A 72,089-nucleotide genomic window follows, 5' to 3' on the forward strand; every position below is an offset into this window, starting at 1 on the left:
TATGCCACACCTGTCAGGTGGATGGATTATCTTGGCAAAGGAGAAAATGCTCACTAACAGGGATGTATCCTTAACTGATATTTGCCCTATATCTTTGGATTGACGTATTTGTTTTAGCTAAAGGCTCCAGTGATGGGGCAAACAGGGGACTGGAAGCTGGACAGCCTTGACATTTTTAAGTTGTAAGTGATTGATGGTGAATCATGCAAGAGAACACCATCATCAGACTGAATGGAAACAATGTCAGCAAGACTATCATTATTGCGTCATTTTCTAGCTAAGAGGAAGCTACGTCTATTACCATCCAGATAATCCATTTGTCTGACTATGAATTAGAAATTCTGCTCTCAATCTGAGTAATGAATTTAACTCCGATTCGATGATTGATAATTCTCTGCCACAGACAGTCAGGAGTGAAATAATGTCTCACTTGGTTCTGTTTGTATCCGTATAGATTTGTCTATATGAGAACGGACAAGGTGCAATCAGAAAGATGTGATTATGCCCAGCCACGTAACCGAGGGTGGGGAAAATAACATTGGAGTCACTCCACAATACTAACCTAAATGACAGAGTGAAAAGGAAGCCAGTACAGAATACAAAATATTCCAAAACATGCATCCTGTTGGCAATAAGGCACTAAAGAAAAGAGAGAAATGTAGTTTATGTCCTGAATACAAAGTGTTATGTTTGGGGCAAATCCAACACATCACTGAGTACCACTGTTCATATGTTCAAGCATGGTGGTGGCTGCATCATGTTATGGGTATGCTTGTCACCTGCAAGGACTAGGGAGTTTTTTTGTTTGTTGTTAAAAATAAACCGAATAGAGCTTAGCACAGGCAAAATCCTAGAGGGAAACCTGGTGCAGTCTGCTTTCCAACAGACACTAGGAGACAAATTCACCTTTCAGCAGGACAATAACCCAATACACAAGGCCAGATATACAGTGCATTCGGAAAGTATTCAGACCCCTTGACTTTTTCCACATTTTTGTTACATTACTGCCTTATCGTAAAATTGATTCAATCGTTTTTTTTAAAAATTGCTCTTAACTAGGCTACCTACTGCCTATTAAACCACATAGGAAGATAGTTTTATCACATGGAGGTTTCATTCAGGTCTTTGTTTAGTATTTAACTAAATACTTTGTTTGTCTTTAGCAGGAGGGAGACCAGACTCTCACTCTGACAGCAGGAAGAGTCCTTCAGGGGAACCAGACCCAGAGACATCCAAACCAGCAAGACCACACTGCTGCTCTCAGTGTGGAAAGACATTTATCCGGTTAGGACACCTGAAAGAACATAAGAAAACACACACGGGAGAGAAGCCTTACCACTGCTCCCAGTGTGGAATGACTTTTACACGGTTAGCGAGCCTGGAAAGACATAAGCGAATACACTCTGGAGAGAAGCCTTACCACTGCTCCAAATGTGGCATGACTGTTACACGGTTAGTGAGCCTGAAAACGCATGAGAGAATACACACAGGTGAGAAGCCTTACAACTGTTCCCACTGTGGAAAGAGTTTTAGGGGGTTAGTGAGCCTGAAACTACATGAGAAAATACACACAGGTGAGAAGCCTTACAAATGTTCTCTATGTGGAAACAATTTTAGGTGGTTAGGGACCCTGAAAAGGCATGAGAGAATACACACACACAAAAAGGAAAAGCTCTACCAATGTTACCATTGTGGAAAAAGTTTTATGTGGTTAGGGAGCCTGAAACTGCATGAGAAAGCACACACACGAGAGAAGTCTTACCCCTGTTCCCATTGTGGAATGAGTTTTAGGTGGTTAGGGACCCTGAAAAGGCATGAGCGAATACACACACACAAAAAAAATGAAAAACTCTACCAATGTTCCCTGTGTGGTAAGAATTTTACCCAGTTAGAAGCCCTGAATACACATGACAGGACACACAAAGGAGAGGATAAGCCCTACCACTGCTCCCAGTGTGGAAAGAGATTTAACTGGTTAAGTCATCTGAAGAAGCATGAAAGAATACATACACAGGAGGAGAAGACATACAACTGCTCTTTTTGTGGAAAGACATTTTCCCGGTCAGAGGACCTGAAAACACACGAGAGAATAGAGAGGCTGTGTTCTGACTTGTGTTTTTGACTGAGAATTTGTGTTTTGGTTAATGCCACATTAAATCATATTGTATGTATGAATGTTTACTCACAAATAGGCCTACCTTAGTTTTTGTTTATTGTTCTTAAGACATGATCACATCTAAAATCAGAATATATATTTTTTTATGTGTTTTTTGATGATTCATTTTCATTGATTGAATACAAGTATAGATTTGGATATTGGTATTTAAAAATGTGAATGATTAAATAGATTAATAGAATGTGCTATTCTTGGGTCTAACCTTGAAACCTCTTGAAATGTATATATGATTTGGATATTGCTAAATGAATTTGATTGGATATACAGTTGAAGTTGGAAGTTTACAGACACTTAGGTTGGAGTCATTAAAACTCGTTTTTCAAACGCTCCACAAATGTCTTTTTTTTTTAAACTATAGTGTTGGCAAGTCGGTTAGGACATCTACTTTGTGCATGACACACGTAAATTTTCCAACAATTGTTTACAGACAGATTATTTCACTTATAATTCACTGTATCACAATTCCAGTGGGTCAGAAGTGTACATACACTAAGTTGACTGCCTTTAAACAGCTTGGAAAATTCCAGAAAAATTATGTCATGGCTTTAGAAGCTTCTGATAGACTAATTGACATAATTTGAGTCAATTGGAGGTGTACCTGTGGATGTATTTCAAGGCCTACCTTCAAACTCAGTGCCTCTTTGCTTGACATCATGGGAAAATCAAAAGAAATCAGCCAAGACCTCAGAAAAGAAATGTGTAGACCTCCACAAGTCTGGTTCATCCTTGGGAGCAATTTCCAAACGGCTGACGGTACCACGTTCATCTGTACAAACAATAATACGCAATAATAAACACCATGGGACCACGCAGCCATCATACCGCTCAGGAAGGAGACGCATTCTGTCCTAGAGATGAACGTACTTTGGTGCGAAAAGTGCAAATCAATCCCAGAACAACAGCAAAGGACCTTGTGAAGATGCTGGAGGAAACAGGTACAAAAGTATCTACAGTGGGGGGGAAAAGATAGCATCATGAGGAAGGAAAAGTATGTGGATATATTGAAGCAACATCTCAAGACATCAGTAAGGAAGTTTAAGCTTGGTCGCAAATGGGTCTTCCAAATGGACAATGACCTCCAGCATACTTCCAAAGTTGTGACAAAATGGCTTAAGGAAAACAAAATCAAGGTATTGGAGTGGCCATCACAAAGCCCTGACCTCAATCTATAGAAAATGTGTGGGCAGAACTGAAAAAGTGTGTGCAATCAAGGAGGCCTACAAACCTGACTCAGTTACACCAACTCTGTCAGGAAGAATGGGCCAAAATTCACCCATCTTATTGTGGGAAGCTTTTGGAAGCACCCCGAAACGTTTGACCCAAGTTAAACAATTTAAAGGCAATGCTACCAAATACTAATTATGTGTATGTAACCTTCTGACCCACTGGGAATGTGATGAAATAAATAAAACACAAGGATTTACTGCACTGTTGGAGCTAGGAACACACGTATTTACTGCCCTGTTGGAGCTAGGAACACAAGTATTTACTGCCCTGTTGGTGCTAGGAACACAAGGATTTACTGCACTGTTGGAGCTAGGAACACAAGGATTTACTGCCCTGTTGGTGCTAGGAACACAAGGATTTACTGCACTGTTGGAGCTAGGAACACAAGCATTTACTGCACTGTTGGAGCTAGGAACAGAAGGATTTACTGTACTGTTGGAGCTAGGAACACAAGGATTTACTGCACTGTTGGAGCTAGGAACAGAAGGATTTACTGCACTGTTGGAGCTAGGAACTCAATGATTTACTGCCCTGTTGGTGCTAGGAACACAAGGATTTACTGCACTGTTGGAGCTAGGAACACAAGGATTTACTGCACTGTTGGTGCTAGGAACACAAGGATTTACTGCACTGTTGGAGCTAGGAACACAAGGATTTACTGCACTGTTGGTGCTAGGAACACAAGTATTTACTGCCCTGTTGGAGCTAGGAACAGAATAACTTCCTAGACCCGCAATAACATCTGCTAAATATGTATATGTGGCCAATACAATTTGATTTGAATTGAATTATGTGAGGTGTTATGTGTTGTTGCCAGAGTACCTTGGTCAGTTTACCTCAGAAAATGCTGCCTTCGTCATTCTGTCGCCTAATCCTGCCTAATGGGCAGGTCAGCCCTGGAGGAAAGTATTGGAGAAAACATAAAAACGGGTAGTTTTTAAGTGACTTTCTATTTCATTGTTTGCCAGAATATATTATGTATTGAATATTTCTCCAGTCTGTGTTACCCACTCCAGTCAGCAGATGGCGATGTGAGTCTTTCTGGTGATGCTGCTTGCGTGACGTATAATGTAGTGGACGGGACGGGAAGCTTCTTCAACAGCGACAACAGGCTACTGATTCAACCAGGAGGTAGTTTGCTAGCCAACATAAAACCGAAACATTTAAGTTCTTTAGACCGATCTTGTGTATATTAATCTCAGTGCTTTAAACATAAAACTAGTTAAATTTAAGTTAATTTGCTAGCTAAATTAAATTAGCAAATGTGTTAAATTGATACTGAGGTTAGGCTAGTCGCTAGCTAGCTAGCTAACATCCCGACCTCACTAAGCTACTCCCCTCCTGCTAAAGAAGAGGAGGTCTGCTGGACGGAGAAAGAAGCTCTGGGGATGAACATTATCGCAAAAGAAGAGGAAGAGAAGTTTATTACAGGGAAAGGAGAGGAATTAGTTTTTAGAATGAAAAAGGAGGAAGAGGAGGCTATCACATTCAAAGACGAGGCTGTTATAGTGAAAGAAGAGGAGGATGTTACAGTGAAAGAAGAAAAAGAACCTTTTGGAGTTGAAGAGGAGGAGGAAGCTTTCAGAATTAAGAAGGAGGAAGAGGAGGCTATCTCATTCAAAGAAGAGGATGTTATAGTGAAAGAGGAAGACGGGATAGAGGCTGTAACAGTGGAAGAGGAGGAGGTAGAAGCTTTCAGAATGAAAAAGGAGGAAGAGGAGGCTGTCACATTCAAAGAAGAGGATGTTATAGTGAAAGAGGAAGAGGGGGTAGAGGCTGTAACATTGGAAGAGGAGGAGGTAGAAGCTTTCAGAATGAAAAAGGAGGAAGAGGAGGCTGTCACATTCAAAGAAGAGGATGTTATAGTGGAAGAGGGGATAGAGGCTGTAACAGTGGAAGAGGAGGAGGTAGAAGCTTTCAGAATGAAAAAGGAGGAAGATGAGGCTGTCACATTGAAAGAAGAGGATGTTATAATGAAAGAAGAGGAAGAACCTTCTAGAGTGAAAGAGGCAGAGGAGGCTATTTCAATAAAAGAAAAGGAGGAAGATGTTTTGGGAGTTAAAGAGGGTGAGGAGGAAGAAATGGAGGAGGAGACTGGAGATCTGATTAACACCAGTAAGTATTGTCTTTAAAACAGGCGTTCAAACTATGCAGTTTTTGAAATGTGTGGTTTTTAAGGGGCGTTCTACTGAAGTTCTACACTCAAATATGTTGTTCAGCGCTGTATGAATTGTTAAAAGGGAAACTGCGATTGGTGCATGCAGCTTTTAAACATTTAAATGAATAATATCCTAGCCATTGATTCATTGAGAATAACTTATACAGTGCCTTCAGACAATTTTATTATTTTTTACCTTCATCAATATCAAATGGAATTTGTCAATGCTTACCTGGATACAGCGCCTTCAGAAATTATTCACACCCCTCGACTTTTTCCACATTTTGATGTGTTACAGCCTGAATTGAAAATTGATTCAAGTGAGATTTTGTTTCACTGGCGTACACACAATACCCCATATTGTCAATGTGGAATTACACTTTCAGACATTTTTACAAATTCATTAAGAAATGAATAGCTGAAATGTCAGCTGAATTCAATACCCTAGTACTTTGTTTGTGATTCCATAACCCAAAATATGCTGATTTCACAACTGATTGGCACCAAAAATGTTATTAATTCACTTCGTCTCTTTGCCACCAAATAATCAATCACTTCTTCGTCTTCCTTTTCCTCCAGTCTGGTTTCCACCCGATTCCACAGCCACAAAGTCAGATTCCACAGCCACAAAGTCAGATTCCACAGCCACAAAGTCAGATTCCACAGCCACAAAGTCAGATTCCACAGCCACAAAGTCAGATTCCACAGCCACAAAGTCAGATTCCACAGCCACAAAGTCAGATTCCACAGCCACAAAGTCAGATTCCACAGCCACAAAGTCAGATTCCACAGCCACAAAGTCAGATTCCACAGCCACAAAGTCAGATTCCACAGCCACAAAGTCAGATTCCACAGCCACAAAGTCAGATTCCACAGCCACAAAGTCAGATTCCACAGCCACAAAGTCAGATTCCACAGCCACAAAGTCAGATTCCACAGCCACAAAGTCAGATTCCAACAGCCACAAAGTCAGATTCCACAGCCACAAAGTCAGATTCCACAGCCACAAAGTCAGATTCCACAGCCACAAAGTCAGATTCCACAGCCACAAAGTCAGATTCCACAGCCACAAAGTCAGATTCCACAGCCACAAAGTCAGATTCCACAGCCACAAAGTCAGATTCCACAGCCACAAAGTCAGATTCCACAGCCACAAAGTTAAATTCCACAGCCACAAAGTCAGATTCCACAGCCACAAAGTCAGATTCCACAGCCACAAAGTCAGATTCCACAGCCACAAAGTCAGATTCCACAGCCACAAAGTCAGATATCCACAGCCACAAAGTCAGATATCCACAGCCACAAAGTCAGATATTCCACAGCCACATTCTGCCTCAAGAATGACGTCATTCATTACTTAAAGAGACAGCCACCCTTTTAGATGCTTCTAGTCCAATAAAATAACCTTTAACCCGTTCCAGGAAGCTGGGCGTATGGCGCACATCACTACTGTACAGGAGAGCCATTTGAACGGAAAACATTTAGTTTTCATCCAAATTAGTTTTGGGCCAGAAATGCCTTCTGGAACATGGGAACTTTTATGTGCCTTAATAACAAACGTGTATTCCATCTGTAAATAAGAATAAAATGGTTAAATTACGAGCCTAGTTGGTTTAGCCCATGAAAAAAGACAGGAACCTTCCCGCTAGCCATGATTGGCTGAGATAATGGATGGACTGGACATGCCGAGAGATGAGTTTCGGATTGGTCTGCCATGTAGCATGCTTCTGTCTATAACATGAGCTGCTCAGTATGTGTAGATAGTCCTTTAAATGCATTTATTTTTATTTTTAAGATATCATTGAGAACTGCAAAAGTGTTGCTACTGGTCTCAACAACATGGCTGCCCTGAATTTAGCAGGCGCTATCGACAAAGATCAGTGGGAAAAAGTTGTGATGGACTACTTTCTGCAGGACGACTTCTGTCTAGTCTGTGTTTTTATAAATGTGCAATAATCACAAAACACAAGTATATAAGGAATTGGCAACTGGTTCTCATTCTGAGAAATAAGGTAGGCCACTTGATTTCAACATCTGTTAAATAGAGACAGGCTAGCGTGCTGTTCAAACAGGGGCAGACAGACAGGAAGGTGTGTTCATAACAATTCAACTGTTCTGCCTTGTTAGTTAGCAAATAGATCCACGTTTGGTTGTCGTCTTTAAGATCTGTGTTCCATACCGTAACTATTCCCATTGGTTTACGGAGGGCTTCTAGGAGGTAAACAATTATATATATAATGAACAAAAATATAAACGCAACAATTTCAACGATTTTACTGAGTTACAGTTCAAATAAGGAAATCAGTCAATTGAAATAAATAAATGAGGCCCTAATCTATAGATTTCACATGACTGGGCAGGGGCACAGCCATGGGTGGGCTTGGGAGGCCATAGGCCCACCCACTTGGGATCCAGGCCCGCCCGCCCAGGCAGTCCGAATTAGTTATTTCCCCACAAAAGGGCTTTATTACAGACAGAAATACTCCTCAGTGACCTTTTATTGTCCCCAGCACAAGGTGCACCTGTGTAATGATCAGCTTCTTGATATGCCACACCTGTCAGGTGGATGGATTATCTTGGCAAAGGAGAACTGCTCACTAACAGGGATGTATCCTTAACTGATATTTGCCCTATATCTTTGGATTGACGTATTTGTTTTAGCCTAAAGGCTCCAGTGATGGGGAAAACAGGGGACTGGAAGCTGGACAGCCTTGACCATTTCCCCATTTGATGGCGAACTGTGAGGAGCCATTGGTAAAACGTGAAGACCATCGCAGAGGAGTCACTATACAGCGTTTTTAACACAGTCATAAACATTTGGCGAAAAATCCCATACGTTCCGTAGTATACAGTGGTGGAAAAAAGTATTTAGTCAGCCACCAATTGTGCAAGTTCTCCCACTTAAAAAGATGAGAGAGGCCTGTAATTTTCATCATAGGTACACGTCAACTATGACAGACAAATTGAGATTTTTTTTCTCTCCAGAAAATCACATTGTAGGATTTTTTATGAATTTATTAGCAAATTATGGTGGAAAATATGTATTTGGTCACCTACAAACAAGCAACATTTCTGGCTCTCACAGACCTGTAACTTCTTCTTTAAGAGGCTCCTCTGTCCTCCACTCGTTACCTGTATTAATGGCACCTGTTTGAACTTGTTATCAGTATAAAATACACCTGTCCACAACCTCAAACAGTCACACTCCAAACTCCACTATGGCCAAGACCAAAGAGCTGTCAAAGGACACCAGAAACAAAATTGTAGACCTGCACCAGGCTGGGAAGACTGAATCTGCAATAGGTAAGCAGCTTGGTTGGAAGAAATCAACTGTGGGAGTAATTATTAGGAAATGGAAGACATACAAGACCACTGATAATCTCCCTCGATCTGGGGCTCCACGCAAGATCTCACCCCGTGGGGTCAAAATGATCACAAGAACGGTGAGCAAAAATAACAGAACCACACGGGGGGACCTAGTGAATGACCTGCAGAGAGCTGGGACCAAAGTAACAAAGCCTACCATCAGTAACACACTACGCCGCCAGGGACTCAAATCCCGCAGTGCCAGACGTGTCCCCCTGCTTAAGCCAGTACATGTCCAGTCCCGTCTGAAGTTTGCTAGAGTGCATTTGGATGATCCAGAAGAGGATTGGGAGAATGTCATATGGTCAGATGAAACCAAAATATAACTTTTTGGTAAAAACTCAACTCGTCGTGTTTGGAGGACAAAGAATGCTGAGTTGCATCCAAAGAACACCATACCTACTGTGAAGCATGGGGGTGGAAACATCATGCTTTGGGGCTGTTTTTCTGCAAAGGGACCAGGACGACTGATCTGTGTAAAGGAAAGAATGAATGGGGCCATGTATCGTGAGATTTTGAGTGAAAACCTCCTTCCATCAGCAAGGGCATTGAAGATGAAACGTGGCTGGGTCTTTCAGCATGACAATAATCCCAAACACACCGCCCGGGCAACGAAGGAGTGGCTTCGTAAGAAGCATTTCAAGGTCCTGGAGTGGCCTAGCCAGTCTCCAGATCTCAACCCCATAGAAAATCTTTGGAGGGAGTTGAAAGTCCATGTTGCCCAGCGACAGCCCCAAAACATCACTGCTCTAGAGGAGATCTGCATGGAGGAATGGGCCAAAATACCAGCAACAGTGTGTGAAAACCTTGTGAAGACTTACAGAAAACGTTTGACCTGTGTCATTGCCAACAAAGGGTATATAACAAAGTATTGAGAAACTTTTGTTATTGACCAAATACTTATTTTCCACCATAATTTGCAAATAAATTCATTAAAAATCCTACAATGTGATTTTCTGGATTTTTTTTCTCTCATTTTGTCTGTCATAGTTGACGTGTACCTATGATGAAAATTACAGGCCTCTCTCATCTTTTTAAGTGGGAGAACTTGCACAATTGGTGGCTGACTAAATACTTTTTTTCCCCCACTGTACCAGAGGTGGGAAAATTGGAGACGGTCAAAGGCCTCCTCCGCATCAATTGACAGAACTGCACAGGGGGGGATGGTATAGTAGATGTAATGTTTATTATATGTAGGAGACGTCTCAGATTGTCTGACGCCAATCTACGTTTGACAAAACCTGTTTGATCAGAATGAGCTCGTTTGGGTAAAATGGTTTCAAGGTGTTTAGCTAGAACCTTGGCCTACAATTTCATGTAACTGTTGATGAGGGAGAAAGGCCTTTGACTTGAACCGAGTTTGGTCTTTACCTTTTTTCATGTAACGGAGAGATAATTGCAGTATTAACATCCCTGTTGGAAAAAAAGCCCATTTGAATAGATGTTTGTACCATCTCTAATAATACCGGGCCAAGTTCAGAACAAAAGGTTAAATAGAATTCCGGTGGGATGCAATCCAGGGGATTTACCTCTGTTCATGTCTTTCAGTGCATTGTGTAGTTCATTGAGCGGTAACGGTGCATCTAGAGACTGTACATCATGGGAGGAAAGTTGCTGTTAATTCAGGCTCTCAAAAAGAGTCTCATGCTGTCTGGGGGATTTTATACTTCACAACTGTATCAGTTTTTCATATACATTTTTAAGCTGTAAATGATTGATGGTGAATCATGCAAGAGAACATCGTCAGACTGAATGGAAACAATGTCAGCAAGACTATCATTATTGCGTCATTTTCTAGCTAAGAGGAAGCTACGTCTATTACCATCCAGATAATCCATTTGTCTGACTATGAATTAGAAAATCTGCTCTCAATCTGAGTAATGAAATTAACTCCGATTCGATGATTGATAATTCTCTGCCACAGACAGTCAGGAGTGAAATAATGTCTCGCTTGGTTCTGTTTGTATCCGTATAGATTTGTCTATATGAGAACGGACAAGGTGCAATCAGAAAGATGTGATTATGCCCAGCCACATAACCGAGGGTGGGGAAAATAACATTGGAGTCACTCCACAATACTAACCTAAATGACAGAGTGAAAATATTCCAAAACATGCATCCACAATACTAACCTAAATGACAGAGTGAAAATATTCCAAAACATGCATCCTGTTGGCAATAAGGCACTAAAGAAAAGAGAGAAATGTAGTTTGTCCTGAATACAAAGTGTTATGTTTGGGGCAAATCCAACAAATCACTGAGTACCACTCTTCATATGTTCAAGCATGGTGGTGGCTGCACCATGTTATCGGTATGCTTGTCACCTGCAAGGACTAGGGATTTTTTTTTAGATAAAAATAAACCTAATAGCACTAAGCACAGGCAGAATCCTAGATGAAAACCTGGTTGTCTGCTTTCCAATAGACACTAGGAGACAAATTGTGTATTGGGTTATTCTGCAGGACAATATCCCAATACACAAGGCCAGATATACAGTGCATTCGGAAAGAATTCAGACCCCTTGACTTTTTCCACATTTTTGTTACATTACTGCCTTATCGTAAAATTGATTCAATAGTTTTCTTTAAATTGCTCTTAACTAGGCTACCTACTGCCTATTAAACCACATAGGAAGATAGTTTTATCACATGGAGGTTTCATTCAGGTCTTTGTTTAGTATTTAACTAAATACTTTGTTTGTCTTTAGCAGGAGGGAGACCAGACTCTCACTCTGACAGCAGGAAGAGTCCTTCAGGGGAACCAGACCCAGAGACATCCAAACCAGCAAGACCACACCACTGCTCTCAGTGTGGAAAGAGATTTATCCGGTTAGGACACCTGAAACAACATAAGAAAACGCACACAGGAGAGAAGCCTTACCACTGCTCCCAGTGTGGAATGACTTTTGCACGGTTAATGAACCTGGAAAGACATAAGCGAATACACTCCGGAGAGAAGCCTTACCACTGCTCCAAATGTGGCATGACTGTTACACGGTTAGTGAGTCTGAAAACGCATGAGAGAATACACACAGGTGAGAAGCCTTACAACTGTTCCCACTGTGGAAAGAGTTTTAGGTGCTTAGTGAGCCTGAAAACGCATGAGCGAATACACATACAAAAAAAGGAAAAGCCCTACCACTGCTCCCAGTGTGGACAGAGATTTAACTGGTTAAGTCATCTGAAGAAGCATGAAATAATACATACACAGGAGGAGAAGACATACCACTGCTCTCTTTGTGGAAAGACATTTTCACGGTCAGAGGACCTGAAATCACATGAGAGAATAGAGAGGCTGTGTTCTGACTTGTGTTTTTGACTGAGAATTTGTGTTGGTTAATGCCACATTAAATCATATTGTCTGTATGAATGTTTACTCACAAATAGGCCTACCTTAGTTTTTGTTTATTATTCTTAAGACATGATCACATCTAAAATCAGAATATATATTTTTTAATGTGTTTTTTGATGATTCATTTTCATTGATTGAATATAAGTATAGAATTGGATATTGGTATTTAAAAATGTGAATGATTAAATAGATTAATAGAATGTGCTATTCTTGGGTCTAACCTTGAAACCTCTTGAATTGTATATATGATTTGGATATTGCTAAATAAATTTGATTGGATATACAGTTGAAGTCGTTTTTCAAACACTCCACAAATGTCTTTTTAACAAACTATAGTTTTGGCAAGTCGGTTAGGACATCTACTTTGTGCATGACACAGGTAATTTTAAACTTGGAAAATTCCAGAAAATTATGTCATGGCTTTAGAAACTTCTGATCGGCTGACATCATTTGAGGCAATTGGAGGTGTACCTGTGGATGTATTTCAAGGCCCACCTTCAAACTCAGTGCCTCTTTGCTTGACATCATGGGAAAATCAAAAGAAATCAGCCAAGACCTCAGACAAAAAAATTGTAGACCTCCACAAGTCTGGTTCATCCTTGGGAGCAATTTCCAAACGCCTGATGGTACCACGTTCATCTGTACAAACAATAGTACGCAAGTATAAACACCATGGGACCACACAGCCATCATACCGCTCAGGAAGGAGACGCGTTCTGTCCTAGAGATGAACGTACTTTGGTGCGAAAAGTGCAAATCAATCCCAGAACAACAGCAAAGGACCTTGTGAAGATGCTGGAGGAAACAAGTACAAAAGTATCTATATCCACAGTAAAACGAGTCCTATATCGACATAACCTGAAAGGCCACTCAGCAAGGAAGAAGCCACTGCTCCAAAACCGCCATAAAAAACCCAGACTACGGTTTGCAACTGCACATGGGGACAAAGATCGTACTTTTTGGAGAAATGTCCCCTGGTCTGATGAAACAAAAATAGAACTGTTTGGCCATAATGACCATTGTTATGTTTGGAGGAAAATGGGGGAGCCTGCAAGCCGAAGAACACCATCCCAACCGTGAAGCACGTGGGTGGCAGCATCATGCTGTGGGGGTGCTTTGCTGCAGGAGGGACTGGTGCACTTCACAAAATAGATGGCATCATGAGGAAAGAAAATTATGTGGATATATTGAAGCAACATCTCAAGACATCAGTCAGGAAGTTAAAGCTTGGTTGCAAATGGGTCTTCCAAATGGATAATGACCCCAAGCATACTTCCAAAGTTGTGGCAAAATGGCTTAAGGACAACAAAGTCAAGGTATTGGAGTGGCCATCACAAAGCCCTGACCTCAATCCTATAGAAAATGTGTGGGCAGAACTGAAAAAGTGTGTGCGAGCAAGGAGGCCTACAAACCTGACTCAGTTACACCAGCTCTGTCAGGAGGAATGGGCCAAAATTCACCCATCTTATTGTGGGAAGCTTTTGGAAGGCTAACCAAAACGTTTCACCCAGGTTAAACAATTTAAAGGCAATACTACCGAATACTAATTGAGTGTATGTAAACTTCTGACCCACTGGGAATGTGATGAAAGAAATAAAAGCTGAAAGAAATCATTTTCTCTACTATTATTCTGACATTTCACATTCTTAAAATAAAGTGGTGATCCTAACTGACCTAAGACATGGAATTTTTTACTAGGATTAAATGTTAGGAATTGTGAAAAAAAAATGAGCTTAAATGAATTTAGCTAAGGTGTATGTAAACTTCAACTGTATGATTTGGATATTGTAAATGTAATTTGATTGGATACATGATCTGGATATTGCAAAATGTAAATGATTAAATTAGATCAAAGATTAGTAGATTGTGCATTTGTTGATTCTAACCTTGAAACCTCTTGAAATGTGTGTTTCTAGTCATCGAGCTAAACTTTCACCACCACATGAATGAATGAATCCCACCATGTCAGAGAAAACACAGCTGCTGATTGGAAGAAAAAAAAGGATTTGATTAATGCAAAAATTGTATCTGTAAAATACAATTAATATTTGTAACTGTGTTAGTGGTTGTTCATTATATACATCTACATGAAGTATTGTTACACCATATAGGAGCAGTATAGACCTAGTCTGTTCATTATATACAGTACCAGTCAAAAGTTTGGACACACCTACTCATTCAAGGGTTTTTCTTTATTTTTTACTATTTCCTACGTTGTAGAATAATAGTGAAGACATCAAAACTATGAAATAACACATATGGAATCATGTAGTAACGAAAAAAGTGTTAAACAAATCAAAATATGTTTTAGATTCTTCAAATAGCCACCCTTTGCCTTGATGACAGCTTTGCACACTCTTGGCATTCTCTCAACCAGCATCATGAGGTAGTCACCTGGAATGCATTTCAATAAACAGGTGTGCCTTCTTAAAAGTTAATTTGTGGAATTTCTTTCCTTGATGCGTTTGAGCCAATCAGTAGTGTTGTGTCAAGTTAAGGGGGGGTATACAGAAGATAGCCCTATTTGGTAAAAGACCAAGTCCATATTATGGCAAGAACAGCTCAAATAAGCAAAGAGAAACGACAGTCCATCATTACTTTAAGACATGAAGGTCAGTCAATACGGAACATTTCAATAACTTTCTTTAAGTGCAGTTGCAAAAACCATCAAGCGCTATGATGAAACTGACTTTCATGAGAACCGCCACAGGAATGGAAGACCGAGAGTTACCTCTGCTGCAGAGGATACGTTCATTTGAGTTACTAGCCGCATAAATTGCAGCCCAAAATAAATGCTTCACAGAGTTCAAGTAACAGACACATCTCAACATTAACTGTTCAGAGGGGACTGTGTGAATCAGGCCTTCATGGTCGAATTGCTGCAAAGAATCCACTACAGAACAGACTTGCTTGGGACAAGAAAAACAAGCAATGGACATTAGACCGGTGGAAATTTGTCCATTGGTCTGGAGTCCAAATTTGAGATTTTTGGTTCAAACCGCTGTGTCTTTGTGAGACTTGATGTGGGTGAACGGATGATCTCTGCATGTGTATTTCCCACCACAAAGCATGGAGGAGATGTTATGGTGTGGGGGTGCTTTGCTGGTGACAATGTCTGTGATTTATTTAGAATTCAAGGCACACTTAACCAGCATGGCTACCACAGCATTCTGCAACGATACGCCATCCCATCTGGTTTGGGCTTAGTGGGACTATCAGTTGTTTTTCAATAGGACAATGACCCAAAACTACTCCAGGCTGTGTAAGGACTATTTTACCAAGAAGGAGAGTGATGGAGTGCTGCATTAGATGACCAGCCAACAAGTGCTCAGCATATGTGGGAACTCCTTCAAGACTGTTGGAAAATCATTCCAGGTGAAGCTGGTTGAGAGAATGCCAAGAGTGTGCAAAGCTGTCATCAAGGCAAAGGGTGGCTTTATTTGAAGAATCTCAAATATAAAATATATTTTGATTTGTTTATCACTTTTTTTGCTTCCATATGTGTTATTTCATCGTTTTGATGTCTACACTATTATTCTACAATGTAAAAAAAAAAAATAGTAAAAAATAAATCAGTAGGTGTGTCCAAACTTTGGACTGGCACTGTATGTTATCTTGCTTTTTCAGAGGGGTTTGCGATATCAATAAGACAAGCTAACTTTGATAAAGAACCAAAAATAACTATTGATTTTCGGGTTCATTACTAAACGTCTTTTGTTGATGAGTTAAGACTAAATATTAATGATGAATTATTACACCCCCTGAAACTGTCTGAAACGTGTTAGAATCATAAGACTATAATCTGATAATGTAGCTTTAGTTAGTTACAATGAGGCAGTTGTCTTTATTTTTTTTGTAAGTTAGGCAGAAGTGCAAAACGATTGAAACCAATAACAGGAGACCGGTTCCAAAAAAACAGATGTTCTCACACAGGGGAAGGGGAGTGAAAGGCTTGCAGGATATTGTGAGAACAGCGATAACTATGTATGGGAATAGAGAGAAAAAAATGCAGCCTGCCCGAGCAAGGAGTAGGCTATGATAAGAACGTACGTGTGTGTGTGTGTGACCTGATGGTCAGGAGAGCAGAGGATAACCACATGAGCTGCCGAGCAAGGAGTAGACTATGATAAGAACGTACGTGTGTGTGTGTGTGTGACCTGATGGTCAGGAGAGCAGAGGATAACCACATGAGCTGCCGAGCAAGGAGTAGACTATGATAAGAACGTACGTACGTACGTACGTGCGTGCGTAAGTGCGTGCGTGCGTGCGTGCCTGTGTGTGTGACCTGATGGTCAGGAGATCAGAGGATAACCACATGAGCTAAACCCAGGTGTGAGTTCATAAGATGTGTACAGTGGAAACATACAGTGGAAACATACAGTGGAAACATACAGCCCGGTGTACTGTCCAGCCCACAGCGGGGTGGGATATTTCCTCTGACGTGTGTGTATAAAAAATATTGTACATCCATTTTGTGGCAGAGCGCTCTCATGAATACATTATTTAGCAGACACTCTTATCCAGAGCGACTTACAGTTAGTGCATACATTATTCTTTTTCATTTTCATACTGGCCCCCCGTGGGAAACGAACCCACAACCCTGGCATTGCAAACGCCATGCTCTACCAACTGAGCTACCTCCCTGCCGGCCATTCCCTCCCCTACCCTGGACGACGCTGGGCCAATTGTGCGCCGCCCCATGGGTCTCCCGGTTGCAGCAGAGCCTGGATTCGAATCAGGATCTCTAGTGGCACAGCTAGCACTGCCTTAGACCACTGCGCCACTCGGGAGGTTATAAAAGGCAGAAAGGGGTCTTTGTTTAATTCATTATTTAAACTAGAGATTTACAACCTCTGGTAATTATTCAAAGATTTGAGAAGTAGTTGACTTCAACCATTGAGATAACAAAATTCTCGTGACAATGAGTCAATTAGACCATGTCCATTTCAAGCTTCTATATATATTTTTGTAATGTATTCCCCCTCAGAATATTTAGTAAACTGGCTCCCTCACCAAATTAATTACTTAAAAATCATACAATGTGATTTTCTGGATTTTTGTTTTAGATTCCGTCTCTCACAGTACCTATGATTAAAAAAAAGTAGGAAAACCTGCAAAATCGGCAGTGTATCAAATACTTGTTCTCCCCACTGTACAAATACATGACAGAGTACAGCACAGTTATAGACAAGAACACCATAAGATAATATTACATTAAACAAAAAATAAAAATGTCACTGCATAGAGAAAAGTACTGGTAAGAAGTAAAAGAAAACATGAGATCTGTTTGTTTTGCAATGATTTCTGACAGAATAAACATAGTAGTGAATGTTTTACTAAAATTCGTTATCCACTCCAGTCAGCAGATGGCGATGTGAGTCTTTCAGGTGATTCTTCTTGCGTGACGTATAATCTAGTGGACGGGACGCTTCTTCATCAACAACACTGTTACTGATTCAACCTCCTCGCTAGCCAACATAAAACCGAAATATTGACGTTTCTTTGGCAATTTTTACGTATATTAATCTCAGTGTTTTAAACACTATTCTGTTTAAGTATCTACTGGTTTACTTAAATGTAATTTGCTTGTTAACTTTGTAAAATAACGTGTTAAGATTGATACTGAGCCTAGCACTAGGCTAGTGGCTAATGCTAGCTAGCTAACATCCCCGACCATGAGCTCACTAAGCTACTCCCCTCCTGCTAAAGAAGAAGAGGTCTGCTGGACTGAGAAAGAAGCTCTGGGACTGAACATTATCATAAAAGAAGAAGAGGAGGACGCTTTCAGAATAAAACAGGAGGAAGAGGAGGCTATAACATTGAAAGAGGAGGCGGATGTTACAGTGAAGGAAGAGAAAGAACCTTTTGGAGTGAAAGAGGAAGAGGAGGCCATCTCAATAAAAGAGGAGGAGGAAGACGTATTGGGAGATGAAGAGGAGACAGAAGATCTGATTAACACCAGTGAGTATTGGCTTAAACAGGGACACAAACTCAACACTTGTTGAACTAATGTGTCTGTTTTAAAAAAAATCTAATCCGCAAAGCGGACAACTCAGACGGAACCGTGGAATTCAGACATTAAAACCAGGGATGTAGTGGACTGTAAACACCGTTTTATTTTGTGAAACAGCGTTTACCCTCTTATTGTTGCGTTCCCTGCGTTGATCAAAACTCAGAACGTTTTATATTCTTGATCCGAGCTCTAATTGCGCCTCTTTGCGAATGAGTGGAATCATGAACAGTTGTTTGTTCGCATCGCAGTGCTAGCTGTGCCACTAGAGATCCTGGTTCGAATCCAGGCTCTGTCGTAGCCGGCCGCGAACGGGAGACCCATGGTGGCGGCGCACAATTGGCCCAGCGTCGTCCAGGGTAGGGGAGGGAATGGCCGGCAGGGATGTAGCTCAATTGGTAGAGCATGGCGTTTGCAACGCCAGGGTTGTGGGTTCGATTCCCACGGGGGCCAGTATGAAAAAATAATAATGTATGCACTCACTAACTGTAAGTCGCTCTGGATAAGAGCGTCTGCTAAATGACTAAAAATGTAAAAATGTTATGTTCGCCTGCGCCTCCGCGGATTTTCCTTGTTAGCAGCACATCGCGTTTCTTTTTACCCCCGCTACGTTAGTTTTAGCAGCACATTCACCATTCCACCCTCTCGCGAGTCGCGGCACTGAGACGTGAAACGAACTTCCCCAGCTCGGAGTCGGGCTCAGCAGACCAACCGCATAGACGCTGCTGACAGACTAGTGGGTTTGCGAGATTCCGGACATAAAAGTATTTTTGTAAATAATTGGACACAAAATAATCTGAAACACAACCAGAACAAACAGCAAATGCATCCAACAAGTTTGTACAGTCACAAGCTTAATGTAGTCATTGCGCGCTAGGAATATGTGTAACATTACGTTGGGAGTAGGAAGCAAATGCAGTTAGTGAGTTTAATGACGAAGAACATGGAACGATACAAATCCAAAACAATTGTATTTGCCACGTGCGCCGAATACAACAGGTGTAGACCTCACAGTGAAATGCTTACTGACAAGCCCTTAACCAACAATGCAGTTTTAAGAGTAAAGTAAAAAATAGATAAGTAAAAAATAAAAAAATAATTAAAGAGCTGCAGTAAAATAAAATACCAGTAGGGAGGTTATATACAGGGGGTACCAGTACAGAGTCAATGTGCGGGGGCACCGGTCAGTCGAGGTAATTGAGGTAATATGTACATGTGGGTAGAGTTAAAGTGACTATGCATAGATAATAAACAGAGCAGCATCAGCGTAAAAGACTGGGGGACAATGTAAATAGTCTGGGTAGCCATGATAGGAAATAACCTGGAAGTATAAACAATATTGCCTGGTGGGGGATAACAACAGAGCGCTAGGGGAAGTCATCAGGGAGGTGATGAAGTACAGGTGTTCCTGTCATTTGTGGGGGGCGAGTTAGAAGAGCCCCTGGTGAGGGTTGGTCTTGAAGAGCCCCTGGTGAGGGTTGGTCTTGAAGAGCCCCTGGTGAGGGTTGGTCTTGAAGAGCCCCTGGTGAGGGTTGGTCTTGAAGAGCCCCTGGTGAGGGTTGGTCTTGAAGAGCCCCTGGTGAGGGTTGGTCTTGAAGAGCCCCTGGTGAGGGTTGGTCTTGAAGAGCCCCTGGTGAGGGTTGGTCTTGAAGAGCCCCTGGTGAGGGTTGGTCTTGAAGAGCCCCTGGAGAGGGTTGGTCTTGAAGAGCCCCTGGTGAGCGTTGGTCTTGAAGAGCCCCTGGTGAGCGTTGGTCTTGGGGGCTCCGGCTCGAAATGGACAACAGCCGTCCACCATTATAATGGGAGGTTCCATGGTTAGATCGGTGGAAGTCCAAAATACCCCCATACAACTGGTTTTCCTGGAGCTAGGGGGTATTGGATTCATCAGAAGTCATGCCCACCGTCTAGAAACAGATTCCTGCTCTGAAAACTGTTGTGTTGCATACTGGGTCTAATGATATTATGCAAATCTGAACTCTATAAAGCTAAGAGACAATTTCTTACAGCTCTTGCAGAATGCTCAGAAATTATCAGAACATATAATTGTCTCGGGCCCAATTCCATCTCCTCGCCGTTGTGGGACTGAGTGTTTTTGCAGTCTTTGGTCTCTTCACCAGTGGTTAAATGCGTCTGACCAAGGACTTGGGCATGTCCCTTCGTCGACAGGTTTGACTCCTCCTGGAATAGGCCTGGCTACTTTGTGGAAGACGGAATTCACCTGGGTGAAAATGGCTCCCGGGTGTTGTCGTCATACATTGGGAAAGGTTATTGGTCAGCTAAATTGATGTGAGGGCAATATTAGCATTACATGCAAGTCATTTTTTACCATCTCCTCATTGGTCACTGTGAGAGTTCCACGTGTTGTATCTGAAAGGGGTGACATGCCTAATGGTGCTAAGCGGAGAAATGTAATTGCTATTCCTACTTTGTCTTTTCCTAATAGGTATAATCCAATCTTTGAGTCTCCTGTTGTTCTGAATTCTCAAAGTAATCTGACTTGTATTGAAACTGTGTGATTTTTAGAAAATATTTGAAATTTTTACATCTTAACATTCGTGGTTTATCACCTAAAAATGGATCATGTCCAAGATCTGGACCTCTCAGGCAGACCCTGATATTTTGTATTGTAATCTGAAACCTGGTTAACAGATGAAACCCTGGACTCTGAGGTTGCTATGGTTACAATGTGTTTAGGGCTGATAGGAAAGACTAAAGGTGGTGGTGTTGCTATTTACACAAATCATCTTCTGTCTGTGTCTCTGTTAAAGGCGACCTCCAGTCCTCAACTATTTGAAGTGTTCTGGCTTTAAGTCTTCAGTTGGGTTCAAACTAAAAAAAGAACAGTTGTAGGAATCTATCGTCCACCCTCTGCCAGGAAGTGTGTACTAAAGGAACTCACTGATTTAATTGCCATTTTTACTACCCCAGAGGTGTTGATCGCTGGAGATTTTAATCTTTCATGGGGAACGCAGGATGCTGACTGTTTTTAGAGGATTTTTGTACTAGTCTACATTTGTCCCAGCTGATTACAAAAGCCCACTCGTCCAAACTTAAAGGACCCTACGAAGTCGACTTTTGATTGACCTCTTATTTACAAATACTCCAGAGAAATATGCTGGGAGGTGGGTATTTGCTTTGGATATTAGTGACCACTGTCCCATTGTATGTGTCAGGGATATATATGGATGCCTAGATCCAAACCTTGTTTTATCAACAAGAGGAATTTATTCAGAGTATTCAGACACCTTGACTTTTTCCAAAATTTGTTACGTTACTGCCTTATTCTAAAATTGATGTAATTTTTTTATTGCTCTTAACCGTTAGTCTACCTACCACCCATTAAACAACATAGGAAGATAGTTTAATCACACAGAGGTTTCATTCAGGTCTCTGTTTAGTATTTAACTAAATACTTTGTTTGTCTTTAGCAGGAGAGCGACCAGACTCTCACTCTGACAGACGGAAGAGTCCATCAGGGGAACCAGACCCAGAGACGTCCAAACCAGCGAGACGACACTACTGCTCCCAGTGTGGAATTTTTTTTTTCCGATTACAACACCTGAAATCACATGAGAGAATACACACAGGAGAAAAGCCTTACCACTGTTCCCAGTGTGGAAAGAGTTTTACTCAGTTAGAGAGCCTGAAAAGACACAAGCGAATACACTCTGGAGAGAAGCCATACCACTGCTCCAAATGTGGAATTACTTTTGCATGGTTAGAGAGTCTGAAAACGCACAAGAGGACACACACAGGAGAGAAGCCTTACTGCTGTTCCCACTGTGGAAAGAAATTTAGTTGGTTAGTGAGCCTGAAAACGCATGAGAGAATACACACAGGAGAGAAGCCTTACTGCTGTTCCCACTGTGGAAAGAGTTTTAGGGGGTTAGGGAGCCTGAAACTGCATGAGAAAGCACACACACGAGAGAAGTCTTACCCCTGTTCCCATTGTGGAAAGAGTTTTAGGTGGTTAGGGACCCTGAAAACGCATGAGCGAATACACACACAAAAAAAGGAAAAGCTCTACCAATGTTCCCTGTGTGGAAAGAGTTTTACCCAGTTAGAAGCCCTGAATACGCATGACAGGACACACAAAGGAGAGGATAAGCCCTACCACTGCTCCCAGTGCGGAAAGAGATTTAACTGGTTAAGGCACCTAAATAAGCATGAAAGAATACATACACAGGAGGAGAACACATACCACTGCTCTCTTTGTGGAAAGACATTTTCCCAGTCAGAGGACCTGAAATCACATGAGAGAATAGAGAGGCTGTGTTCTGACTTGTGTTTTTGACTGAGAATTTGTGTTTTGGTTAGTCCTCATGAAATCAAATTGTATATATGAAACCAAATGAAGTTTACTTTTGCTTTGGTTTTTTTCATTTCTAAAATCAGATGAAATATTTTTAAATGTGTATTTGGTTTTGATTATGAGCTTTGTTTGATTTGATACAAGGATAAACACTCTGATGTTGTTCATCATAAGATTTTCATATTGCAAAATGTAAATGATTATATAAGTAAGTAAGTAGCCTTGCACAATTAAGAGTGTTATACATTTTCATAACATTACAATACTGTGAAGAGACCTCTGGTGGCATGTCTTCTGGGGTGTGCATGGGTGTCTGAGCTGTGTGCCAGTAGTTGAAACAGACAGGTCGATGCATTCAACATGTCAATTCCTCTCATAAATACAAGTAGTGATGAAGTCAATCTCTCCTCCACTTTGAGCCAGGAGAGATTGACATGCAAATTATTAATGTTAGCTCTCTTTGTATATCCAAGGTCCAGCCGTGCTGCCCTGTTCTGAGCCAATTACAATTTTCCTAAGTCCCTCTTTGTGGCACCTGACCACACGACTGAACAGTAGTCTAGGTGCGACAAAACTATTGCCTGTAGGACCTGCCTTGTTGATAGTGTTGATAAGAATACATTGCAGCACTTTATTATAGACAGAATTCTCCACATCCTAGCTACTGTTGTATCAATATGTTTTGACCATGACAGTTTACAATCCAGGGTTACTCCAAGCTGTTTAGTCTCCTCAACTTGCTCAATTTCCACATTATTCTTTACAAGATTTAGTTGAGGTTTAGGGTTTAGTGAATGATTTGTCCCAAATACAATGCTTTTAGTTTTTGAACAATTTAGGACTAACTTATTCCTTGCCACCCACTCTGAAACTAACTGCAGCTCTTTGTTAAGTGTTGCAGTCATTTCAGTCGCTGTAGTAGCTGATGTGTATAGTGTTGAGTCATCCGCGTACATAGACACACTGGCTTTACTCAAAGCCAGTGGCATGTCGTTAGTAAAGATTGAAAAAAAGTAAGGGGCCTAGACAGCTGCCCTGGGGAATTCCTGATTCTACTAGAGTGTGATGAGCCAAGTAAAGCACCCCCGGCCAAACCCTCCCCTAACCCGGACCACGCTGGGCCAATTGTGTGCCACCCTATGGGACTCCCGGTCACGGCCAGTTATGACACAGCCTGGGAACGAACCCGGGTCTGTAGTGACGCCTCAAGCACTGCGATGCAGAGCCTTAGACTGCTGCGACACTCTGGAGGCCCACAGCCTTATTCTAAAATTGATTAAATCGTTTTTTCCCCCCCTCATCAATCTACACACAATACCCCATAATGACAAAGCAAAAACAGGTTTTTATAAATTTTTGCACATTTATATATACACAAAATACCTGAAATATCACATTTACATAAGTATTCAGACCCTTTACTCAGTACTTTGTTGAAGCACCTTTGGCAGCGATTACAGCCTCAAGTCTTCTTGGTTATAACTCTACAAAATTGGCACACCTGTATTTGGGGAGTTTCTCCCAATCCTCTCTGCAGATCCTCTCAAGCTCTGTCAGGTTGGATGGGGAGCGTTACTGCAAAGCTATTTTCAGGTCTCTCCAGAGATGTTTGATCGGGTTCAAGCCCGGGCTCTGGCTGGGCCACTCAAGGACATTCAGAGACTTGTCTCGAAGCAACTCCAGCGTTGTCTTGTCTGTGTGCTTAGGGTCGTTGTCCTGTTGGATGGTGAACCTTCGCCCCCAGTCTGAGGTCCTGAGCGCTCTGGAGCAGGTTTCATCAAGGATCTCTCTGTACTTTGCTCCGTTCATCTTTCCCTCGATCCTGACTAGTCTCAGAGTCACTGCCGCTGAAAAACATCCCCACAGCATGACGCTGCCACCACCATGCTTCACTGTAGGGATGGTGCAAGGTTTCCTCCATACGTGACGCTTGGCATTCAGGCCAAAGAGTTCAATCTTGGTTTCATCAGACCAGAGAATCTTGTTTCTCATGGTCTGAGAGTCCTTTAAGTGCCTCTTGGCAAACTCCAAGCGGGCTGTCATGTGCCTTTTTACAGAGGAGTGGCTTCCAACCGGCTTCACAACGGCAGACCACCTGTAATCACACCAGCCCAGGACCTCCACATCCGGCTTCTTCAACTGCGGGATTGTCTGAGACCAGCCACCAGGACAGCTGATGAAACTGATGTCCGTAATGAAGCCCTTTTTGTTGGGCAAAACTCATTCTGATCGGCTGGGCCTGGTTCCGCAGTGGCTGTGCCCCTGCCCAGTCATGTGAAATCCATAGATTAGGGCCTAATGAATTTATTTACATTGACTGATTTCCTTATATGAACTATAACTCAGTAAAATCGTTGAAATTGTTACATGTTGGGATTTATATTTCTTGACCAGTATAGAAGTGTTCAGAAACATCTTCTATTCTTACTGACAATAAAATTGACTCCAATATGTTATTCGCCAATTACGGCCTATTGGGCAAAACACACAACCAAAACAAACTTCAAATGCATCCAACACGTTTTTTAGACTCAAAAAGCTTGATGTAGTCAATGAGTGCGAGGAATATGGGTACCAGACTTTCGACTACTTTAATACACTATAAATTAATTTTGTCCAACTCATCATGACTTTAAATGGGCGGGACAAGATCCATAGAGTGCTTTCATTTTTATTTTTTTTACGGTAAAACAGATATGTATGATAACGTTCTTAAATAAAAAGGTGCCGTTCTGTAATTTAGCTTCACTGTCTAAATACACATGGAGGGGAGTGTATCAAAACTCTGTCTTTGCGCATTTTCCCTGTTTGTGTGTGTGTTAATCAAGTGCTATTTGCATTTTCTCTGTTGTTTACGTTTGCATATGTTATCTTGAGAGGGGTTGCGTTATCAATAAGACGGCTAACTTTGATAAAGAACCAAAAATAACTATTGATTTTCGGGGTTCATTACTGAACGTTTTTGGTTGTTGAGTCAATTAGACCATTTAGTCCATTTCAAGCTTCTATATACACTGCTCAAAAAAATAAAGGGAACACTAAAATAACACATCCTAGATCTGAATGAATGAAATAATCTTATTAAATGCTTTTTTTCTTTACATAGTTGAATGTGCTGACAACAAAATCACGCAAAAAATTATCAATGGAAATCAAATGTATCAACCCATGGAGGTCTGGATTTGGAGTCACCCTCAAAATTAAAGTGGAAAACCACACTACAGGCTGATCCAACTTTGATGTAATGTCCTTAAAACAAGTCAAAATGAGGCTCGGTAGTGTGTGTGGCCTCCACGTGCCTGTATGACCTCCCTACAACGCCTGGGCATGCTCCTGATGAGGTGGCGGATGGTCTCCTGAGGGATCTCCTCCCAGACCTGGACTAAAGCATCCGCCAACTCCTGGACAGTCTGTGGTGCAATGTGGCGTTGGTGGATGGAGCGAGACATGATGTCCCAGATGTGCTCAATTGTCCATAGCATCAATGCCTTCCTCTTGCAGGAACTGCTGACACACTCCAGCCACATGAGGTCTAGCATTGTCTTGCATTAGGAGGAACCCAGGGCCAACCGCACCAGCATATGGTCTCACAAGGGGTCTGAGGATCTCATCTCGGTACCTAATGGCAGTCAGGCTACCTCTGGCGAGCACATGGAGGGCTGTGCGGCCCCCCAAATAAATGCCACCCCACACCATGACTGACCCACCGCCAAACCGGTCATGCTGGAGGATGTTGCAGGCAGCAGAACGTTCTCCACGGCGTCTCCAGAATCTGTCACGTCTGTCACGTGCTCAGCGTGAACCTGCTTTCATCTGTGAAGAGCACAGGGCGCCAGTGGCGAATTTGCCAATCTTGGTGTTCTCTGGCAAATGCCAAACGTCCTGCACGGTGTTGGGCTGTAAGCACAACCCCCACCTGTGGACGTCAGGCCCTCATACCACCCTCATGGAGTCTGTTTCTGACCGTTTGAGCAGACACATGCACATTTGTGGCCTGCTGGAGGTCATTTTGCAGTGCTCCTCCTGCTCCTCCTTGCACAAAGGCAGAAGTAGCAGTCCTGCTGCTGGGTTGTTGCCCTCCTACGGCCTCCTCCACGTCTCTTGATGTACTGGCCTGTCTCCTGGTAGCGCCTCCATGCTCTGGACACTACGCTGACAGACACAGCAAACCTTCTTGCCACAGCTCGCATTGATGTGCCATCCTGGATGAGCTGCACTACCTGAGCCACTTGTGTCGGTTGTAGACTCCGTCTCATGCTACCACTAGAATGAAAGCACCGCCAGCATTCAAAAGTGACCAAAACATCAGCCAGGAAGCATAGGAACTGAGAAGTGGTCTGTGGTCACCACCTGCAAAACCAGTCCTTTATTGAGGGGTGTCTTGCTAATTGCCTATAATTTCCACCTGTTGTCTATTCCATTTGCACAACAGCATGTGACATGTATTGTCAATCAGTGTTGCTTCCTAAGTGGACAGTTTGATTTCACAGAAGTGTGATTGACTTGGAGTTACATTGTGTTGTTTAAGTGTTCCCTTTATTTTTTTTGAGCAGTGTATATTTTTGTAATGTATTCCCCCTCAGAATATTTAGTAAACTGACTCCCTCATTGATTCTGCTTTATTTTCTAAGTGTATTTAGTTTATTAGGGTCCCCTAATCTATTGCTCATGTAGCAGCTCCTCATCCTGGGGTACACATAAAACATACAGTGGGGAGAACAAGTATTACAGGTAATGAGTGGAGAACAGGGGGGCTTCTTAAAGAAAAACTAACAGGTCTGTGAGAGCCGGAATTCTTACTGGTTGGTAGGTGATCAAATACTTATGTCATGCAATAAAATGCAAATTAATTACTTATAAATCATACAATGTGATTTTCTGGATTTTTGTTTTAGATTCCGTCTCTCACAGTTGAAGTGTACCTATGATAAAAATGACAGACCCCTCTACATGCTTTGTAAGTAGGAAAACCTGCAAAATCGGCAGTGTATCAAATACTTGTTCTCCCCACTGTACAAATACATGACAGAGTACAGCACAGTTATAGACAAGAACACCATAAGATAATATTACATTAAACAAACAAAACAAAAATGTCACTTTATAGAGAAAAGTACTGGTAAGAAGTATGTGAAAACAACATGAGATCTGGTTGTTTTGCGATGATTTCTGACAGAATAAACATAGTAGTGAATATTTTACTAAACTTCGTTATCCACTCCAGTCAGCAGATGGAGATGTGAGTCTTTCAGGTGATTCTTCTTGCGTGACGTATAATCTAGTGGACGAGACGCTTCTTCATCAACAACACTGTTACTGATTCAACCACCTCGCTAGCCAACATAAAACCGAAATATTGACGTTTCTTTGGCAATTTTTACGTATATTAATCTCAGTGTTTTAAACACAATTCTGTTTAAGTATCTACTGGTTACTTGAATGTAATTTGCTTGTTAACTTTGTTTTTAAAAAACGTGTTAAGATTGATACTGAGCCTAGCACTAGGCTAGTGGCTAATGCTAACAAGCTAACATCCCCGACCATGAGCTCACTAAGCTACTCCTCCCCTGCTAAAGAAGAAGAGGTCTGGTGGACGGAGAAAGAAGCTCTGGGGCTGAACATTGTCGTAAAATTAGAAGAGGAGGACGCTTTCAGAATAAAACAGGAGGAAGAGGAGGCTATAACATTGAAAGAGGAAGATGAGGGTGTTACACTGAAAGAAGAGAAAAAAACATTTGGAGTAGAAGAGGAGGCTATCATATTGAAAGAGGAGGAGGATGTTACAGTGAAAGAAGAGAAAGAACCTTTTGGAGTGAAAGAGGAAGAGGAGGCCATCTCAATAAAAGAGGAGGAGGAAGACGTATTGGGAGATGAAGAGGAGACAGAAGATCTGATTAACACCAGTGAGTATTGGCTTAAACAGGGACACAAACTCAACACTTGTTGATCTAATGTGTCAGTTTTTTAATCAAATCCGCAAAGCGGACAACTCAGACGGAACCGTGGAATTCAGACATTAAAACCAGGGATCTAGTGGACGGTAAATACCGTTTTATTTTGTGAAACAGCGTCTACCCTCTTATTATTGCGTTCCCTGCGTTGATCAAAACTCAGAACGTTTTATATTCTTGATCCGAGCTCTAATTGCGCCTCTTTTGCAAATGAGTGGAATCATGAACAGGTTTTTGTTCGTTATGTTCGCCTGCGCCTCCGCGGATTTTCCTTGTTAGCAGCACATCGCGTTTCATTTTACCCCCGCTACGTTAGTTTTAGCAGCACATTCACCACTCCACCCTCTCGCGAGTCACGGCACTGAGACGTGAAACGAACTTCCCCAGCTCGGAGTCGGGCTCAGCAGACCAACCGCAGAGACGCTGCTGACAGACTAGTGGGTTTGTGAGTGTAAAAATGGGTTGCCAGGACCGGTGGTTAGTAGACTGGCGACGTCGAGCGCCGGAGAGGAGGAGCGGAAGTAGACGTGACAATATGGGACCAAATACTTCCATTTTACTACTTTAATACACATAAGTGAATTTGTCCCAATACTTTTGGTCCCCTAAAATGGGATGGGGGGAGGGAACTATGTAGAAAAATTGCTGTACTTTCTAAACGGTTCACCTGATGTGGATGAAAATATCCTCAAATTAAAGTCCAGGAGTAGGGAAAAACCAAAGTGCTGGAGTCAGAGCCAAAACAACAAAAAATGTGTCACTGTCCCAATACTCACTGTATACGTAATGTGGATAGGAAGCTGTTGAAAATTAGATCTGTATGTGAATTCATATCTAAACCTGCAATAGGAAAAATATTTGTAGAGAATCGGAGGGGAATAAAATAGGAAGGTATTGAAAGTTAGACCTATCACAATACATATGCTTATAAAGCCAGGGAAGTGGTCAACTGGAATTCTAATGAATGTAGCATCGATGGGGGGGTCAGTGACTATACATTATGGCAGGCAACTCTGTTCCTGGAGAGCTGCAGGTACTGCAGGTATTGTGTTCCAACTAGGCGCCACACCTGACCAACTGAGCTAATTGATCAGTTCAATGATTACCTAAATTCAACACACCTGGTCTTCCGGGTCGTTTAACTAAAAAACATGACGTGCCTGTGGCTATAACGATTAGTTACCGGAGTGTAACTCCAGTTCTATGAGTGGAGCTCCGCCCCATAGGGGAGCTCTGCTCCTAGTGGTTTACCCTCTGCCCTACGGCAGCAGCAGCCTGAGACAAAATTATGCACACACCTACAGCCAATAGGAGTACAGGTGTCCCTATAAGAGGGGATGCCTCCCCTCAATCAGCCTCCCGAGATATTTTTCTTCAGCGAGACTAGAGAGGGTCGGCAGGGCCTTAAGTCCTATGGGGCTCCGCTCCACTCATAGAACTGGAGTTACACTCCGGTAACTAATCGTTCTATATCGTGGAGCTCCGCCCCATAGGGGAGCTCTGCTCCTAGTGGTTTAAGGCGGAGCGTAGCGCTCCAAAATGTACTCCCTGCCGAACCTAACACTTCCCATCGAAACGAGAAAGTCAGGCCTAGCAATGGCTGCAACCGAGTCCCGCAGTACTGCAACTAAAAACCCCTACGGGCGTCACAATATACCGCGTCATCGGTTAAAGACCCGCCCCACCTAGTCCAATGGCAATGCCAATGACTAGTGGGCAGATCACCAGAATAGAAGCCATACTAATCTGTACTAGCAGATAGATGTGCCTCAATATCCTGTGAAAACACTACCGACCACTAATGGAATGACACCAAGTGTCACTCTACATTGTAAACGCGGTAGACCGCCTCACTCACTCAATGGAATCCCAGAGATTAGTGGGTAGGAACAAAAACATGAGTCATACTAACTGAACAAGCAGATAGATGACCTCACATTCTGTTAATCAACGCATGCCTCTACTGTACTGACCCTGTCAGTCAGGATTCATGCCACAAAATATGTTTTCCTATCCAAAGCGGACCTGATGGAAAACCCTGTCCATAGTCCTGCTTTTCCCTCTCTTCCTAGCTCAAGATCTCCCTTCAGCTATGCTGAGTACAGACCGAGCCAAAGAGTTAGAAAACACATCTGTCAAAAAAGACGTCTTCCTAACCAAAGCGGACCTGATGGAAACCTGTGTCCACAGTCCTGCTTCTCCTCTCTTTCTTGCTCAAGATCTCCCTTCAGCCACGCTGAGTACAGATTGAGCCAGAGAATTAGAAGACATATCTAAGAGATAGAAACGGATAAATGGAGACGGCGTCGACCAGGATGCTGCTCTACAGATATCCTCTACTCCTGTTCCTCTGAAAAGGGCAGTAGAAGCCGCTACTCCACGAGTGGAGTGAGCTCTGATACCCTGAGGCAATTGCCGCCCGCTGCCTCATAAGCTGTCTCAATGCCTTCACAAAGCCAATGAGACAACCTCTGTTTTGAAAGTGGTCTACCTAGTGCAGCCGCACCGTGACACACAAACAACTGAGGCGATGACCTAATCGCTGCTGTGCGCTCAACGTAACACGCCAAAGCGCGTACCGGGCACAGGCGATGGAGCTTTTCCTCACTCCTCTCTCTATGAGGAGGAGGAGAAAAAGCCCACAGCTCCACGGTCTGTGACCTATATGAACTCTTAATAACCTTCGGCACAAATGCCGGGTTAGGACGTAACACTGCTCTGCTCAGGTCACCATTGATGGCCAAGCAGTCAGGTCTCGTCGAAAGAGCACACAAATCACTGACCCGCTTAGCTGTAGTCAAAGCGAGCAACAGTGCTGTCTTTATAGACAGCATCTTGAGGGGTATTTGATTCAATGGCTCGAACGGCGACTTACATAGCGCTTCGAGTACCAAAGCCAAATCCCACTGAGGAAGCGTGACTCTAGGTGTTGGCCTAAGTCGCCGCGTTCCTAATAGGAAGCGTTTCACTAGAGGGTGGCTAAAGACATTGTCTCTGCCAAAACCCTCATGACAAGCTGAAATCGCTGCTGCAAACACTCTAATCGTGGCAGGCGATTTTTGCTTATCAAACATGAGCTGTAGAAAAGAGAGAATACTCTCCACCTGACAGCTCATGGGGTCTACACCTTGTGTGACACACCATCGTGAAAACACGTTCCATCTACTGGCATACATCTTAGAAGTGGAACTGGCACGTGAACCCTGTATGGTCCTGATCACTGCATCAGATAACCCATGGCGCTCTAGCCTGTCCCTCTCAGCAGCCAGGCCTTCAGTGGTTGGTCCGATTATGGGCAACTTCCCTATCGTGCCTTCCGCCTGAGACAACGCGTCCCGTCGATGTGGAATTGGCCAAGGTGGCGCAATCAACATCTGACTCATCTCCGCAAACCAAGGAGCCCCCGGGCGATCGGGCGCTATCAGTATCACTGACAGCCCCCCTGACCTCACCCTGGCTAGCAGTGGGAGAATGCAGGACAGCGGAGGGAATGCATACAGGAGAACTCTCGGCTACGGTTGGTGCACAAAGGCATCCCTTCCCAGTGGCGGTTCGTCCTGTTCCCTCAGAGAGAACCACAGAGGACATTGCGCGTTCACGCGTGACGCGAATAGGTCCACCTCGGCTCTCCCGAATTGTTCCCAAATCTGGAGAACAATGTCTGGATGCAGACACCACTCGTCGTCTCGAGGACCCCCTCTTGACATGAGGTCTGCTCCTACGTTCAAGTAGCCCGGAATGTGTGCTGCTCTCAATGAGCGAAGGTGCTCGTGAGCCCACAGCCACAATTCCTCTGCCGCCCGATGGAGAGCAGGAGACCTGACTCCTCCCTGGCGATTTATGTGGGCTACTGTGGTCTGGTTGTCTGACCAGACCAGCACATCGCGACCCCGAAGGGTAGACGCGAAGTGGGTCAGAACCAGTCGAACCGTTTCCAACTCCAGGAGGTTGATGTGACGACCTGATTGAGGCCACACACCTCCTATCGCTTGTGTCTGACATGTCCCTCCCCATCCCGTCAGGGACGCATCCGTGAATACTGGGATGTGAGAGGACACCTTTCCTATCGGGACTCCGTGCGTGGGAACGCGCGAGTTTCTCCAATAGTTTAGGTCTGCACTGAGCGAGAGGGGAACCACCACCAACCGATGACGTTGACGCAATGGGTCTAGTCTTAGTTGGGCGAACCATCGCTGCATCCTGCGCATATGCAGGAGTCCCAGCGGAACCACAGAGTGGGCTGACGACATGAGACCCAAAAGTGACATGATCGACAGCGCCGTCACCGTGTGATTCGGACGACACTTCCTTAGGGCTAGCAACAAGGCTACCCTTCGGGGGTCCGAGATTCGGGCCCTCATCCTCACAGTGTCTAGCTGTATCCCCAGGTAGACAATCTGATGAGTGGGCCAGGGCGCGCTCTTTTTCCAATTCACAGCAAACCCCAGACTTGTGAGATGCTTCACTGTCTGTGTTGTGTGAGTGATCGCCAGCTCTGCCGACGGGGCGAGAACCAGTAGGTCGTCCAGGTAGGCTAGTAGCCGTATTCTCTGACGACGCAATGGTTCCAATGCCGCCTCCACACACTTGGAAAATGTGCGAGGTGCCAGGGCGTACCCAAATGGCATCCTCGTGTATTCGTACGCCACCCCTTGAAAGGCGAACCGCAGAAACTTCCTGTGACGCGGCTGAACCGGCACATGAAAGTACGCGTCCTTTAGGTCTATGCTCGTACAAAAGTCCCCTCTCTGGACACATTCCAGCAGACGTTTTGTCGTTAGCATTCGGAAGGGCCGTTTGGTTATGCTCTCGTTGAGAATGCGTAAATCCAAAATCGGCCTCACTCCCCCCGTCTTTTTGGGCACTAGGAAATAAGGCGAATATAGCCCTTTGTTCCTTTGCTCCCGGGGAACTACTGTCACCGCCTCCTTCGCCAAAAGTTCCGTAATCTCTGTCATCAGAGCGGCCACTTTGTCTGGCGTTTTCATCACTGTCTCCACCACTCCCCTGAACGGGGGTGGGGTCCGGTGGAATTGGAGGGCATAACCCTTCTGCAACGTCTGTTCTAGCCAACGTGAGAGGGTGCAGCTTCTTCGCCACTGCCAGCAATGCAGAGAAAGCGGCTGGGCGCGAAGCTGTGGTGCATCCAGTAGGAAGGACCTGTATTCCTCTATGGCCCTTACCGCCACTGTTCCCCAACATTGAAGTGGTGGAACAGCCCAAGGTGGGCCTCCCGTGAAAGGGAGAAGAACTATCGATGCGTTCTGAGAAAGAAAGAGGAGTAGGGACGTCGGTTAAACCCGTAACCGTCGTATTCCTGCCCTCCTTGAACGCATCGCGGGTCTGAATTGCGCTGACCGAGGCCACAGCCTGCGGCAGGGCACCATCCCCAGCAAGCGATTGCGTCATCTTAGGTGACTGCAATTCGCTATCAGAGCCCTTCACTACAGTACTCCTAGAAGTCTGTAGTATGAGGTCTCTATGAGGTAAAACAAGGCGGCGCCTTGATACCTTCTTGACTTTCACCTTCTGTGTGTGTTCAACACTGCACCCCTGGTGGGTTGATTCACGCTCAGTGTGGTGAGTACTGGCTCGTTCTGTCAGGGGAGCTGATACTTTGGTTATACCCATAACGCTAGTAATCCTGCCCTCCGTGAACGTAGCATGGGTCTGAATCGCATTAACCGAGACCTTGGTCTGCGATAATGCGCCGTCCCCAGATAGCTGCTGTGTTACAATGCCTGGGGGCGCCGATACTCTGGGCACCTTGGTGACCGCGGTAATCGGGCCCTCCGTGAACGCAGCATGGGTCTGGCTCGTACTAGTGGAGACCTTAGTCTGTGCTAGTGCGCCATCCCCAAATAGCGGCTGCGTCCTCATGTCAGAATCTGACCGGGACTGCTGCCTTCTATGTAAAGCACTTCTTATACGTGAAGTGTGATGTGACGACCTGATTGAGGTCTTCTTGATACCTACTCTTAGTGCCTGTTCATCAACGCACCCTCGGTGGGCTGAACGGCTCTTAGAGTGGTAAGGAAGAGAGGGTGAGATTTGAACGCTCTCGGACGTATTATGGAAAAGAGGCTATTTTTTGACAAAGTCAGGTGGAGCCAACTCTTTATTAAACACATCAACAAAGGCATTAACATCAACACCCATCCCTTCAACCGAAGGGTGGGGGGGAACAGTGGGCACGTTCGACACCATCGATGCGTCCTCCATCCTCTCCCCCGCATCCCGTCACGTACGCCTCCTCTTGCCTCCCTTGGAGGGCCAGGTCGGCGTCCTCGTCACCTCCCTCGCCGGCTGTAGTGGGGCTACCGTAGCTGCTGGGAGGGCCGGGCCCGTTCCCTTGCTGCTCGTGGCCGCCGGATGACGCCGATTACGCCGCCTCGTCGTAGACCCTGGTCTACTTAGAGGGGCGGAGGTAGATGGCCTTTGGGGAGGAGGGGGGCCGAGTCGTCCTGCCAACAGCAGGTGCTTGGCCAACTGCTTCTTCTCCTCCTCTAACTTAGAGAAACGCTCCGTCGCCTCTTTGACTGCGACCCCAAAGAGGCCGTCGTCAGAGAGGGGGGCGTTCAAGAGAGACGTCCTGTCTGCCTCTTTCATGGATGTCAATGACAACCAGAGGTGTCGTTCCCCGACCACCGAAGTGGCCATGGATCTCCCCGCGCAGACTGCGGACACCTGTGTCAGGTGGAGTATGGTGCCAGAAATTCTGGACGCCTCCTCCACCTCCTCCGGTGCCATCTCTGTCTTACCCGTGGTTAAACGGGACAGAGAGGCCGCCAAGAGGGCAATGTTGTTAGCTGCTGCTACAGCTTGGGCTCCCAACCCAAAATACTTCTCTAACAGCTGTGCTGTGAGTCGGTCCTTCTGGGATGGCAACGTGGCCTTCTTGGAAGAGGGCCAAGGGCTCGAACCCGGTACGAGATACGCCGCCATGGCGCTCTCTAACCTGGGGATTTCCTGACCCTGAAACCTTCCTTCCACTCTCGTGAATGGGAGATACGCTTTTACAGGCGAACGCGCCGCTAAAGGTGCCTCCCACGAGCCCTCAACGTACCTAGCCAAAGAAGGCATGGCAGGAGCCACTGGCTCTGCCGCCTTCCTTGGCCTGGAATAAGGACCGCCCTCCATCATATCAACCTCTGGTGCGGAGGGAAGAGGGGGCAGCCTTATTACCAGCCGTTGAGCAGCTCTCTCAATGAGACCTGGAAAGTCCGATCTCAGAGAGGCTGCAGCGAAAGAGAGAGCTTCTGATCTCTCAGAGCTCGTATACCCTTCGCTATAGGGACTACAAGCCCTCTCGCTCTCCAAAGGAAAGGGGGGCTTGAAAGTATGAGGGACGGGGTCCGACTGTTCCATTGGAATGCCAGACCCTTCCTCAAAGTCCCTATCTTCCCCCGAATCTGCGCCGTCGGACGACGCCTTTGAAGCAGAGGCTAGTATCGACAGCACATCCTCAAGGGGGATGTCCTCCCTGAAAAACGCCCAACGCTGCTTCCTCTCCTTTAAAGAAAGGAGGGCGCAGGAGGCGCAATTTGGGGGACTGCAGACGCCTTCCTTGTCATGCTGGGATCCCAAACACACGAAACATAGGTCGTGGTGGTCACCGGCCGCCATGGAAGTGCATCTGCACTGAGCTCTGAAAAGAGCTTTTGGGGGTGGAAAATCTCCCAGTGTGCTCATTTAGACGACGTTGATGACTGGAATATCAACAGCGTTTTCGTCCTGAGTCTTCGTGCTTCGTCTCTTCTTGGCTCTTCAGTCTAGTCATCCAGTCGCTGAAGAAAAAGGGAGGCTGATTGAGGGGAGGCATCCCCTCTTATAGGGACACCTGTACTCCTATTGGCTGTAGGTGTGTGCATAATTTTGTCTCAGGCTCCTGCTGCCGTAGGGCAGAGGGTAAACCACTAGGAGCAGAGCTCCCCTATGGGGCGGAGCTCCACGATATAGAACAGCCTCCCCTAGATGTTGGAATGTTGCTGCTGGGGGACTTGCTTCCATTCAGCCAGAAGAGCATTAGCGAGGTTTGGCACTGATGTTGGGCGATTAGGCCTGGCTCGCAGTCGGCGTTTCCAATTCATCCCAAAGGTGTTCGATGGGGTTGAGGTAAGGGCTCTGTGCAGACCAGTCAAGTTCTTCCACACCGATCTCGACAAACCATTTCTGTATGGACCTCGCTTTGTGCACGAGGGCATTGTCATGCTGAAACAGGAAAGGTCCTTCCCCAAACTGTTGCCACAAAGTCAGAAGCACAGAATCGTCTAGAATGTCAGTTGTATGCTGTAGCGTTAAGATTTCCCTTCACTGGAATTAAGGGGCCTAACCCAAAACATGAAAAACATCCTGAGACCATTATTCCTCTTCCACCAAACTTTACAGTTGGCACTATACATTGGGGCAGGTAGCGTTCTCCTGGCATCCGCCAAACCCAGATTAATCTGTCGGACTGCCAGATGGTGAAGCGTGATTCATCAGTCCAGAAGACGCGTTTCCACTGCTCCACAGTCCAATGGCGGCAAGCTTTACACCACTCCAGCCGACACTTGGCATTGCGCATGTTGATCTTAGGCCTGTGTGCGGCACTCTGCCATGGCATGAAGCCCCTTGATGAACAGTTCTTGTGCTGACGTTGCTTCCAGAGGCAGTTTGGAACTCGGTAGTGAGTGTTGCAACCGAGGACAGACAATTTTTACGCGCTGCGCGCTTCAGCACTCAGTGGTCCCGTTTTGTGAGCTTGTGTGGCCTACCACTTCGCTGCTGAGCCGTTGTTGCTCCTAAGCGCACACATTTCTTTCCACAGGGTCGTGGGGTGAGACAGGGATGCGGCTTGAGCCCCACTCTCTTCAATATATATACACACACACAGTATCAACAGTCTGCAGCACCCTACTAGAATCTGAAGTCAAATGTCTACTGTTTTCTGGTGATTCTGTCCCCAACCAAGGAGGGCCTACAGCAGCATCTAGAATATTCTGCACAGATTCTGTCAGACCTGGGCCCTGACAGTAAATCTCAGAAAGATAAAAATAATGGTGTTCCAAAAAAGGTCCAGTTGCCAGGCACACATTCAAATTCCATCTAGACACTGTTGCCCTAGAGCACACAAAAAACTACACATACCTCGGCCTAAACATCAGCGCCACAGGTAACTTCCACAAAGCTGTGAACGATCTGAGAGACAAGGCAAGAAGGGCCTTCTACGCCATCAAAAGGAACATAACGTTTGACAATGTGGTCCTCTGTAGCTCAGCTGGTTGAGCACGGCGCTTGTAACGCCAAGGTAGTGGGTTCGATCCCCGGGAACACCCATACACAAAAATGTATGCACGCATGACTGTAAGTCGCTTTGGATAAAAGCGTCTGCTAAATGGCATATTATTATTATTATTATTATTACATACCAATTAGGATCTGGCTTAGAATACTTGAGTCAGTTATTGAACCCATTGCTCTTTATGATTGTGAGGTCTGGGGTCCACTCACCAACCAATAATTCACAAAATGGGACAAACACGAAATTGAGACTCTGCATGCAGAATTCTGCAAAAATATCCTCTGTGTACAACGGAAAACACCAAATAATGCATGCAGAGCAGAATTAGGACGATACCCGCTAATGATCAAAATCCAGAAAAGAGCTGTTAAATTCTACAACCACCTAAAATGAAGCGATTTCCAAATCTTCCATAACAAGGCCATCACCTACAGAGAGAATAACCTAGAGAATAGTCCCCTAAGCAAGCTGGTCCTGGGGCTCTGTTCACAAACACAAACAGACCCCACAGAGCCCCAGGACAGCAACACAATTAGACCGAGCCAAATCATGAGAAAACAAAAAGAAAATTGGAAATATTTTACCAAAAAACTGAGCAAACTGCAATGCTATTTGGCCCTAAACAGAGAGTACACAGTGGCAGAATACCTGACCACTGTGACTGACCCAAAAATAAGGAAAGCTTTGACTATGTTCAGACTCAGTGAGCATAGCCTTGCTATTGAGAGAGGCCGCCGTAGGCAGACCTGGCTTTCAAGAGAAGACAGGCTATGTGCACACTGCCCACAAAATGAGGTGGAAACTGAACTGCACTTCCTAACCTCCTGCCAACTGTATGTCCATATTAGAGACACATATTTCCCTCCGATTGCACAGACCCACAAGGAATTGGAAAACAAATCCAATTTTGATAAACTCCCATATCTATTAGGTTAAATACCACAGTGTGCAATCACAGCAGCAAGATTTGTGTCCTGTTGCACACCAGATGCCTGTGAGTAGTGGGGACTAATTCACAGCACACCAGATGCCTGTGAGTAATGGGGACTAATTCACAGCACACCAGATGCCTGTGAGTAGTGGGGACTAATTCACAGCACACCAGATGCCTGTGAGTAGTGGGGACTAATTCACAGCACACCAGATGCCTGTGAGTAGTGGGGACTAATTCACAGCACACCAGATGCCTGTGAGTAGTGGGGACTAATTCACAGCACACCAGATGCCTGTGAGTAGTGGGGACTAATTCACAGCGGAGGGGAACGGTATTTAAGACGCCTAAACAACACTGTTGGGAAAAAAAATGGAGACTGTGATTGAAAAAACTTCGAAGAACGACTTCAATACCAGGAAAATTACAGTCGGAGAAACACACTTCGGGATCAGAGGGGTTCCTGAAAATTCATATAAATACGGTGGATTGTGTGAAAGACATTTTTACCGCAATCTATTTTGAGGACACGCCGGATGGATGTTAACAACATGACCATGGAGAGAACACATCGGACACCAACGACACTGCGCCCAGGACCAGCCCCACGCAACCCCAGACCTAGCCTGGTGAAATTGTTACGATACACCGACAGGGTATCAGAGTCTTTCTTCCCACAGGTTTAGTTAGCTAGCCAACTAGCCTAACTTTAGCTTTGGCTTGTTTACCTCTGTAGTGGGGGGGCGTAGCAAATTGACGAGGAAGGGTGAAGGGTGTTGGGCATGCAAATAGAGTGCATATGAAAACCAATCAAAAAGTTGCTCATAGTCGCTAAAAATTTGAGCTAACCTCCCCTTTTAGCAGGAGTTTTCAGGCCAGTGAGTCACAGCTCGCTGTGTAGTAACATGGGTCGCAAAATAACTTAGGACTTTTCACTGGAAAGGGACAAAGGTGGAGTTTTTCCCTGACTTTTCCAAGGAGGTTCAGGACAAAGAGAAATGCGTTCACAGAGGTGAGGCAATATGTGCATGAAACAGGAGGGACTGAAATGCTCGTTGCAATATCCTGCCGTGTTCCAGGGTTACCAGGGTTACCGTGAGAGGATCACACTACGTCGTATTCACAGACCCAAAGGAGGCAAAGGAGTGTGTGTCGCAGACGTTAACGACGCCGAAACAAATTGAGTAGCGTGGTAGGCTATGGAAGATCCGCGTGGCGGCGGCGGTTCATCACTGCTGGACCACCATTTTACTCTAAGGTGTATAGGAGAACTTCCTATGTGGTGAGTAACAGTCTCACTGAGTGTTTATGCTGCGAACGCTGCCTATAATTTAATCTTTCTGGTTTACAGTTGATATCATTATAGTACTAAAATTAGGATTAAGCAGGATTATAGTCCATATGATTTATAGTGGGGATTAAATAACATATTATTTAAAGTTTTCACTCATCATAACAGCAATAGTTGGTCAATATAGGCCACAACAGGAGTGTTCAAGCCATGCGTGATGGTGCACAACCCCAAAGAAACAAGACTTTTGGAGATTAGAGAGATTGTATGTTTAAGGTAGAACAGAATAACAACTAATTCCCTGTACATTCTGATATAAGTGTTAAGATAGAAATCCTTTGTTAATGACCACATACCGCAGGGTTGTTATTTAATATATATATATATATATACAGCCACCGTATAGATGGATTTAATGGACCTTCTAAAGGCCTTATGGGTAAAAGACCTGGAGGTAACATTTGGAGAGGAGGAATGGAATATAACAGTACAACAGATGCTCCTCCCTATGAGAGATGCCCGGTCTTTATTTAATATCTCCTTCTTGGTCAAATAGCCCTTACACAGCCTGGAGTAGTTTTGGGTCATTGTCCTGTTGAAAAAGAAATGATAGTCCCACTAAGCCCAAACGAGATGGGATGGCGTATCGCTGCAGAATGCTGTGGTAGCCATGCTGGTTAAGTGTGCCTTGAATTCTAAATACATTTACATTTTACATTTTCGTCATTTAGCAGACGCTCTTATCCAGAGCGACTTACAAATTGGTGCATTCACCTTATGATAGCCAGTGGGACAACCACTTTACAATATTTGAATAAACTAAATTAGGTAAGGGGGGGTAGAAGGATTACTTTATCCTATCCCAGGTATTCCTTAAAGAGGTGGGGTTTCAAGTGTCTCCGGAAGGTGGTGAGTGACTCCGCTGTCCTGGCGTCGTGAGGGAGCTTGTTCCACCATTGGGGTGCCAGAGCAGCGAACAGTTTTGACTGGGCTGAGCGGGAACTGTGCTTCCGCAGAGGTAGGGGGGCCAGCAGGCCAGAGGTGGATGAACGCAATGCCCTCGTTTGGGTGTAGGGACTGATCAGAGCCTGAAGGTACGGAGGTGCCGTTCCCCTCACAGCTCCGTAGGCAAGCACCATGGTCTTGTAGCAGATGCAAGCTTCAACTGGAAGCCAGTGGAGTGTGCGGAGGAGCGGTGTGACGTATGAGAACTTGGGAAGGTTGAACACCAGACGGGCTGCGGCTTTCTGGATGAGTTGTAGGGGTTTAATGGCACAGGCAGGGAGCCCAGCCAACAGCGAGTTGCAGTAATCCAGAAGGGAGATGACAAGTGCCTGGATTAGGACCTGTGCTGCTTCCTGTGTAAGGCAGGGTCGTATTCTGCAAATGTTGTAGAGCATAAACCTACAGGATCAGGTCACCGCCTTGATGTTAGCGGAGAACGACAGGGTGTTGTCCAGGGTCACACCAAGGCTCTTTGCACTCTGGGAGGAGGACACAACTGAGTTGTCAACCGTGATGGCGAGATCATGGAACAGGCAGTCCTTCCCCGGGAGGAAGAGCAGCTCAGTCTTGCCGAGGTTCAGCTTGAGGTGGTGATCCGTCATCCACACTGATATGTCTGCCAGACATGCAGAGATGCGATTCACCACCTGGTTATCAGAAGGGGGAAAGGAGAAGATTAATTGTGTGTCGTCTGCATAGCAATGATAGGAGAGGCCATGTGAGGATATGACAGAGCCAAGTGACTTGGTGTATAGCGAGAATAGGAGAGGGCCTAGAACTGAGCCCTGGGGGACACCAGTGGTGAGAGCACGTGGTACGGAGACAGATTCTCGCCACGCCACCTGGTAGGAGCGACCTGTCAGGTAGGACGCAATCCAAGAGTGAGCCGTGCCGGAGATGCCCAACTCGGAGAGGGTGGAGAGGAGGATCTGATGGTTCACAGTATCAAAGGCAGCAGATAGGTCTAGAAGGACGAGAGCAGAGGAGAGAGAGTTAGCTTTAGCAGTGAGGAGAGCCTCCGTGACACAGAGAAGAGCAGTCTCAGTTGAATGACCAGTCTTGAAACCTGACTGGTTTGGATCAAGAAGGTCATTCTGAGAGAGATAGCAAGAGAGTTGGCTAAAGACGGCACGCTCAAGAGTTTGAGAGAAAAGAAAGAAGGGATACTGGTCTGTAGTTGTTGACATCGGAGGGATCGAGTGTAGGTTTTTTGAGAAGGGGTGCAACTCTCGCTCTCTTGAAGACGGAAGGGACATAGCCAGCGGTCAAGGATGAGTTGATGAGCGAGGTGAGGTAAGGGAGAAGGTCTCCGGAAATGGTCTGGAGAAGAGAGGAGAAGATAGGGTCAAGCGGGCAGGTTGTTGGGCGGCCGGCCGTCACAAGTCGTAAGATTTCATCTGGAGAGAGAGGGGAGAAAGAAGTCAAAGCATAGGGTAGGGCAGTGTGAGCAGTTCCAGCGGTGTCATTTGACTTATTAAATGAGGATCGGATGTCATCAACCAAGGTGGCAAAGAGCTTCCTAGGGTTAGAGGCAGATGCTTGGAATTTAGAGTGGTAGAAAGTGGCTTTAGCAGCAGAAACAGAGGAAGAAAATGTAGAGAGGAGGGAGTGAAAAGATGGCAGGTCCGCAGGGAGTCTAGTTTTCCTCCATTTCCGCTCGGCTGCCCGGAGCCCTGTTCACAGCGGTTGGAACCAAAAATCTCCAATTTGGACTCCAGACCAAAGGACAGATTTCCACCGGTCTAATGTCCATTGCTCATGTTTCTTGGCCCAAGCAGGTCTCTTCTTATTATTGGTGTCCTTTAGTAGTGGTTTCTTTGCAGCAATTTGACCATGAAGGCCTGATTCACGCAGTCTCCTCTGAACAGTTGATATTGAGATGGGTCTGTTACTTGAACTCTGTGAAGCATTTATTTAGGCTGCAATCTGAGGTGCAGTTAACTCTAATGAACTTATCCTCTGCAACAGAGGTAACTCTGGGTCTTCCTTTCCTGTGGTGGTCCTCATGAGAGCCAGTTTCATCATAGCGCTTGATGATTTTTGCAACTGCACTTGAAGAAACTTTCAAAGTTCTTGATATTTTCCGGATTGACTGACCTTCATGTCTTATTTGAGCTGTTCTTGCCATTATATGGACTTGGTCTTTTACCAAATAGGGCTATATTCTGTATACCCCCCTCCTAACTTGTCACAACACAACTGATTGGCTCAAACACATTAAGAAGGAAAGAAATTCCACAAATTAACTTTTAACAAGGCACACCTGTTAATTGAAATGCATTCCAGGTGACTACCTCATGAAGCTGGTTGAGAGAATGCCAATAGTGTGCAAAGCTGTCATCAAGGCAAAGGATGGCTACTTTTGAAGAATCTCAAATTAAAAATATATATTTTGATTTGTTTAACACTTTTTTTGATTCCATATGACAGACTACAGACATACATAGATGACTGGTAGGGTCTTTAAGGCCTGACAGACATACATAGATGACTGGTAGGGTCTTTAAGGCCTGACAGACATACATAGATGACTGGTAGGGTCTTTAAGAGTCTTCTGTTCTTTTGCTTGGTTTTTTCTTTGGTTGTAATAGTTATGGGGGTGAAAAATGAAAAGTTAGTTTCCTTTTTTATCTTATGGTATAATATAATGTATTAGCTACCAAGTATTAAGAGACTTATTGTATACACTGCTCAAAAAAATCAAGGGAACACTCAAAATTAAAGTGGAAAACCACGCTACAGGCTGATCCAACTTTGATGTAATGTCCTTAAAACAAGTCAAAATGAGGCTCAGTAGTGTGTGTGGCCTCCACATGCCTATATGACCTCCCTACAATGCCTGAGCATGCTCCTGATGAGGTGGCGGATGGTCTCCTGAGGGATCTCCTCCCAGACCTGGACTAAAGCATCCGCCAACTCCTGGGCAGTCTGTGGTGCAACGTGGCGTTGGTGGATGGAGCGAGACATGATGTCCCAGATGTGCTCAATTGGATTCAGGTCTGGGGAATGGGCGGGCCAGTCCATAGCATCAATGCCTTCCTCTTGCAGGAACTGCTGACACACTCCAGCCACATGAGGTCTAGCATTGTCTTGCATTAGGAGGAACCCAGGGCCAACCGCACCAGCATATGGTCTCACAAGGGGTCTGAGGATCTCATCTCGGTACCTAATGGCAGTCAGGCTACCTCTGGCGAGCACATGGAGGGCTGTGCGACCCCCCCCCCAAAGAAATGCCCCCCCACACCATGACTGACCCACCGCCAAACCGGTCATGCTGGAGGATTTTGCAGGCAGCAGAACGTTCTCCACGGCATCTCCAGACTCTGTCACGTCTGTCACATGTGCTCAGTGTGAACCTGCTTTCATCTGTGAAGAGCACAGGGCGCCAGTGGCGAATTTGCCAATCTTGGTGTTCTCTGGCAAATGCCAAACGTCCTGCACGGTGTTGGGCTGTAAGCACAACCCCCAACTGTGGACGTCGGGCCCTCATACCACCCTCATGGAGTCTGTTTCTGACCGTTTGAGCAAACACATGCACATTTGTGGCCTGCTGGAGGTCATTTTGCAGGGCTCTGGCAGTGCTCCTCCTGCTCCTCCTTGCACAAAGGCGGAGGTAGCGGTCCTGCTGCTGGGTTGTTGCCCTCCTACGGCCTCCTCCACATCTCCTGATTTCCTGGCCTGTCTCCTGGTAGCGCCTCCATGCTCTGGACACTACGCTGACAGACACAGCAAACCTTCTTGCCACAGCTCGCATTGATGTGCCATCCTGGATGAGCTGCACTACATGAGCCACTTGTGTGGGTTGTAGACTCCGTCTCATGCTACCACTAGAGTGAAAGCACCGCCAGCATTCAAAAGTGACCAAAACCTCAGCCAGGAACCATAGGAACTGAGAAGTGGTCTGTGGTCACCACCTGCAGAACCACTCCTTTATTGGGGGTGTCTTGCTAATTGCCTATAATTTCCACCTGTTGTCTATTCCATTTGCACAACAGCATGTGAAATTTATTGTCAATCAGTGTTGCTTCCTAAGTGGACAGTTTGATTTCACAGAAGTGTGATTGACTTGGAGTTACATTGTGTTGTTTAAGTGTCCCCTTTATTTTTTTGAGCAGTGTATATACAGTACCAGTCAAAAGTTTGGAAACACCTACACATTCAAGGGTTTTATTTTATATTTTACATTGTAGAATAATAATCAAGCTCCGTTCCAGAGTATCCTACCAATCCCTGGAGAATAAACTGGATGAGCTCCGTTCCAGACTATCCTACCAATCCCTGGAGAATAAACTGGATGAGCTCCATTAGTGTCTGTCAAGTTATTGTTTAAATGTAATTCAAGTGCATCAATTGCATTGTCTCCCGAGTGGCGCAGCGGTCTAAGGCACTGCATCGCAGTGCTAGCTGTGCCACTGGTTCAAATCCAGGCTCTGTCGTAGCCGGCCGCGACCGGGAGACCCATGGGGCGGCGCACAATTGGCCCACCGTCGTCCAGTGTAGGGGAGGGAATGGCCGGCAGGGATGTAGCTCAGTTGGTAGTGGGTTCGATTCCCACTGGGGGCCAGTATGAAAAATAAAAATAAAAATAATGTATGCACTCACTAACTGTAAGTGGCTCTGGATAAGAGCGTCTGCTAAATGACTAAAATGTTATATCGTGAAAGGAAACAACTATAATTACACAAATACTTGACTGAGGGACCTTACAGATGTATGTGTGGGGGACTGAGGAAGGGGTACTCATTTAAAAAAATAATGTCAACCCCTATTATTTCACACAGAGTGAGTCCATAACTTATTATGTGATTTGTTAAGCCACATTTTACTCCTGAACTAATTTAGGCCTAAAAAAGGGGGCTGAATACGTATGCAACAACTATTTTTTACATTTCTAAAATGTTATTTTCACTTTGACATTATGGAGTATTTTTGTAGATCAATAACAAAAAAAAAACAATTAAATCTATTTCAATCCCACTTTGTCGCTCAAGAAAATTTGAACAAAAAAATCAAGGGGGTGTAGATTTTCTATAGGCACTGTAAATTGGACCACCAACAAAACAATATTATCAATGGATCAAAATGCAGCCTATAACGTTTTTAATTATGAAATGTTGTGAAGACTGGCCTCAGGTTATTGAGGGATCTAGTCCAGATTAAACCTAATAGGAAGACAATTTTATCTAATGGAGGTTTCATTCAGGTCTCTCTGTTTAACCAAATACTCTGTCTGTCTTTGGCAGGAGAGAGACCAGACTCTCACTCTGACAGCGAGAAGAGTCCTTTAGGGGAACCAGACCCAGAGACGCCCAAACCAGCAGGACCACACCACTGCTCCCAGTGTGGAAAATGGTTTTCTACGTTAGGGAATTTAAAACGTCATGAGATGGCACACACAGGAGAGAAGCCTTTCCAATGTTCCCAGTGTGGAAAATGGTTTTCTACGTTAGGGAATTTAAAACGTCATGAGATGGCACACACAGGAGAGAAGCTTTTCCAATGTTCCCAGTGTGATAAGAGTTTTACCCAGATAGGGAGCCTGAAAAGGCATGAAGGAATACACAACGAAGGGAGGAAGACCCACTGCTGCTCTCAGTGTGGAAAGAGATTTACTCAGTTAGTGAGCCTGAAAACACACAAGACAATACACACAGGAGAGAAGCCTTTCCAATGTTCCAAGTGTAATCAGAGTTTTACCCAGATAGGAAACCTGTATAGGCACGAAGGAATACACACAGGAGAAAAGCCCTACCAATGCTCCAAATGTGAAAAGAGATTTGTACGATCACAGTACCTAAAATCACACGAGATGACACACACAGAGGAAAAGCCTTACCACTGCTCCCACTGTGGAAAGAGTTTTACTCAGTTACGGAGCCTGAAAAGACATAAGAGGACACACAAATGAGAAAAGCCCTACCACTGATCCCACTGTGGAGAGAGTTTTACTCAGTTAGGGAGCCTGAAAATGCATAAGAGAATACACTCTGGAGGGAAGAAATACCGCTGCTCTCATTGTGGAAAGACATTTCCCAGTCAGAGGACCTGAAATCACATGAGAGAATAGAGAGGCTGTGTTCTGACTTATGTTTTTGACTGAGAATTTGTGTTTTTGTTTATGCCACAATAAATCAGAATGTATTCTCTTATGCAATTTATGTTCCTCTAACTCCCCTGAGTGCCTCTGTCAATCCAACAGCTATTGTATGCAGTAATTATGTGCCTATGAACCAGAGGTATACTGTTAGCACTGAGACGGTTTGCCCTAGTAAGAAGTCCACTGTGTGCTACAGGTTCACCTGCCTCACCTAAAGACCATTCTGGTGGGAAGTTGCTTTAGACCAGCAAGTGTTAACAGTCAGTAGTATCTGGATAACGTGTGAAATGCTTGATAATATATGTGATATCAACAGAGAGGTATATTCTCTGGGTGACTAAATATTTACTGGTTTTCATCAAGCTGTCCACTCAAGAAAAAGCTTCAAACTGTAACCAGTGCCTGCAACCTGGTGCAGGTTATCAGTAGATATGGCTGCTATATTGTGATCACTACATCCGATGGATCTGGACACTGCTTTAAAGCAGATTTCTGCAGCATTAGTAAAAATGTGATTAATACATGTTGGTGATTTCATTCCTGAGTTGTTTGTAACTACCCTGATAGGTTGAGGAAAACCAAAAGTTCCAAAGGCTGGGCCTAATATAGTGTATAAGAGGTCATACAATAAGTTTTGTAGTTGATTCCTACGTTGATGATGTAAAGAATATTTGCTGGTCTGTGCCGTGTAAGACGCTGCACTTGACACATTTATGACATTTCTTATTCCAGTTACTAATAAGCACACGTTAAGAAAATGACTGTGAAAACGGTTAAATCCTTGTGGGTTGAAACATTGTATGGTTGAGGGGGATGAGGCAAAGGGAATAATAATACGTCTGGCAACCGAACGTAAATTAAGAAATCATGTGACTAAAACTAAAAAAGAATAAACTATACTATGAAACAAAGATAAATGGGTCCCGCTTTAAATGACGTGCAGCTTATAAAGCTTATAAAAGGTTTCATAAAGCCTTCATAAAAACTACATGAATGAGTCTGGCAACCGATAGGCAAACATACTGTAAATTGAGAAATCATGTGACTAAAAATAAATAAAAAATAAAAACTATACAATGAAACAAAAATAAATGACATAAAGAATGATAGTAAAAAGCTTTGGAGCACCTTAAATTAAATTTAGGGAAAAAAGGCAAACTAAGGAATGGCAAATAAGTCTGGCTGCACAGCCGATTGGCAAACGTACTGAGAATTGAGAAATCATGTGACTAAAACTAAAAAATTATAAACTGTACTATGAAACAAAGATAAATGGGTCGCGCTTTAAATGACGTGCCGCTTATAAAGGTTTCGGAAAGCCTTCATAAAAACTACATGAATGTGTCACAAATCATCTATAACCGTATGTCATGCTCTATAAAGGGTTCATAAAGGTGGCATAACTGTGTGACATAACCACCGATGTCAAATGTGACATAACTCACTGTGTGAAACATGACATAAACCTGTGCTTTATTAAAGGTGGCGTAAGCACCACTTAATAAAGGCCTTATAAATCATATTAAAATGAGGCTTCACAAAGCATTTATAACCTTGCAATGCTCTACCAAGATGCATGACAACACCAGGGTAGTGGGTTCGATTCCCGGGACCACCCCATATGTAAAGATGTACGCACGCATGACTGTGTATCGCTTTGGATAAAAGCGTCTGCTAGATTGTATATGTTATATGACTCTAAGACATTTCTAGGATGGCCCAACCTCTTTCCCTCTTGGGTGCATAGTCAATATTGGACCTGACCTCAACTTTACCCACAATGCTGTGCTGCAGGATGACACACACTCTAAAGTGCAGTCATGCACATCAAAAAAACGTTGTTGGGGCCAATTTAAAATCAGTTTTAATTTTTTGCCTAATTCTGTTTTTTACCCAAATTCTGTTTTCTCGGTTTTGTTTTTCCAGGTTTCGGGTTTCCCCCAGTTTTTTTTTTTTTTTTCAGGTTTCTTTCCCAGGTTTTTCACCTTTTCATAGAAAAACAACCCAATTTGATTTTCCGTGTTCACAACAACGCTTAAACCACATCAGGGGACGACTTTTGAGTTCTGGGAAAAATCTAAGATATTTCGATGTTTTGAGTGCAGTTGCCCTTTAATTGAGTGTGCAAGCCCTAAACTGTTAGCAGTGTTTCCGTAGCGCAGTAAGCACGTGATGAGGTCGTAAATCATAGGACGGAGCAAAATGAGTAAGTTAACCTTTTATTTATTGTAATTTAAATTAATTTGTAGTAGTTAAGTGTTGAGTTAGATTACATAGCTACGTGCATCCTTATTTCAGATAATTTCGGTGACTTCACAGCAATTTCTAGCTAGCTAGCAGGCTAAGCTAAATAAAAAATCCCCCTAGATAAAGCCATGTCTCATAGTCATGTCATAAATGGAGGAGGAATATAACAATACGAATTGAATGGAGTTTCCCTGGTGTTGCATTCCCATCTCCCCATTTAGAGTATCTCTGGTGTTGCATTCCCATCTCCCCATTTAGAGTATCTCTGGTGTTGCATTCCCATCTCCCCATTTAGAGTATCTCTGGTGTTGCATTCCCATCTCCCCATTTAGAGTATCTCTGGTGTTGCATTCCCATCTCCCCATTTAGAGTATCTCTGGTGTTGCATTCCCATCTCCCCATTTAGATTATCTCTGGCGTTGCATTCCCATCTCCCCATTTAGAGTATCTCTGGCGTTGCATTCCCATCTCCCCATTTAGATTATCTCTGGCGTTGCATTCCCATCTCCCCATTTAGAGTATCTCTGGCGTTGCATTCCCATCTCCCCATTTAGATTATCCCTGGTGTTGCATTCCCATCTCCCCATTTAGAGTATCTCTGGTGTTGCATTCCCATCTCCCCATTTAGAGTATCTCTGGTGTTGCATTCCCATCTCAACATTATTAATAAACCCTGTTATGAATAAACCCTGTAACGATCAACCCTGTTATGAATAAACCCTGTTATAAAAGGTAATGTGCTAAAACGTTTGAGTGGTGCGACCGGTAGAGATGCTTGAGGGAGGACAGTCACGTGTGTTGCGAAGCGGTCCCATGTTCCAGCCAGGTGTGAGGTCTCACTAAAGCTACAAGCTTCCCGTGCCTGATCTAAGATCACCTAGATCTAAGCGCATGCGCTTGATTGGAGTTGGATTTTTTTGGTGAAACAGACACCTTTTGGTAATACGATACTGTACCACGCCGGTCAATGCATTTCTAGTGTAGTGTCGAGTCAAATGTTGCTAATGATGCTGTCAAACAAAGGAGTCCGCTTATACTGAACTTTGATCACAAGTTTTATTCATATCACAAGATTTCAGCATAAGTTTACAGATGCCTGCAGTGTCTGGAGAACAGTGTCCCAAAATAATATGTCTGTTCTAACGTCTTTTGTCTCCATCCAGTATATATAATCTTCCCCAAAACATGGGTGGCTCCCTCTACTGTCCAATCCCCTATCTTCCCTGGGGCGTCACCCTAAAAACGGCTCTCTTTGAACCTAAATAAACATCCCCTCAGGTTCCACTTGAAAACATTAACAAAGTCATAATCTTAATACACTACACTAGTCTCCGAAATAGCAACGTTCACAAGGGAGCGATGGCAGAAATTTCCATGTTGTCTTCACATTTTGAGTTAAAAGCATTTGAGGTAAAAGCAAAGAAGAATCACTTGAACCACATCATTCACCACTGTAAGCTAATTTGAATGAAAACCAACTGCATATTTCAATAATAGCTACATGTAATGAAAGGTTTGCTTTGTTCTTACCTGGTTTTGTGCCTGCCAGTAGGCTGTGGGTTATTCTGCTAGCAGCTAGTTGACAGCAAGCAAGCTAGCATTTCAGCTTCCCAAATCTCCTCCCATGTATAAATATTATTCTACTCTCCAGTGGAACCTAAAACATTATGTCAATTTGATATGCTGCTTCAATGTATTCGCACCCATATCAACTTAAAGATGCACTATGCAGAAATCGCTCCACCATATCCTGGCTACAAAAATTCTAAAAGTTCAACTCATTTCAGTTTATGTGACAAAACAAGCAGTCATTGTGTAGAGAATGATTGTACCATCTAAACCACTGTGAAATATATTTTCCATAACCCCAAATAGTGTATATTCAGCTGTTTGAAGCTGGTGTACAAAACCAAAAGTAAAAGATGCAAAAATGAAACTGCAAAACGGGAAGCATAGAAATTGCACACATAGAACAGATCTACAGCTTCTTAAGACTTGCTTTCAACTGGAATGAAAGATCTATAACTCACATTTCGGTGTGAATTTGGTCAGGTCACCCAAAAAGTTACATATTGTAGCTTTAAAAATAGAATGTCATCATATCACAGAGAAAGGGCAAGGAATTAGCGATGTGGCACGTCTCAATTTTCAGGAAGTACGTCGAATGCCGGGAACATATTACAAGAAACTGCCTCTTTTGTGAAGAACAAACGACACTGCAACACTGCGCTACGCTCCGAATCTTTAGTCTTCGTGAAGCTTGTAGCAACCTTAAGGCTTTAAACACACCGACTGTGTATTTTTGCGCAAAACAGTATGCAGCATCATCTAGATATGTGTGCAACAAAAGTTCAACATTCACCTTCTGCTACCATTTCTGTCAACCCGTTTACGCATATAGTTTGACGCATACTTCCGATAAATCCAACATACGCACCACAGAGAACGCACTGCAACTGCCTCTCCAACACAATGCTGCAAGGCAAATGCAGCGTTCCATTGGAAATGAATGTACTTCTGGTGTACCAAAACGCAATGACACAGTCGGTGTGTTCAAAGCGTGAGTAAGCAAAGTGAAGTCCTTCACAGTGATGCCTAGTGACTCGGATCTACAGTTGCGCTCTGCTCAACGCTGGGGGTCGCTGTTGTAAGTTTGAGGAGTGAATGTAGCACATCGAGATGTGTGAAACTCACTCCTCAGTCATAAGTGTCCATGTTTGCACCGCTCAATTGCTAGCTTTTGAGTGGCGCGACGGGTAGAGACGATTGAGCGAGGACGGTCACGTGTGTTTGTAATGCAGAGGTCCTGAGTTCGAGCCAGGTATGTGGCTAATTGGGGGAAGGTAGTACTCGCTAAGCAAGCAGCGTGATGTTCTTTACTCTGATAAATTCAAGCTGACAGCCTACTTCATATTCAGTTATTGTTTTGAAATAAAAAAACACAGATGTATTTTTTTGGTCCATTTTATACAACTTGATTTTATGTGGCATAAACAAAAGCACAATTTTGCAGTAAGAAATATGAGACGTGTGTGGGAGAAGTATTTGTGTTGTCTCATGAACTTTAAGTATAATTTCATGTGATATATTCCTTTCCACACTGGAACAGTGGTAAGGTATCTTCACTGTATGTATTACCTCATGGTCTTTCAGGTGCCCAAACTGAGTAAATAAATATTATTTCACACTAGGAGCATTGCTAAAGTTTCTCTATGGTGTGGATTCTTTCATGCTTTTTCAATTGCCTTAATGAGGTAAAACTCTTTCCACACAGGGAGCATTGGTAAGTCTTCTCCCCTGTGTGTATTCTCTCATGCATTTTCAGGTACCCTAACTTGGTAAAACGCTTTCTGCACTGAGAGCATTGATGAGGCTTTCTGTTATGCATTTTTATACTCCCTGACTGTGTAAAGCTATTTCCACACAGGGAGGAGTGGAAAGGTGTATCTGTCCGCTCGTGTTTTTTCAGGTAGCTTATCTGTGTAAAACTCTTTCCACACAGGGAGCAGTGGTAAGGCTTCTCTCCTGTGTGTATTCGCACATGTATTTTTAGGTTCCCTGACTGGGTAAAACTCTTTCCACACATGGAGCAGTGGTAAGGCTTCTCTCCTGTGTGTATTCGCGCATGTATTTTTAGGTTCCCTAATTGGGTAAAACTCTTCCCGCAGTGGGAGCAGTGATGAGGCTTCTCTGCTGTGTGTGTTCTCTCATGTCTTTTCAGGTTCCCTAACTGGGTAAAACTCTTCCCGCAGTGGGAGCATTGGTGTCGAATTGCTGGTTTGGACGTCTCTGGCTCTGGTTCCTTTGAGTCTGGTCTTTCTCCTGCCGAACACAAACAGAGTGTTTATTTAAACAGAGAGACCTGAATAAACACTAATTGAAAACACTATTGAACTTCACTCTTATTATGCAAAGGATTTGTGGCATAGGCAAACATTTCTTGTCAAACAGTCTTAGAAAACATCCACCAGAAATAGTCTGAAAAGCTATTAGAAATGGGCCTGCATCAAAACAATAATGTTGAGGTAAAGACCCCTGCGAACAACACTTAGTTGTGATAAGTTAATTTACTCCTGGAAGTTTAAAGAGATTCTCTGGGACTTTTTTCTGAAAGTAGTGCTCACTAGCCAAAAGGGGTCCCTGAAAATGGTGTACTACGTTATGTGCAGATTAGTGCACCACGTCATCACTCTCTCTCTTTCCACAGTGAGAGCAGTGATGAGGCTTCTCAGCTGTGTGTGTCCTTTCATGCCTTTTCATGTTGCTTAACGCAATAAAAGTCTTTCTACACATGGAGCAGTGGTAAGGCTTCTCTCCTGTGTGTATTCTCTTATGTTTTTTCAGGCTCCCTAACTCGGTAAAAGTCTTTCCACAGTGAGAGCAGTGATGAGGCTTCTCTCCTGTGTGTATTCTCGCATGTATTTTTAGTTTCCCTAATTGGGTAAAACTCTTCCCGCAGTGGGAGCTCATTGGTTGAACTTGAATTGTTAGGGGGCTGGCCCATGTGGGGGGAAATGTAGCGAAAATGGCACAGCACAAGTTCCAGAAAAACAGTCGCTTTTAAACTAGGAATTTCGTGGCTAATTGAGGTAAGACAGTAATTCTGCTCATAGATTATGCATGTATGAACTACACATCGACACATCCAGCCCAAAGCAGGAGGTTTAAAACAATACTTATTAGTCACCAAAGTTCTGGAGCATGTCTTTAAGAAAGTAGTGGCAGTGCCTTGTCATTCTGTCACCAAAAACCCACATATCTTTAAAATATTTTGAGGAGGGAGGATAATGAAAGTACACATAGTAACAAGTAAAAGTAGACCTACCAATAAGGTATAGTGTTTTTACTGATATACATTGAATTGTTAAGTGATTAAAAGTCATAATTCTGTTACCAAAAAAATCAAGCCTTTTATTTCCATTTACTATAACCAGCCCCCTCACCCACTGAGCACTGACAGACACCGGATGTCCATGGACGCTGAAATACAGTATAGCAGAGTACACTAGAGCACTGTTTAATTTACTGTATTTTACTCTACTGTATTTTACTGTAATGAACTATACTCTACTGAACTATACTCGACTGAACTATACTAGACTGAACTATACTCTACTGAACTCCAGAGTGGCGCAGTGGTCTAAGGCACTGCATCGCAGTGCTAGCTGTGCCACTAGAGATCCTGGTTCGAATCCAGGCTCTGTCGTAGCCGGCTGCGACCGGGAGACCCATGGGGCGACGCACAATTGGCCCAGGGTAGGGGAGGGAATGGCCGGCAGGGGATGTAGCTCAGTTGGTAGAGCATGGCGTTTGTAACGCCAGGGTTGTGGGTTCGATAAAATAATGTATGTGCTAACTGTAAGTCGCTCTGGATAAGAGCGTCTGCTAAATGACTAAAATGTAAATGTAAATGTAAAACTATACTCTACTGAACTATACTCTACTGAACTATACTCTGCTGAACTATACTCTACTGAACTATACTCTACCGAACTATACTCCACTGAACTATACTCTACTGAACTATACTCTACTGAACTATACTCTACTGAACTATACTCTACTGAACTATACTCTACTGTACTAAACTATACTGAACTCTACAGTAGTAGAAGCAGAAGATGTGGTTATTTAGCTATCTGTAAGAGGCTTCAAGAGAATCTGGAAACGAAACCACTTAGTTAATTTAAAAGTATATGTACCAATGACAGATTGCCCCTTTAAATTTTTTTACAGTACTGAACAACATATTCAAGTGTAGAACTTAAGCAGAATAACTCTTCAAAACGACACATTAGTTCAATAACTGCAGAGTTTGTGCCCCTGTTTCTAAGACAGTACTCACTGTAGCTGCTTTTAGCAACGCTGCTGTAGTTTTCACTAGCGTTGAAAAAAAACAACTAAACAGCCCGCAGGAAGCCAGAAGTTAAATCAAATTCAATGTTAACTTACTGTGCCAGTGGGCTGGACTGTTGGTCCTTAAAACGGGAGGAATTTGAGACAAAATATCTAAAGGAACGTATTATTAAAACAGACTTTCCAAACACACTTCATCTCTGCTTTCCTCATGTCAAAATAAAAGTCCCCCACAAGTTATTATTTTTTTGTGCACATTGGCACACGTGTATGACTTTTATTTTGACAAAAGGAGCTATACTCACTGGTGTTAATCAGATCTTGTTCAGTCTCCTCCTCCTCCTCCTCTCCTTCCTCTTCCACTCTAGAAGGCGCTTTCTCTTCTTTCACTGTAACATCCTCCTCCTCTTCCTCCTTTATAGTTTTGAAAACCTCTTCCTCCTCCTCTTTCACTCTCAAAGCTTCTACCTCCTCCTCTTCTATTGTCACAGCCTCTATCTCCTCTTCCTCTTTTACTCCAAAAGTGTATTTCTCTTCTTTCACTGTAACATCCTCCTCCTCGTCTTTCAATGTGATAGCCTCCTCTTCCTCCTTTATCGTTTTGAAAGCCTCTTCCTCCTCCTCTTTCACGACAATGTTCAGCCCCAGAGCTTCTTTCTCCGTCCAGCAGACCTCCTCTTCTTTAGCAGGGGAGTAGCTTAGTGAGCTCATGGTCGGGGATGTTAGCTAACTAGCTAGTTAGCATTAGCGCCTAGCTTATTGCTAGGTTGAGTATCAATCACAACAAATTGAAAATTACGTTTAAGTTAACTAGTATATACGTAAACAGAATTGTGTTTAAAACACTGAGAATAATATGTCTAAAGCGCTTCAATGTTTCGGTTTTATGTTGGCTAGAAAGCTACCGAAGTGGTTAAATAAACAGCTTTGTTGTTGAAGTGTTCCGTCCACTAGATTATACGTCACGCAAGAAGCATCACCTGAAAGACTCACATCGCCATCTGCTGACTGGAGTGGATAACGCAGTTAAAAATATATTCACTACATTGATTATTCTGGCAAACAATTTCATTAAAAAAAACATTTCAAAATTAGCACAATGTTTTGTCTGACTTCTTAGAGCCAATACTTTCCTCTACGCAGACTTAGACCTGAATATGAATATGCAAATTATCAATGAATACTAGAATAGTAATTGTTAAAACAATTCTCTGTTCTTTTTCCCATCTAGATCAAATCACAATTTAATTAAAGTGCAGTTAACAAAGTCACAACACGTTTTACAGAGAAAAAATAAGACAGAAAGCAATAGTAGTAAACCAAATCAAAATACAGTGAAAACAGAGAAATCAATAACAGAGAGACAGCATACATAGAGATAGGCCACGCCCCTCTGACCCACCCTGTGAAATATATAGGAAATATAATAATATATACTGAACAAAAATATAAACGCAACATGTAAAGTGTTGGTTCCATGTTTCATGAGCTGAAATATCCCAGACATTTTCCATATGCACAAAAATCTTATTTCTCTAAAATGTTGTGCAAAAATGTGTTTACATCCCTGTTAGTGAGCATTTCTCCTTTGCCAAAATAATCCATCCAACTGACAGGTGTGGCATATCAAGAAGCTGATCAAACAACATGATCATTACACAGTTGCACCTTGTGCTGTGGACAATAAAAGGCCACTCTAAAATGTGCCGTTTTGTCACACAACACAATGCCACAGATGTCTCAGAGGGAGTGTGCAATTGGAATGCTGACTGCAGAAATGTCCACCAGAGCTGTTGCCAGAAAATGTAATGTTCATTTCTCTACCATAAGCCGCCTCCAACATCATTTTAGAGAATTTGGCAGTACGTCCAACCAGCCTCACAACTGCAGACCACATGTAACCACGCCAGCCCAGGACCTCCACATCCGATTTCTTCACCATCGGGATCATCTGAGACCAACCGCCCAGACAGCTGATGAAACTGTGGGTTTGCACATCCAAAGAAGTTCTGCACAAACTGTCAGAAACCGTCCAGGGAAGCTCATCTGCATGCTTGTCGTCCTCACCAGGGTCTTGACCTGACTGCAGTTTGGCGTCGTAAGGGACTTCAGTGGGCAAATGCTCACCTTCGATGGCCACTGGCACGCTGAAGAAGTGTGCTCTTCAAAGATGAATCCCGGTTTCAACTGTACCGGGCAGATGGCAGACAGTGTGTATGGCTTTGTGTGGGCGAGCGGTTTGCTAATGTCAACGTTGTGAAAAGTGTGCCCCATGCTGGCGGTGGGGTTATGGTATGGGCAGGCATAAGCTACGGACTACGAACACAATTGGATTTGATCAATGACAAATTTGTATGCACAGAGATACTGTGATGAGATCCTGAGACCCAATGTCGTGCCATTCATCCGCCCCCAATCACCTCAGCATGATAATGCACAGCCCCACGTCTCAAGGATCTGTTCAGAATTCCTGGAAACTGAAAATGTCCCAGTTCTTCCATGGCCTGCATACTCACCAGACATGTCACCCATTGAGCATGTTTGGGATGCTCTGGATCGATGTTCGGTGACAGAAACAACAAACAAACCAAAAAGGAGAGAACCAAAATGGAACAATACAGAACAGTACAGGACAATACAGGAGTTTAGAATAAAGGACAATACAGGAGTTTAGAATACAGGACAATACAGGAGATTAGAATACAGGACAATACAGGAGTTTAGAATACAGGACAATACAGGAGTTTAGAATACAGGACAATACAGGAGATTACAATACAGGACAATACATGGGTTTAGAATACAGGACAATACAGGAGTTTAGAATACAGGACAATACAGAAGTTTAGAATACAGGACAATACAGGAGTTTAGAATACAGGACAATACAGGAGTTTAGAATACAGGACAATACAGGAGTTTAGAATACAGGACAATACAGGAGTTTAGAATACAGGACAATACAGGAGTTTAGAATACAGGACAATACAGGAGTGTAGAATACAGGACAATACAGGAGTTTAGAATACAGGACAATACAGGAGTGTAGAATACAGGACAATACAGGAGTTTAGAATACAGGACAATACAGGAGTTTAGAATACAGGACAATACAGGAGTTTAGAATACAGGACAATACAGGAGTGTAGAATACAGGACAATACAGGAGTTTAGAATACAGGACAATACAGGAGTTTAGAATACAGGACAATACAGGAGTTTAGAATACAGGACAATACAGGAGTGTAGAATACAGGACAATACAGGAGTTTAGAATACAGGACAATACAGGAGTTTAGAATACAGGACAATACAGGAGATTACAATACAGGACAATACATGGGTTTAGAATACAGGACAATACAGGAGTTTAGAATACAGGACAATACAGAAGTTTAGAATACAGGACAATACAGGAGTTTAGAATACAGGACAATACAGGAGTTTAGAATACAGGACAATACAGGAGTTTAGAATACAGGACAATACAGGAGTTTAGAATACAGGACAATACAGGAGTTTAGAATACAGGACAATACAGGAGTGTAGAATACAGGACAATACAGGAGTTTAGAATACAGGACAATACAGGAGTTTAGAATACAGGACAATACAGGAGTTTAGAATACAGGACAATACAGGAGTGTAGAATACAGGACAATACAGGAGTTTAGAATACAGGACAATACAGGAGTTTAGAATACAGGACAATACAGGAGTTTTAGACACATGGGATGGTAAAACATGAGGGAGTCCAGTATGACAGGAGTGTAGAATACAGGACAATACAAGGGGGCAGAAAAGCACAGCGGGCTGGATGGATAATGGATGGAGAATGGATGGAGAATGGATGGAGAATGGATGGATAATGGATGGATAATAGATGGAGAATGGATGGATAATGGATGGAGAATGGATGGATAATGGATGGATAATAGATGGAGAATGGATGGAGAATGGATGGATAATGGATGGAGAATGGATGGAGAATGGATGGAGAATGGATGGAGAATGGATGGATAATGGATGGATAATGGATGGAGAATGGATGGAGAATAGATGGAGAATGGATGGATAATGGATGGAGAATGGATAGATAATGGATGGAGAATGGATGGATAATGGATGGATAATAGATGGAGAATGGATGGAGAATGGATGGAGAATGGATGGATAATGGATGGAGAATGGATGGAGAATGGATGGATAATGGATGGAGAATGGATGGAGAATGGATGGATAATAGATGGAGAATGGATGGATAATGGATGGAGAATGGATGGAGAATGGATGGAGAATGGATGGAGAATGGATGGAGAATGGATGGAGAATGGATGGAGAATGGTGACTTGATCACATGGGAAGCAGCCAGTCAGGGTCAGGTGGGTGGACAGGTATCTGGATCCAGGGCCAGTGGAACCCTTTCCACAGAGGGTTCTACATGGAACCAAACGGGTTTTTTTAAATGGTTATCCTTAGGGGACAGCCGAAGAACCCTTTTGGAATACTTTTTTCTAAGAGTGTAGAGGGTTTTTAAACAGGATCGTGGATGGGCTTAAGCATCTGCCTCTGGTTCCAAAGGTTGCATCTGGTAAGCATTTGCCTCTGGTTCCAAAGGTTGCATCTGGTAAGCATCTGCCTCTGGTTCCAAAGGTTACATCTGGTAAGCATCTGCCTCTGGTTCCAAAGGATGCATCTGGTAAGCATCTGCCTCTGGTTCCAAATGTTGCATCTGGTAAGCATCTGCCTCTGGTTCCAAAGGTTGCATCTGGTAAGCATCTGCCTCTGGTTCCAAAGGTTGCATCTGGTAACCATCTGCCTCTGGTTCCAAAGGTTGCATCTGGTAAGCATATGCCTCTGGTTCCAAAGGTTGCATCTGGTAACCATCTGCCTCTGGTTCCAAAGGTTGCATCTGGTAAGCATCTGCCTCTGGTTCCAAAGGTTGCATCTGGTAACCATCTGCCTCTGGTTCCAAAGGTTACATCTGGTAAGCATCTGCCTCTGGTTCCAAAGGTTGCATCTGGTAACCATCTGCCTCTGGTTCCAAAGGTTGCATCTGGTAACCATCTGCCTCTGGTTCCAAAGAGTGCATCTGGTAAGCATATGCCTCTGGTTCCAAAGGTTGCATCTGGTAACCATCTGCCTCTGGTTCCAAAGGTTGCATCTGGAAAGCATCTGCCTCTGGTTCCAAAGGTTGCATCTGGTAACCATCTGCCTCTGGTTCCAAAGGTTACATCTGATAAGCATCTGCCTCTGGTTCCAAAGGTTGCATCTGGTAACCACCTGCTTCTGGTTCCAAAGGTTGCATCTGGTAACTATCTGCCTCTGGTTCCAAAGGTTGCACCTGGTAAGCATCTGCCTCTGGTTCCAAATGTTGCATCTGGTAAGCATCTGCCTCTCGTTCAAAAGGTTGCATCTGGTAAGCATCTGCCTCTGGTTCCAAAGGTTGGATCTGGTAAGCATCTGCCTCTGGTTCCAATGGTTGCATCTGGTAAGCATCTTCCTCTGGTTCCAAAGTTTGCATCTGGTAAGCATCTGCCTCTGGTTCCAAAGGTTGCATCTGGTAAGCATCTGCCTCTGGTTCCAAAGGTTGCATCTGGTAACCATCTGCCTCTGGTTCCAAAGTTTGCATCTAGTAAGCATCTGCCTCTGGTTCCAAAGGTTGCATCTGGTAACCATCTGCCTCTGGTTCCAAAGGTTGCATCTGGTAACCATCTGCCTCTGGTTCCAAAGGTTGCAGGTTGAATCCAGCGACATAAACTTTTGTTTATATTTTCGTTTTAAGCCTATCCCAAACCTTAACCTTAACCTTAACCATTCAGAGTTAATGCCTAACCTTAACCATTCTGAGTTAATGCCTAACCTTAACCATTCAGAGTTAATGCCTAACCTTAACCATTCTGAGTTAAAACCTTAAAAATTCGGAGTTAATGTTAAATGTTATGAAATTTGATGTTTGGAACAACTTCTTAATTTGATGTTTGAGAAATGTCTAATTCTGACGTGAGACTGTGAGAGCTTGTAGTTCAAAACGCCCTACAAAAAAGGTCTATACTGCTCCTACATGGTGTAACAATACATAACGTTGATGTATATAAATCAAATCAAAAACAAAATCTTATTTTTTTCACATACACATATTTAGCAGATGTTATTGCGGGTGTAGCGAAACGCTTGTGTTTCTAGCTCCAACAGTGCAGTAGTAGCTAATAATTCACAACAATTCACACAAATCTAAAAGGTAGAAGAACGGAATTAAGAAATATGTAAATATTAGGACGAGCAATGTCGGTGTGGTATTGACTAGAATACAGTAGAATAGAATAGAATAGAATAGTATAGAATAGAATAGAATAGAATAGAATAGAATAGAATAGTATATACAGTACCAGTCAAAAGTTTGGACACACCTACCCATTGCAGGGTTTTTCTTAATTTTTTACTATTTTCTTGGAGTGGCATTGACTAGAATACAGTAGAATAGAATAGAATAGAATAGAATAGAATAGAATAGAATAGAATAGAATAGTATAGAATAGAATAGAATAGAATAGAATAGTATAGAATACAATAGAAAAGAATTGAATAGAATAGTATAGAATAGTATAGAATAGTATAGTATAGAATAGAATAGAATAGAATAGAATAGAATAGAATAGAATAGAATAGAATAGTATAGAATAGAATAGTATAGAATAGAATAGTATAGAATATAATAGAATAGTATAGTATAGAATAGAATAGAATAGAATAGTATAGAATACTATAGGATAGTATAGTATAGAATAGAATAGAATAGAATAGAATAGTATAGTATAGAATAGAATAGAATAGAATATAATAGTATAGAATAGAATAGTATAGAATAGAATAGAATAGAATAGAATAGAATAGTATAGAATAGAAAAGTATAGTATAGAATAGAATAGTATAGTATAGAATAGAATAGAATAGAATAGAATAGAATAGTATAGAATAGTATAGAATAGAATAGAATAGAATAGTATAGAATAGTATAGAATAGTATATACAGTACCAGTGAAAAGTTTGGACACACCTACCCATTCCAGAGTTTTTCTTTATTTTTTACTATTTTCAACATTGTAGAATAATATTGAAGACATCAAAACGATGAAATAACACATATGGAATCATGTAGTAACCAAATAAGTGTTAAAATATATTTTATATTTGAGATTCTTCAAAGTAGCCACACTTTGCCTTGATGACAGCTTTGCACACTCTTGGCATTCTCTCAACCAGCTTCACCTGGAATGCTTTTCCAAAAGTCTTGAAGGAGTTCCCACATATGCTGAGCACTTGTTGGCTGCTTTTCCTTCACTCTGCGGTCCGACTCATCCCAAACCATCTCAACTGGGTTGAGGTCGGGTGATTGTGGAGGCCAGGTAATCTGATGCAGCACTCCATCACTCAAATAGCCCTTACACAGCCTGGAGGTGTGTTGGGTCATTGTCCTATTGAACAATAAATGATAGTCCCACTAAGCCCAAACCAAATGGGATGGCGTATCGCTGCAGAATGCTGTGGTAGCCATGCTGGTTAAGTGTGCCTTGAATTCTAAATAAATCACAGACAGTGTCACCAGCAAAGCACCCCCACACCATAACACCTCCTCCTCCATGCTTTACGGTGGGAAATACACATGCGGAGATCATCCGTTCACCGACACTGTGTCTCACAAAGACACAGCGGTTGGAACCAAGAATCTCCAATTTGGACTCCAGACCAAAGGACAAATTTACACCGGTCTAATGTCCGTTGTTCATGTTTCTTGGCCCAAGCAGGTCTCTTCTTCTTATTGGTGTCCTTTAGTAGTGGGTTCTTTGCAGCAATTCGACCATGAAGACCTGATTCACACAGTCTCCTCTGAACAGTTGATGTTGAGATGTGTCTGTTACTTGAACTCTGTGAAGCATTTATTTGGGCTGCAATTTCTGAGGCTGGTAAATCTAATGAATTTATCCTCTGCAGCAGAGGTAACTCTGGGTCTTCCATTCCTGTGACGGTCCTCATGAGAGCCAGTTTCATCATAGCACTTCATGGTTTTTGCGACTGCACTTGAAGAAACTTTCACAGTTCTTGACATTTTCCGTATTGACTGACCTTCATGTCTTAAAGTAATGATGGACTGTTGTTTCTCTCTGCTTATTTGAGCTGTTCTTGACATAATATGGACTTGGTCTTTTACCAAATAGGGCTATCTTCTGTATACCACCCCTACCTCGTCACAACACAACTGATTGGCTCAAATGAAATTCCACAAATTAACTTTTAACAAGGCACACCTGTTAATTGAAATGCATTCCAGGTGACTACCTCATGAAGCTGGTTGAGAGAATGCCAAGAATGTGCAAAGCTGTCATCAAGGCAAAGGGTGGCTACTTTTGAAGAATCTCAAATATAAAATATATTTTGATTTGTTTAACACTTTTTTGGTTACTACATGATTTCATATGTGTTATTTCATAGTTTTGATGTCTTCACTATTATTCTACAATGTAGAAAATAGTAAAAATAAAGAAAAAAAAACCCTTGAATGAGTAGGTGTGTCCAAACTTTTGACTGGTATTTTATTCTGTCTCTCTGTTTTTGTTTTCTCTGTATTTTGATTTGTTTTTTTCCTATTGTTTTCTGTCTTATTTTTTCTCTATAAAGTGTGTTGTTACTTGTTTTAACAATTACTATTCTAGTATTCATTGATAATGTACATATTCATATTCAGTAGTCTGCGTAGAGGAAAGTATTGGCTCTAAGAAGTCAGACAAAACATTGTGCTAATTTTGAAAAGTTTTTTAATGAAATTGTTTGCCAGAATAATCAATTTTTAACTGCGTTATCCACTCCAGTCAGCAGATGGCGATGTGAGTCTTTCAGCTGATGCTTCTTGCGTGACGTATAATCTAGTGGACGGAACACTTCAACAACAAAGCTGTTTATTTAACCACTTCGGTAGCTTTCTAGTCAACATAAAACCGAAACATTGAAGCGCTTTAGACATATTATTCTCAGTGTTTTAAACACAATTATGTTTACGTATGTACTAGTTAACTTAAAGGTAATTTACTTTTTACGTAAATGTAATTTACAATTTGTTGAGATTGATAGTCAACCTTGCACTAAGCTAGGCGCTAATGCTAACTAGCTAGCTAACATCCCCGACCATGAGCTCACTAAGATACTCCCCTGCTAAAGAAGAGGAGGTCTGCTGGACGGAGAAAGAAGCTCTGGGACTCAACATTGTCGTTAAAGAGGAAGAGGAGGAGGAAGAGGCTTTCAAAACGATAAAGGAGGAAGAGGAGGCTATCACATTGAAAGACGAGGAGGAGGATGTTACAGTGAAAGAAGAGAAAGCATATACATATACAAAAATGTATGCACGCATGACTGTAAGTCGCTTTGGATAAAAGCGTCTGCTAAATGGCATATTATTATTATTATTATTATAAAGCGCCTTCTAGAGTGGGAGAGGCGGAGACTGAACAAGATCTGATTAACACCAGTGAGTATAGCTCCTTTTGTCAAAATAAAAGTAATGCACGTGTGCCAATGTGCACAAAAAAATAATAACTTGTGGGGGACTTTTATTTTGACATGAGGAAAGCAGAGATGAAGTGTGTTTGGAAAGTCTGTTTAATAATACGTTATTTTAGATATTTTGTCTCAAATTCCTCCCGTTTTAAGGACCAACAGTCCAGCCTACCGGCACAGTAAGTTAACATTGAATGTGATTTAACTTCTGGCTTCCTGCGGGCTGTTTAGCTGTTTTTTTTCAACGCTAGTGAAAAATACAGCAGCGTTGCTAAAAGCAGCTACAGTGAGTACTGTCTTAGAAACAGGGGCACAAACTCTGCAGTTATTGAACTAATGTGTCGTTTTGAAGAGTTATTCTACTGAAGTTCTACACTTGAATATGTTGTTCAGTACTGTAAAACATGTTAAAGGGGCAATCTGTCATTGGTACATATACTTTTGGACTTTTAAATTAACTAAGTGGTTTCGTTTCCAGATTCTATTGAAGCCTCTTACAGATAGCTACATAACCACATCTTCTGCTTCTACTACTGTATAGTTCAGTACAGTAGAGTATAGTTCAGTAGGGTATAGTTCAGTAGAGTATAGTTCAGTAGAGTATAGTTCAGTAGAGTATAAGTCAGTAGAGTATAGGTCAGCACAGAGTATAATTCAGTAGAGTATAGTTCAGCACAGAGTATAGATCAGCACAGAGTATAGTTAAGTAGAGTATAGTTAAGTAGAGTATAGTTAAGTAGAGTATAGTTCGGTGGAGTATAGTTCAGTGGAGTATAGTTCAGTATACTATAGTTCAGTAGAGTATAGTTCAGTGGAGTATAGTTCAGTGGAGTATAGTTCGGTATACTATAGTTCAGTAGAGTATAGTTCAGTAGAGTATAGTTCAGTAGGGTATAGTTCAGTAGAGTATAGTTCAGTAGGGTATAGTTCAGTAGGGTATAGTTCAGTAGAGTATAGTTCAGTAGAGTATAGTTCAGTAAATTATACAGTGCTCTAGTGTACTCTGCTCCGGTGTCTGTCAGTGCTCAGTGGGTGAGAGGCCTTGTTACAGTAAATGGAAATAAAAGGCTTGAGTTTTTTGGTAACAGAATGATGACTTTTAATCACTTAATAATTCATAGACACAATGTATATCAGTAAAAACACTATACCTTATTGGTAGGTCTACTTTTACTTGTTATTATGTGAACTTCCATTATCCTCCCTCCTCAAAATATTTTAAAGATATGTGGGTTTTTGGTGACAGAATGACAAGGCACTGCCACTACTTTCTTAAAGACATGCTCCGGGAACTTTGGTGACTAATAAGTATTTTTTTAAACCTCCCGCTTTGGGCTGGATGTGTCAATGTGTAGTTCATACATGCATAATCTATGAGCAGAATGAATGTCTTACCTCAATTAGCCACGAAATTCCTAGCTTGAAAGCGACTGTTTTTCTGGAACTTGTGCTGTGCCATTTTCGCTACATTTCCCCTCACGTGGGCCAGCCCCCTAACAATTCAAGTTCAACCAATGAGCTTCAGCCCCTCGCCATATGAGCGACGCTATTAAGAGGTTCATCATGCACCCACAGCAGAGCAGACCGAGAGAGTGATGACGTGGTGCACTAATCTGCACATAACGTAGTACACCATTTTCAGGGACCCCTTTTGGCTAGTGAGCACTACTTTCAGAAAAAAGTCCCAGAGAATCTCTTTAAACTTCCAGGAGTAAAATAACTTATCACAACTAAGTGTTGTTCGCAGGGGTCTTTACCTCAACATTATTGTTTTGATGCAGGCCCATTTCTAATAGCTTTTCAGACTATTTCTGGTGGATGTTTTCTAAGACTGTTTGACAATAAATGTTTGCCTATGCCACAAATCCTTTGCATAATAAGAGTGAAGTTCAATAGTGTTTTCAATTAGTGTTTATTCAGGTATCTATGTTTAAATAAACACTCTGTTTGTGTTCGGCAGGAGAAAGACCAGACTCAAAGGAACCAGAGCCAGAGACGTCCAAACCAGCAATTCGACACCACTGCTCTCACTGTGGAAAGACTTTTACTGAGTTAGGGAGCCTGAAAATACATAAGAGAATACACATAGGAGAGAAGCCTTACCACTGCTCCATGTGTGGAAAGAGTTTTACCCAGTCAGGGAGCCTAAAAATACATGTGCGAATACACACAGGAGAGAAGCCTTACCACTGCCCCCTGTGTGGAAAGACTTTTATTGAGTTAAGCAACATGAAAAGGCATGAAAGGACACACACAGCTGAGAAGCCTCATCACTGCTCTCACTGTGGAAAGACTTTTACCAAGTTAGGGAGCCTGAAAATACATAAGAGAATACACACAGGAGAGAAGCCTTACCACTGCTCCCTGTGTGGAAAGAGTTTTACACAGATAAGCTACCTGAAAAAACACGACCGAACACACACAGGAGATACACCTTTCCACTGCTCCCTGTGTGGAAAGAGCTTTACACAGTCAGGGAGTATAAAAATGCATAACAGAATACACACAGGTGAGAAGCCTCATCAATGCTCTCAGTGCGGAAAGAGTTTTACCAAGTTAGGGAACCTGAAAAGGCATGAGAGAATACACACAGGGGAGAAGCCTTACCAATGCTCCCTGTGTGGAAAGAGTTTTACCTCATTAAGGCAATTGAAAAAGCATGAAAGAATCCACACCATAGAGAAACTTTAGCAATGCTCCTAGTGTGAAATAATATTTATTTACTCAGTTTGGGCACCTGAAAGACCATGAGGTAATACATACAGTGAAGATACCTTACCACTGTTCCAGTGTGGAAAGGAATATATCACATGAAATTATACTTAAAGTTTATGAGACAACACAAATACTTCTCCCACACGTGTCTCATATTTCTTACTGCAAAATTGTGCTTTTGTTTATGCCACATAAATTCAAGTTGTATAAAATGGACCAAAAAAATAAATCCATGTTTTTTATTTCAAAACAATAACTGAATATGAAGTAGGCTGTCAGCTTGAATTTATCAGAGTAAAGAACATCACGCTGCTTGCTTAGCGAGTACTACCTTCCCCCAATTAGCCACATACCTGGCTCGAACTCAGGACCTCTGCATTACAAACACACGTGACCGTCCTCGCTCAATCGTCTCTACCCGTCGCGCCACTCAAAAGCTAGCAATTGAGCGGTGCAAACATGGACACTTATGACTGAGAAGTGAGTTTCACACATCTCGATGTGCTACATTCACTCCTCAAACTTACAACAGCGACCCCCAGCGTTGAGCTGAGGGCAACTGTAGATCCGAGTCACTAGTCACCACTGTAAAGGAGTTGACGTTGCTTCCTTAAGGTTGCTACAAGCTTCACGAAGACTAAAGATTCGGATTTGGAGAGGCAGTTGCAGTGGGTTCTGTGTGGTGCATACATTGGATTTATCGGAAGTATGCGTCAAACTGTATGCGTAAACGGGTTGACAGAAATGGTAGCAGAAGGTGAATGTTGAACTTTTGTTGCACACATATCTAGATGATGCTGCATACTGTTTTGCGCAAAAATACACAGTCGGTGTGTTTAAAGCCTTAAGGTTGCTACAAGCTTCACGAAGACTAAAGATTCGGAGCGTAGCGCAGTGTTGCAATGTCGTTTGTTCTTCACAAAAGAGGCAGTTTCTTGTAATACGTTCCGGCATTCGACGTACTTCCTGAAAATTGAGACGTGCCACATCGTTAATTCCTTGCCCTTTCTCTGTGATATGATGACATTCTATTTTTAAAGCTACAATATGTAACTTTTTGGGCGACCTGACCAAATTCACACCGAAATGTGAATTATAGATATTTCATTCCAGTTGAAAGCAAGTCTTAAGAAGCTGTAGATCTGTTCTATGTGTGCAATTTCTATGCTTCCCGTTCTGAAGTTTCGTATTTGCATCTTTTACTTTTGGTTTTGTACACCAGCTTCAAACAGCTGAATATACAATATTTGGGTTATGGAAAATATATTTCACAGTGGTTTAGATGGTACAATCATTCTCTACACAATGACTGCTTGTTTTGTCACATAAACTGAAATGAGTTGAACTTTTAGAATTTTAGTAGCCAGGATATGGTGGAGCGATTTCTGCATAGTGCATCTTTAAGTCGATATGGGTGCGAATACATTGAAGCAGCATATCAAATTGACATAATGTTTTAGGTTCCACTGGAGAGTAGAATAATATTTATCCATCTTATTATTACACATGGGAGGAGATTTGGGAAGCTGAAATGCTAGCTTGCTTGTTGTCAACTAGCTGCTAGCAGATTAACCCACAGCCTACTGGCAGGCACAAAACGAGGTAAGAACAAAGCAAACCTTTCATTACATGTAGCTATTATTGAAATATGCAGTTGGTTTTCTTTCAAATTAGCTTACAGTGGTGAATGATGTGGTTCAAGTGATTCTTCTTTGCTTTTACCTAAAAATGTGAAGACAACATGGACATTTATTTCATCGTTCACTTGTGAACGTTGCTATTTGGGAGACTAGAAATGCATTGACCCGCGTGGTACAGTATCGTATTACCAAAAGGTGTCTGTTGCGCCAAAAAAATCCAACTCCAATCAAGCGCATGCGCTTAGATCTAGGTGATCTTAGATCAGGCACGGGAAGCTTGTAGCTTTATTGAGACCTCACACCTGGCTGGAACATGGGACCGCTTCGCAACACATGTGACCGTCCTCCCTCAAGCATCTCTACCGGTCGCACCACTCAAAAGTTTTAGCACATTACATTTACATTTACATCATTTAGCAGACGCTCTTATCCAGAGCGACTTACAAATTGGTGCATTCACCTTATAGCCAGTGGGATAACCACTTTCCGATCTTTTTTTTTTTTTTTTGGGGGGGGTGGGTTGGGGTGGGGTAAGGGGGGGCGGGTAGAAGGATTACTTTATCCTATCCCAGGTATTCCTTAAAGAGGTGGGGTTTCAAATGTCTCCGGAAGGTGGTGAGTGACTCCGCTGTCCTGGCGTCGTGAGGGAGCTTGTTCCACCATTGGGGTGCCAGAGCAGCGAACAGTTTTGACTGGGCTGAGCGGGAATTGTGCTTCAGCAGAGGTAGGGGAGCCAGCAGGCCAGAGGTGGATGAACGCAATGCCCTCGTTTGGGTGTAGGGACTGATCAGAGCCTGAAGGTACGGAGGTGCCGTTCCCCTCACAGCTCTGTAGGCAAGCACCATGGTCTTGTAGCAGATGAGTTGTAGGGGTTTAATGGCACAGGCAGGGAGCCCAGCCAACAGCGAGTTGCAGTAATCCAGACGGGAGATGACAAGTGCCTGGATTAGGACCTGTGCCGCTTCCTGTGTAAGGCAGGGTCATACTCTCCGAATGTTGTAGAGCATGAACCTACAGGATCGGGTCACCGCCTTGATGTTAGCGGAGAACGACAGGGTGTTGTCCAGGGTCACGCCAAGGCTCTTCGCACTCTGGGAGGAGGACACAACAGAGTTGTCAACCGTGATGGCGAGATCATGGAACGGGCAGTCCTTCCCCGGGAGGAAGAGCAGCTCCGTCTTGCCAAGGTTCAGCTTGAGGTGGTGATCCATCATCCATACTGATATGTCTGCCAGACATGCAGAGATGCGATTCGCCACCTGGTTATCAGAAGGGGGAAAGGAGAAGATTAGTTGTGTGTCGTCTGCGTAGCAATGATAGGAGAGGCCATGTGAGGATATGACAGAGCCAAGTGACTCAGTGTATAGCGAGAATAGGAGAGGGCCTAGAACTGAGCCCTGGGGGACACCAGTGGTGAGAGCACGTGGTGCGGAGACAGCTTCTCGCCACGCCACTTGGTAGGAGCGACCGGTCAGGTAGGACGCAATCCAAGAGTGAGCCGCGCCGGAGATGCCCAGCTCGGAGAGGGTGGAGAGGAGGATCTGATGGTTCACAGTATCAAAGGCAGCAGACAGGTCTAGAAGGACAAGAGCAGAGGAGAGAGAGTTAGCTTTAGCAGTGCGGAGAGCCTCCGTGACACAGAGAAGAGCAGTCTCAGTTGAATGACCAGTCTTGAAACCGGACTGGTTTGGATCAAGAAGGTCATTCTGAGAGAGATAGCAAGAGAGTTGGCTAAAGACGGCACGCTCAATAGTTTTGGAGAGAAAAGAAAGAAGGGATACTGGTCTGTAGTTGTTGACATCAGAGGGATCGAGTGTTAGTTTTTTGAGAAGGGGTGCAACTCTCGCTCTCTTGAAGACGGAAGGGACATAGCCAGCGGTCAAGGATGAGTTGATCAGCGAGGTGAGGTAAGGGAGAAGATGAGTTGATCAGCGAGCGAGGTGAGGTAAGGGAGAAGGTCACCAGAGAGGAGGGGAGGAGGGGATAGGGTCAAGCGGGCAGGTTGTTGGGCGGCCGGCCGTCACAAGTCGCAAGATTTTATCTGGAGAGAGAGGGGAGAAAGAAGTCAAAGCATAGGGTAGGGCAGTGTGAGCAGGACCAGCAGTGTCATTTGACTTAACAAATGAGGATAGGATGTCGTCAACTTTCTTTTCAAAATGGTTGACGAAGTCATCCACAGAGAGGGAGGAGGGGGGGAGGGGGAGGAGGATTCAGCAGGGAGGAGAAGGTGGCAAAGAGCTTCCTAGGGTTATAGGCAGATGCTGGAATTTAGAGTGGTAGAAAGTGGCCTTAGCAGCAGAAACAGATGAAGAAAATTTAGAGAGGAGGGAGTGAAAAGATGCCAGGTCCGCAGGGAGTCTAGTTTTCCTCCATTTCCGCTCGGCTGCCCGGAGCCCTGTTCTGTGAGCTCGCAATGAGTCATCAAGCCACGGAGCTGGAGGGGAGGACCGAGCCGGCCGGGAGGATAGGGGACATAGAGAGTCAAAGGATGCAGAAAGGGAGGAGAGGAGGGTTGAGGAGGCAGAATCAGGAGATTGGTGGGAGAAGGGTTGAGCAGAGGGAAGATATGATAGGATGGAAGAGGAGAGAGTAGCGGGAGAGAGAGAGCGAAGGTCAACCACCGCATTCTTATTGGCAGACTAAATAGCCTTGGTTTCTCAAATGACTGCCTCGCCTGGTTCACCAACTACTTCTCAGATAGAGTTCAATGTGTCAAATCGGAGGGCCTGTTGTCTGGACCTATGGCAGTCTCTATGGGGGTGCCACAGGGTTCAATTCTTGGGCCGACTCTTTTCTCTGTGTATATCAATGATGTCGCTCTTGCTGCTGGTGACTCTCAGATCCACCTCTACGCAGACGACACCATTTTGTATACATCTGGCCCTTCATTGGACACTGTTAACAAACCTCCAAACGAGCTTCAA

General features: G+C 43.4%; 3 protein-coding genes across 3 annotated transcripts; all 3 read left to right on the forward strand.

The window, feature by feature from the left end:
- The first annotated feature begins 4,787 nt into the window (after positions 1-4,787).
- LOC311126512 (uncharacterized protein) lies at positions 4,788-12,803 on the forward strand. The gene is made up of 2 exons (XM_084200508.1): positions 4,788-5,518; positions 11,635-12,803. Exons 1-2 carry the CDS (start codon positions 4,792-4,794, stop codon positions 12,243-12,245), a joined length of 1,338 nt encoding a protein of 445 aa, XP_084056634.1. The 5' UTR covers positions 4,788-4,791; the 3' UTR covers positions 12,246-12,803.
- A 5,103-nt stretch (positions 12,804-17,906) lies between these two features.
- On the forward strand, positions 17,907-22,870 carry LOC311126514 (uncharacterized protein). Its single transcript, XM_084200510.1, has 2 exons — positions 17,907-18,239; positions 21,720-22,870. Exons 1-2 carry the CDS (start codon positions 17,954-17,956, stop codon positions 22,580-22,582), a joined length of 1,149 nt encoding a protein of 382 aa, XP_084056636.1. The 5' UTR covers positions 17,907-17,953; the 3' UTR covers positions 22,583-22,870.
- Positions 22,871-27,887: 5,017 nt separating this feature from the next.
- LOC311126530 (uncharacterized protein) lies at positions 27,888-48,062 on the forward strand. The gene is made up of 2 exons (XM_084200525.1): positions 27,888-28,503; positions 46,305-48,062. The coding sequence occupies exons 1-2, from the start codon at positions 28,143-28,145 to the stop codon at positions 46,967-46,969; spliced, it is 1,026 nt and encodes a 341-aa protein (XP_084056651.1). The 5' UTR covers positions 27,888-28,142; the 3' UTR covers positions 46,970-48,062.
- The last annotated feature ends 24,027 nt before the right edge of the window (positions 48,063-72,089 follow it).

This window comes from Coregonus lavaretus, assembly GCF_964263955.1.
Source record: "Coregonus lavaretus genome assembly, contig: HAP1_SCAFFOLD_129, whole genome shotgun sequence".
NCBI lineage: Eukaryota > Metazoa > Chordata > Actinopteri > Salmoniformes > Salmonidae > Coregonus > Coregonus lavaretus.

Coding starts and splice junctions, on each gene's coding strand:
- LOC311126512 (XM_084200508.1), top strand. CDS start 4,792: ATGAACATTATCGCAAAAGAAGAGGAAGAGAAGTTTATTACAGGGAAA. Junction 5,519..11,634: donor TGGAGATCTGATTAACACCA/GTAAGTATTGTC, acceptor GTTTGTCTTTAG/CAGGAGGGAGACCAGACTCT.
- LOC311126514 (XM_084200510.1), top strand. CDS start 17,954: ATGAGCTCACTAAGCTACTCCCCTCCTGCTAAAGAAGAAGAGGTCTGC. Junction 18,240..21,719: donor AGAAGATCTGATTAACACCA/GTGAGTATTGGC, acceptor TGTCTTTAGCAG/GAGAGCGACCAGACTCTCAC.
- LOC311126530 (XM_084200525.1), top strand. CDS start 28,143: ATGAGCTCACTAAGCTACTCCTCCCCTGCTAAAGAAGAAGAGGTCTGG. Junction 28,504..46,304: donor AGAAGATCTGATTAACACCA/GTGAGTATTGGC, acceptor TGTCTTTGGCAG/GAGAGAGACCAGACTCTCAC.